The 72,089-nt window shown below is 43.7% G+C and overlaps 1 protein-coding gene across 1 annotated transcript; it reads left to right on the top strand.

Moving 5' to 3' along the window:
• Nucleotides 1–25,191: 25,191 nt before the first annotated feature.
• LOC120065652 (kinesin-like protein KIF21B) lies at nt 25,192–71,526 on the top strand. Its single transcript, XM_039016717.1, has 33 exons — nt 25,192–25,401; nt 26,051–26,233; nt 28,104–28,253; nt 29,586–29,717; nt 32,020–32,229; nt 36,877–36,992; nt 38,502–38,697; nt 39,366–39,555; nt 39,898–39,961; nt 40,175–40,408; nt 40,839–41,074; nt 41,410–41,598; nt 41,779–41,978; nt 42,234–42,341; nt 42,669–42,850; nt 45,801–45,908; nt 46,475–46,640; nt 46,821–47,024; nt 47,118–47,219; nt 47,913–48,078; nt 48,287–48,347; nt 49,365–49,419; nt 49,965–50,170; nt 50,418–50,492; nt 50,805–50,915; nt 55,519–55,557; nt 60,621–60,757; nt 60,966–61,146; nt 61,390–61,554; nt 61,784–61,901; nt 62,215–62,385; nt 63,605–63,804; nt 70,702–71,526. Exons 1-33 carry the CDS (start codon nt 25,192–25,194, stop codon nt 70,748–70,750), a joined length of 4,914 nt encoding a protein of 1,637 aa, XP_038872645.1. The 3' UTR covers nt 70,751–71,526.
• The last annotated feature ends 563 nt before the right edge of the window (nt 71,527–72,089 follow it).

Below are 72,089 nucleotides of genomic sequence, written 5' to 3'. Positions count from 1 at the left end.
AGGACAACAACCTCTCCCTCAACGTGAGCAAGAAAAGGAGCTGATTGTGGACTATGGGAAAAGGAGTGCCGAACAGGCCCCCATTCACGTCGACATGGCTGTAGTGGAGCGGGTCGAGAGTTTCAAGTTTTGGTTTCCACATCACCAACAAACTATCATGGTCCAAATAAACCATGACAGTCGACAACACCTTTTCCCACTCAGGAGACTGAAAAGATTTGGAATGGGTCCCCAGATCCTCAAAAAGTTCTACAGCTGCACCATCGAGAGCATCCTGACCGGTTGCATCACCGCCTGGTATGGCAACTGCTCAGCATCTGACCGTAAGTCTCTACAGAGGGTAGTGCGTACAGCCCAGTACCTCACTGGGGCCAAGGTTTCTGCCATCCAGAACCTATATACTAGGTGGTGTCAGAAAAAGGCCCTAAAAATTGTCAAAGACTCCAGTCACCCAACTCAGACTGTTTTCTCTGCCACCGCACGACAAGCGGTACTGGAGCGCCAAGTCAAGGGCCTAAAGGCTCCTTAACAGCTTCTACCCCCAAGCCATAAGACTGCTAAACAATTAATCAAATGGCCACTCAGACTATTCCCTCAACTAACCTGTACCCCCGCAGATTGACTCGGTACCGGTACCCCCTGTAAATAGCCTCGTTATTTTATTATTACTTTTTATTTAATTTTTTTATTCGGTTTCTTTAGTAAATATTTTCTTAACTCTTGAACTGCATTGTTGGTTAAGGGCTTGTAAGTAAGCATTTCACTGTAAGGTCTACACCTGTTGTGTTCGGCGCGCATGTGACATCACATTTGCTATGACGGACTGTGACGTTTGTGTATGTCTGTTCGGATGAGTGTGACAGTGAGTATTTTAAGCTGAGGGGCTGAATTTGGAGGTGTGTGCTGTTCGATGCAGCTTTAGGCACTGACCCGGGAGGGAGGCTACGCTAAATCTCCAGACAAGCAGATATACAGGAAGGCTAGCACTTACTCTACCCCCTGGAGAGGCAGACGGACAAGCGGAGTTCAAACTACGGAGGGTCACTGCAGGCTAGACAGCTGCACCAACACTACTGTGTGTGTGACTATCGCACAGATGGGCTTTCAGGCAGATACGTGTGATTGCGTGTGTTAGAGATGTTCTCTTGCTCAGCCAACCAGCCCTCCAGCCACGTCTGTGTGTGTGTGTGTGTGTGTGTCTATGTATGTGAGCGTTTGTGTCGGTGTGTATCTCTCTTTGTGTGTTATGGAAGCCAGTCAATGAGGGCAATGGGTAGTTTTAACGAGGCCAATCGTAGATATACAGTGCATTTGGAAACTATTCAGACCCCTTGACCTTTTCCACATTTTGTTACATTACAGCCTTATTCTAAAATTGATTAAATAGTTTCCCCCCCCCTCATCATTCTACACACAATACACCATAATGACTAAGCAAAAACAGGTTTTTAGACATTTTTGCAAATGTATTACAAATAAAAAAATGTAAATCACATTTACATAAGAATTCAGACCTTTTGCTATGAGACTCGGAATTGAGCTCAGGTGCATCCTGTTTCCATTGATCATCCTTGATGTTTCTACAACTTGGAGCCTACGTGTGGTAAATTGATTTGATTGGACATGATTTGGAAAGGCACACACCTATGTAAGGTCCCACAGTAGACCTGCAAAAACTAAGCCATGAGGTAGATGGAATTGTCCGTAGAGCTGCGAAACAAGATTGTGTCGAGGCACAGATCTGGGGAAGGGTACCAAAACATTTCTGCAGCATTGAAGGTCCCTAAGAACACAGTGGGATCCATCATTTTTAAATGGAAGAAGTTTGCAACCACCAAGACTCTTCCGAGTGCTGGCCACCCGGCCAAACTGAGCAATCGGGGGAGAAGAGACTTGATCAGGGAGGTGACCAAGAGCCCGATGGTCACTCGGACAGAGCTCCAGTTCCTCTGTGGAGATGGGAGAACCTTCCAGAAGGACAACCATCTCTGCAGCACTTGTAGTGGCCAGACAGAAGCCACTCCTCAGTAAAAGGCACATGACAGACCGCTTTAAAATTTGCCAAAAGGCACATAACGGACTCAGACCATGTCAAACAAGATTCTCTGGTTTGATGAAACCAAGATTGAACTCTTTGGCCTGAATGCCAAGCGTCACGTCTGGAGGAAACCTGGCACCATCCGTACGGTGAAGCATGGTGGTGGCATCATCATGCTGTGGGGATGTTTTTCAGCGGCAGGGACTGGGAGACTAGTCAGGATTGAGGGAAAGATGAACGGAGCAAAGTACAGATCCTTGATGAAAACCTGCTCCAGACCGGACTTGAACCTGATCGAACAGCTCTGGAGACCTGAAAATAGCTGTGCAGCAACGCTCCCCATCCAACCTGACAGAGCTTGAGAGGATCTGCAGAGAAGAATGAAAACTTCCCAAATACAGGTGTGCCAAGCTTGTAGCGTCATTCCCAAGAAGACTCGCGGCTGTAATCGTTGCCAAAGGATCTTCAACAAAGTACTGAGTAAAGGGTCTGAATACTTATGTAAATGTGATATTTAATTTGCTAAAATAAATTAAACATACATTTTGCTTTGTCATTATGGGGTATTGTGTGTAGATTGATGACAAAAACTATTTAATCAATTTTAGAACAAGGCAGTAATGTAACAAAATGTGGAAAAAGTCAAGAGGTCTGAATAGTTTCCGAATGTACTGTACATAACTGTTCACATTCACTGATCATTATAGGGCATACAGTTTATAGGGCAATGTATGATCTCTGTGTGTGTTCCATCTATCTTAGCGATATGCCGTCTGTTAAACAAACACACACACACACAACGACACATATCTCATTTAGATAGTGTAACTCTTCAATTAAATTGCAGAGTCTCAAATAGCCGCCTGTCCCTTTTTAATAGCCGGACAACGGCACATATTTCAGCAAATTAACGGCTGTTTAAAATAAACGCTGGTTATAAATGAATTGTTTACGAGGTAACCATGAATTACCATGAATTGTTTCGGGGGTTAATGTTTGATTTGTTACATTTAAATAATTCAGTAATGACTCAAATGCTTTTGCCGCGAGTAAGAAACTGCTAGCCCTTGACTGCTAACAGCTGAGAACTGCTAGCTAACTGGCAAGCACAAAAACAGTCAACAACTTCTGGAGTAAAGGCCACCCTCAGATCAAACTAACAAAAATAGCCAGTCAAAGAGGAGAGTAATTATTCTGCCAAGGAATTTTTATTTTATTTTTTATTTTAAATAGAGGCATACTTAGACAAAATGAACATGATACAGTGTGTAAATGATACCACATTTGTGCAGGAAATAAATACATGTATTAAAATGCTGGAATGAAACGATTAACTATGCAAATTATGTGTGCATTAAGGAAATAAACGCCTGTTGTGTTCAGTGATTTTAAGCAAATATAAGCCCGGGCTATTAATAATGGAAGTTTTACGGTAAGTATTCACACCCCTGAGTCAATCACATTTGGCTGCGATTTACAACTGTGAGTCTTTCTGGGTTAAGACTCTTAAGAGCTTTGCGCACCTGGATTGTAATTGCACTACACAGGGAATATGATGTCTTTTGAGACCCAGCCGTAGACTCAGACTTGGTCTTCCTGTCCGTCTGCTGTGTGGAAGGATTGCTCATTTAATGTCCCTCCCTCCACTGCTCCCCCTCCCCCACTTCCCCCTATAGGAGTAATAGACTGACGCTAGGGGGGTGGGCGGAGGAGGGTGTGTGTGTGTGTGTGTGTGTGTAAGGATTGACCCAGAATCCTGGCTGAATCTGCTGATGTGGCTTTGTGGCTCTACAGACCAGTAGATCAGAGTTGGGCTACTCCTTCCACTCCTCAGGGGCTTGTCATTCTTTCTTTCAATCCGGTGTTGAATTTATCACCTGGGAAACCAGGGCCCAAAATCAGAGTCAGTCTCACAGTAGGAGTGCTGATCTAGGATCAGGTCCCTCATCTCTATGTAATCTTAATCATGATGACAAAACAAAAAAACAATCCTAAATTAGCACTCCTACACGAGATGCTTCATGAATATGGGCCCAGGTATACCATCGAGTCATTTGACACTAATGGATCGAATCAGTGCTAGAGACTAAAGGGAGAACCAGCTGTCTAGAATAGAACCAGCAGTTCTAGAATCCATTACAATAGAACTATGGCTTGTTGCCGTCAGCTTTTGGAACCCACATAGAGCTCTCTCAATGATGTGAGTAAAATCCTCTTCCCTGGATGCTGGCATGCTACTTGGTTTAATAGGGTTAGAGTGAAGAGGGATACAGCTGTATACACAGCTTCACTGGTTTCTATATGATAGTGATGACTTGGACATCTGTCTACCTAATCAGTGCTGTTAGCAGACAGTCAAGCTGGCTAATTTACAGATCAGTGGTTTGAGCATTTACTTAGAGAGAGCCGGAAAGAGAGCTTAGAGGGGGGAAGAGAGCATAGATAATGCAAATGGGAGAGACCGAGGGAGTGAATCGATGATGTCCTCCTTTGTGATTCCGTCTCTTCTCTTTCAGTCCCGTAGAGCGAGTGAGAGCGATTATAACCAGACACACCTTTCCCTCCCATCCTGTTTTCTGTTCAGTCTATACTGTATGTGTGAACTCTCCCCAGCCCGCATTCCAACCTGCCCTGGCCCACCCATCCCTGTCTGTCTGTCACCATAGACCTGTGAGAGAGACGTCCACTTTCCCAGAGGGTTTAGCTGATTCTGAACTCTGGGATTCTCTCTAGTTTTTTGGCACGATTCTCTTTGATTTTCTTGTCTTATTGTCTGTCCTTTAGAGTGACAAACCCTCACTGCCCCATCTCATTCCGTGCCTGTGTATTCATGCATTCCTAGGGGAGGTCACATGATCTCTTCTATGTGATTCCAGTGTAGGTGGATGCAGGCTAATCACTGTGTTGTATGTAGAGTGACAGTGGCGTGCTAACGGCTAACAGGGACAGTGAGACGCATGAGCAGTGCTAATCGCTAAGATGTCGTATGACTGTGGCTGTGGTCTTTGAGAGACTAGTTAGCTAGTGGTTGTGTGAAGGGTCTAAAAATTGATCTGAAGATTATGGGGTGTCTGGAGCGTGTGTGTCAGTGTGTGTGAAGCATTCCTTGTGTCATACATGACGCGTGTAGAAAGTACGTGGCTTTCACTGCAGTCCATAGAGCCAGATAAGTTTGGTGGGTGCGTGCGTGTCAAAAGTCAAAAGTTTGGACACACCTACTCATTCCAGGGTCTTTATTTTTACAAATGTCTATATTGTAGAATAATAGTGAAGACATCAAAACTATGAAATGACACATATGGAATCATGTAGCAACCTAAAAAGTGTTAAGCAAATCAAAATATATTTTATATTTGAGATTGTTCAATGTAGCTAACCCTTTGCCTTGATGTCAGCTTTGCACACTCTTGACATTCTCTCAACCAGCTTTAAGAGGTAGTTACCTGGAATGCATTTCAATTAACAGGTGTGCCTTATTAAAAGTTGAATTGTGGAATTTCTTTCCTTCTTAATGCGTTTGGGCAATGTAGGGGTGGTATACAGAAGATAGCCCTATTTGGTAAAAGACCAAATCCATGTTATGGCAAGAACAGGGCAAAGAAGCATTACTTTAAGACATGAAGGTCAGTGAATGCGGAGAATGTGCAGTCGCAAAAACCATCAAGTGCAATGATGAAACTGGCTCTCATGAGGAGCGCCACAGGAATGGAAGACCTAGAGTTACCTCTGCTGCAGAGGTACTAAAGGACACCAATAAGAAGAGGAGACTTTCTTGTGCCAAGAAACACAAGCAATGGACATTAGACCAGTGGAAAACTGTCCTTTGGTCTGGTGAGTCCAAATTTGAGATTTTTGATTCCAGACGCTGTGTCTTTGTGAGACGCAGAGTAGGTGAACGGATGACCTCCGCAGGTGGGGTTCCCACCGTGAAGCATGGAGGAGGAGGTGTGATGGTGTGGGGGTGCTTTGCTGGTGACACTGTCTGATTTATTTAGAATTCAAGGCACACTTAACCAGCATGGCTACCACAGCATTCTGCAGAGATACGCCATCCCACCTGGTTTGCGCTTAGTGGGGCTATCATTTTGTTTTTCAATAGGACAATGACCCACAGGACAATGTGTGTGTGTACTGTATCGGTTCATAAGTCAGTCTTTGATAGATACATGGCACTGTAATCTACCAGAGTGACTGACTGGTGTGTGTGTGTGTGGTCTATCGGTTCTTGTGTGGGGTTCATAAGTCAGTGTTTTGTAGATTGCAGTGCCATGTATCTATCAGAGTGACTGGTATGTGTGTGTGTGTGTGTGAATAAACTTCCATTTAATCAAAGCCATGGGTGGAGTACAGTAGAAAAACACAGACTGTATGGCTATAAAGCAGTTCTGATATTATGGATATTGACAGAAAGTCCTAGACAACCTAACCCCTAAGAAGGGGACTCCATAGCGAAATGCTCTGATAGCAGTCCAAACCTATCCAGGCCAGCGCAGCCTTGCACAGCCACAGCCCAGTGTCATCACACTGCATATTCTCGATCTATACCAAGAATGGGCTGGGACTACTGGCCCAATAATGGCGTTGGCAGGTCTGTGGTGCAGTGGGCAGACGGGGCAGCATTGTGCCATGGTGGCAGACGAGACAGCAGGTCACCTCTCCAGGGTGCTCCCCCGTACCAGATGGTCATCCCAAATGTCCCCTCTGTGTCTTACTCTCCCCTCTTCTCTACTCCCCTCTTTAAAAAAAATGTCCCCCTTGACTTGCCTAGTTAAAGGTTAAATAAAAAATGTAATATATGAATAAACGCCCAATTGAGCCATTTGACCTCATCCTGCCCCCCCCCCAACTGTCCCATTTCCCTTGACCTACTGCCCTATTTTCTATCTATCGCATGTACCCCCGTGTTGTATCTCCCCCTGCTCCCCTACTATGCCCCTATTTCCTCACATGACTCTTGCACCTGTCCCCATGTGTACCCCTGTGTCCCCAACACATTCTGTGCCCACACCTCCTCCCCTTGTAACTTCATATTGCATCCCTGTCCCCCACATGCACCTGTCCCTCTGTGACCCTGTTACCTGCACTTGCGTCCCTCTCCACACCGACCTTCGTCACCCTTCTCCGCCTCCCAGCTGTGGTCCCTCTTACATGCTCTAATGGAACAGATAGAAACATTCTATCACTTCCACTTCTATGAATAAAGGTCCTGTCCTGTCCATGGCTAGCTGGGCTGCCAGTCTGTCTGTTGCAGTTCTAGCCGGTCTCTCTAGCCGGCCTCTCCGGAGCTATGTTGAATACAGGTAGCCAGCTTTCTCCATGGGATATACGGGGGCTCCCTATGACCGTCTGTCTCTCTCCGTCTGTCCATCTGTTTACCATAGACAGTTTGAGTGATAAGATGGATCATTTGAGGCTGAGGGTATGTCGATTAGAAGGCAGGGCGAACAAGACCTTTTCTACACTTTAGGGTAAGAGCAAAGCTTTTTGTTGTTGTTGTTGCCAAACCTGAAACCATCCTTCCTTCCTGTTCACGTGTGGTATGAATGTTACAATGACCTCTATAGTCACCCAGTCAGTGTTCTGTCCTGCTTCTATTGTGATCTATCTACTGAAGGCTTCTTCGGTTTCATCCCTTCGCACTGTTACTGATATGCCCTCAGCTCCCACCATGATAATACCCGAACCACTAACCGGGACAAGTCAACTCTCGGGCCTTTTCATCCAAACATCTGATGGAGGCTTAATGAATTCAGTTATTATTCTCCTTCTTAGAGAGAGAGGGAGAGAGAGACTTTTAAAAGGTGCATCACTACAGAGTTTCTAAGTAGACTATCAAGTACTCCTTCATATCAGGTGAAGCTAGTGTGACAAAGCAGTTTTCACAGACAGAGGATCCCATGTTCACTTTTATTATCACGTCTTCTCTTTGTGTTCTGTGATAACATGCTTTTAACACAGGCATTATTGCTGGGATATGAGGTAGCAACAGGACCTGGCCTATGTTAAGAGTTTTTAAAAAGTTCAAAGTGTTTGTTAAGTCTGTGCTTCACATATGCTTCAAGTGATTAAAGACAAAAAAGCGATTTGCGATTTGTGTTGAATTGTGTTTGGGGGAAATAAATATAGATTTAAAAAGGTAGTGGTAATATTTAATTCAGTACAGATGTTTGTAGGCGGCTTAATTTACCCCACATCCTTGTGCCAAAAGATAAGCTATGTTTTCGAAACGGTAATGTTTACACGAATTCCGATTATGTCCAGGGATACACAACATCCTGAAATAATGTAGATTACTTTGTTAGAAATACAACTATATTTCCCTTGACAGAGTGATGCTGAATGTAAAAAATGGCGTACGCCACTACTGCAGGTCTCTGTGCAGTTTGATAATAAAGTTACAATCTAAACCATTTAAAGGGCTAGTTGGGAAGTCACGATAACAACAAAACCTGTGAAAATACTTTCCTTTGGTTGGTTGTCGACTTCAAAATGTAAAAAAAACTGTTTATAACGATTGTGTAAATCACTCCGGATGAAAAAAATAGATTTTGGGTTTGTTTTGACTATATTTCATTCAAAGCTCATTGTACTGAAATGCCCGGGGAGATGAAGTGCTGGAGTGGTGTCTGTGAATGAACTCTCCATCTCACACATGCGTGCACTGACTCATGTTGTGTGTGTGTGTGTTTGCTTGGTGTGTGTTCTGTTGGTGTCAGTTCAGGCTAATCCTAATGTGATTCCATCCCAATGATGATGACTAAACTAGTAGGGCTGGGAATTGCCAGGGGGCCTCACAATACGATATTATCACGATACTTAAGTGCCGATACGATATGTACAGTTGAAGTCGGAAGTTTACGTACACCTTAGCCAAATACATTTAAATACAGCCAAATACAGTTTTTCACAATTCCTGACATTTAATCCTAGTAAAAATTCCCTGTCTTAGGTCAATTAGGATCACCACTTTATTTTAAGAATGTGAAATGTCTGAATAATAGTTGAGAGAATGATTTATTTAAGCTTTTATTTCTTTCATCACATTCCCAGTGGGTCAGAAGTTTACATACACTCAATTAGTATTTGGTAGCATTGCCTTTAAATTGTTTAACTTGGGTCAAATGTTTCGGGTAGCCTTCCACAAGCTTCCTACAATAAGTTGGGTGAATTTTGGCCCATTCCTCCTGACAGAGCTGGTGTAACTGAGTCAGGTTTGTAGGCCTCCTCGCTCGCACACACTTTTTCAGTTCTGCACACACATTTTCTAAAGGATTGCGGTCAGGGCTTTGTGATGGCCACTCCTATACCTTGACTTTGTTCACCTTAAGCCATTTTGCCACAACTTTGGAAGTATGCTTGGGGTCATTGTCCATTTGGAAGACCCATTTGCGACCAAGCTTTAACATCTTAACTGATGTCTTGAGATGTTGCTTCAATATATCCACATAATTTTGTGAGGTGCACCAGTCCCTCCTGCAGCAAAGCACCCCCACACCATGATGCTGCCACCCCCGTGCTTTACGGTTGGGATGGTGTTCTTCGGCTTACAAGCCTCCCTCTTTTCCCTCCAAACATAATGATGGTCATTGTGGCCAAACAGTTCTATTTTTGTTTCATCAGACCAGAGGACATTTCTACAAAAAGTACGATCTTTGTCCCCATGTGCAGTTGCAAACCGTAGTCTGGCTTTTTTATGGCGGTTTTGGAGCAGTGGCTTCTTCCTTGTTGAGCGGCCTTTCAAGTTATGTCGATATAGGACTCGTTTTACTGTGGCTATAGATACTTTTGTACCTGTTTCCTCCAGCATCTTCACAATGTCCTTTGCTGTTGTTCTGGGATTGATTTTCACTTTTTCGCACCAAAGTACGTTCATCTCTAGGAGACAGAACGCGTCTCCTTCCTGAGCGGTATGACGGCTGCGTGGTCCCATGGTGTTTATAACTGCGTACTATTGTTTGTACAGATGAACGTGGTACCTTCAGGCATTTGGAAATTGGTTTTGGCTGATATCTTTTGATTTTTCCATGATGTCAAGCAAAGAGGCACTGAGTTTGAAGGTAGGCCTTGAAATACATCCACATCTACACCTCCAATTGACTCAAATTATGTCAATTAGCCTATCAGAAGCTTCTAAAGCCATGACATCATTTTCTGGAATTTTCCAAGCTGTTTTAAGGCACAGTCAACTTAGTGTATGTACATTTCTGAACCACTGGAATTGTGATACAGTGAATTATAAGTGAAATAATCTGTCTGTAAACAGTTGTTGGAAAAATGACTTGTGTCATGCACAAAGTAGATGTCCTAACCGACTTGCCAAAACTATAGTTTGTTGACAAGAAATTTGTGGAGTGGTTGAAAAACCAGTTTTAATGACTCCAACCTAAGTGTCTGTAAACATCTGACTTCAACTATAAATGATATCGTGATATGTAACTGTATCCATTTTTTCCCTCTGTCACTAGTTAAGATGGAGCCAGAGTTCACTACTGGCTCAGTGAGACTGACACTTACTGTCCCAAATGGGCACCATGCCAAAACAGGATGACAGGCACCACAACTCTCCGTCTACTGAGTAGTTATTAATGAGAGAAAGATGACACTGGGGGGATATTAACTATCCTGGAACATGACTCAACTCCCTCCCTCTGTGCCTCTGCCAGCACGTGTGTGTGTGTGTGTGTGTGTGTGTGTGTGTGTGTGTGTGTGTGTGTGTGTGTGTGTGTGTGTGTGTGTGTGTGTGTGTGTGTGTGTGTGTGTGTGTGTGTGTGTGTGTGTGTGTGTGTGTGTGTGTGTGTGTGTGTGTGGTAGTGTAAAGGAGAGCTTACAGTTGCGACGTCCTCTAAGAGAGAGGCGAGAGGAGAAGAGGCAGTGTTGTCCACAGATAAAGAATACAAATTCTCTTTATCTGCATGCAAAGGAACTGCATGCCTCTCTCTCTCTTTCTCTCTCTCTCTTTCTCTCTCTCTCTCTCTCACTCACACTCACACTCACACTCACACACACACACTCACACTCACACACACACCCATACGCCTGCACACAGACAAAACATTTCATCGGTGACGTCACTCGCTCTGAGACCTTGGAAGTAGTTTCCCTTGCTCTGCAAGAGCTGCGGCTTTTGTGGAGCGATAGGTAATGATGCTTTGTGGGTGACTTGTCGACGTGTTCAGAAGGGCCCTGGTTCGAGCTCTGGTTGGGGCACGGAGAGGGATACAGACCGAGAGGATAGCTGGAGAGGATGGCAAGCGAGCAAGTAAAGGCGTCAGCATGCTTCAGTTCGGCTGGTGCCTAGACGAATTCGGCAAAACGAATGAGTATGCTGGCGTACTCCCTTAAAATACCTTCATTTTGAGATGCCTTAGCCAGTATACACTTCCTCAAAATAGTCAGAAATAATTTAAAATAACAAAAAAAATCTGTCATTAATTTTGATATTTTTGCAGAGGAGATCTTAGTCCCGCAATGTTACATCTAACTAAGATGTTTGGTGCAGTATTTCTCAATGGAAAAGTGTGCATAAAAGTCGTCTCTCGCTGAATGACAACAAAGACTTTATTGACGAATCCCTACTGTTGACCAATCACAGACGAGGGGGCGTAAAACTTCGGTTTGCCTCAAGAAAAAAATGTGTGCCCGAACAGCACAAACCTTTCCAAACTGTTTTCGGGCTGGGAAGCATGCAGACGCCTTGAGAGTGGATGAGGCTTATCTCTCTCGCTCTCCTTTCCTCCCTCTGGCTCTCCCCCTCTTTTTGTGGCCCGAGTGAAAGTTAATGTGGGCCACACCGACACCGTGCCAAGCTAGAGGTGGGGAATTGTCTGTTCATTGCCATTCACCTCTCCTCATCTCATTGAAGTAATTTCCATTGGACAAGGGTACAAAAGAAAACCGATATGTGTGTTTGTCTGTCATTGTGTGCGCAGTAAGAGAAGGGGCCATATAATATACTGAAGATACACTATGCTAGTTGGCTTACTGATTGTTCAACTGTTAACAGGTAGACAATATAAGCTAGTGCATTGGCTGGTGATAAGACACCAAGGCTGACTGCATTGTACCAGTGTACACAGACTGATATTGAGTGAAACAGATCGTCCAGTCTACTTCTGTTATCACACATACTGTAAGGGGAAATGGGCCTATTTCCTCTCCTCTTCCCTTCCACCCCTCCTCTTTTTCTCCACCCCTCTTCTGACCTACTGATCTGTTTTTACTGGCCCCGGGGGGGGGGAGAGCGAGAGTGGAGGAGGAGGAGAGACAGAGAGGGAGGGAGAGAGGGAGGGAGAGGAGGACAGGGAGTAGTGGGCAAGAGGAGGTGAAGGGAGAAAAGAGCACTGTTGTTTACCTGTCACAGTCTACGATGGACTGACTGTAAAAGAAAACAAGGACTCCTCAGGGGAAGATGGAAAGGGAGAGGACAAATAGTTTTCTATGAGGTGTTCACAGGTGAAGGGTATAGGATTAACACAGGCATGTCTTCTCTCTTCTCTCTCCTCTCTCTCTCTCTTCATTCTACTCTTTCCGCTGTTTCACAGAAGTGGGCGTATTTGAGACTTAAATCAGTATGGAAATAAGGTTTTCAATGAAGACTGATTCTAGCTTCTCTCTTTACTTATTGAGAGTGAATGAGCTTCCTTTTATGATGGCTAGGGTTAAAGTGAGCATTCTCTCACACACACACACACACACACACACACACACACACACACACACACACACACACACACACACACACACACACACACACACACACACACACACACACACACACACACACACACACACACACACACACACACGCATACACACACACACACACGCATACACACACACACACACACACGAGTTGGCCAAGTTGGCACACACTTACACACTCCTGTTGGCAAACAGACTCCCCACACACTGCTGTTGGCACAATGCTGACTTGACTACAACTCTGGGCTCGATTGAGATGGACTTGGCATCCTTGAGCTAAACGCTGAATACCGCCTTGTGATTGGCTAGCTGTCTGGGTTTGCGTGTCAGACCTGAGTTATGATAGGCTGTGCTATGGCTGGGACATTTGCATATTTGGCCAGGGCTGTCCAGTCGTAGGGCCTCACGAGTGTGTTCTGTTGCTAGGGAAACAGACCCTTCCTGACCCTTTGACTGTTGACTCTAAACAGTTTGGAGTTCTGACAACGGAAGAGAGAACCAAGGAAACCAGTGGCCCTCGTTTGACTCGCTCTCTCTCACTCTTTCTCCCCTCTTTCTTTCAGTCAGTCGTTTGTCCTCTGAAGCCTTCACTGGTTGTGTCTTGTGCACTCTGGCTTGATCCAGTGGTCGACACTGTGCCATTGTGTTAGGCTTGGTCCTGTTCCATCGTTGCCGACAGACAGTCTCTATACCAATGTAGTTAGGATTCATTGGCTGTTTTTAAAGAGGACACGCAGGACATTGCGCCCGCGCACACACACACACACACACACACACACACACACACACTCTTACGGTAAATACCCTGATTTAATAAATGTTGTTTGTGAATATAACAACAGCTTACCACGGTGTGTGTGCGTGTTAACCTTGTCCTGCCCAGTCCTGTAGAGGATGTGGTTGACCCTCCTCATGTCTCTCTGATCAGGACAACTGGAGGTGTTTATATGACCACCATTTTAACTTATCACAGATGTTACCTGCTGACATTACTACACAGTGGATCAGAAGTGCTACTGGCAGAACCTTCTATTTCTTATTCTTATCTGTATTTTTTTTAAACTGCCTTGTTGGTTAGGGGCTCGTAAGTAAGCATTTCACTGGAAGGTCTACACCTGTTGTAATAAAATGTAGATTTGATTTGAACCACAATGGCAAATGGAAGACACACATGGTTCACAGTTGCCCTCATATTGCCTTCTGCCCGGTGGAGCAGAGGAGTAACTGAGTAAATGTTCTGACACAGTTGCACTCATAGTCCTTATGCAAAGGCCCAAACTGTTTTATAGGAGTTTAGATTTAGTGTTTCCGTCTCATCTCAGCCCTAAACCCATTACTTTATGATGATTCATCTTCTCGATTGGGGGATTAGAGAGGATTCGAGGGGTTTTAGATAGCTCTGTGTGTGTGTGTGTGTGTGCATTTCGATAATTATACTGATGGAAGAATCCCCTCACAGCTAGTTTGTAATGAGTTCCTAACTCCCTCGACGACGTGTGTCTGCTGGGATTTTAGTTTAACAAATCACTGGGGTAACGAATGCAGACTGGTGGGTGTTTGGTGTAGAAGTTGCCTTTAGGCAACACCTGCCAAATCCCAACCATAATTATTAAGGGAGGGAAATCAAAACTGACCTTGGATCAGTTTCTAAGTGTGTCCTCATTCTACTGTGGTGTTGGGGAGTGCTGAGGCTCTGTGGTTGTTTAAACCTTCTTCTATATAAATCACATTTTGTCACATGCGCCAAATACAACTGGTGTTAATTTAACTTTAACGTGAAATGTTTGCTTACGAGCCCGTCCCAACAATACAGAATTTAAAAAGAAAAAATAGTAACACAAGATGAATAAAATACACAAGAATGGAGCTATATACAGGAAGTATCAGTACCAGATCAATGTGGAGCTATATACAGGGAGTATCAGTACCAGATCAATGTGGAGCTATATACAGGGAGTATCAGTACCAGATCAATGTGGAGCTATATACAGGGAGTACCAGTACCAGATCAATGTGGAGCTATATACAGGGAGTATCAGTACCAGATCAATGTGGAGCTATATACAGGGAGTACCAGTACCAGATCAATGTGGAGCTATATACAGGAAGTATCAGTACCAGATCAATTTGGAGCTATATACAGGGAGTACCAGTACCAGATCAATGTGGAGCTATATACAGGGAGTATCAGTACCAGATCAATGTGGAGCTATATACAGGGAGTACCAGTACCAGATCAATGTGGAGCTATATACAGGAAGTACCAGTACCAGATCAATGTGGAGCTATATACAGGCAGTATCAGTACCAGATCAATGTGGAGCTATATACAGGGAGTATCAGTACCAGATCAATGTGCAGGGGAATGAGGTATTTGAGGTAGATATGTACTTGAAGGCAGGGTAAAGTGACTAGGCATCAGGATAGATAAGAGTAAAATAAAGAAAGAAAAGAGTAGCAGCAGCATATTATGAGTGTGAAAGTGTGTGTGTGTGTGAGATTTGTGATTTGTTTGTATATGTGTTTGTTGTGCCGGTCTGCTTGAGTGTGTGTATATGGTTTGTATATACTAGATGTCGACCGATTATGATTTTTCAACGCCGATACCGATTTATTTTAGGACCAAAAAAGACGATACCGATTAATTGGACGATTTTTATATATATATTTGTAATAATGACAGTTACAACAATACTGAATGAACACTTATTTTAACTTAAAATAATACATAAATAAAATATATTTAGTCTCAAATAAATAATGAAACATGTTCAATTTGGTTTAAATGATGCAAAAACACAGTGTTGGAGAAGAAAGTAAAAGTGCAATATGTGCCATGTAAGAAAAAAAAGCTCACGTTTAAGTTCGTTTTAGGTTGTAGTTGTTATAGGAATTGTGACGTGTCGACTATTTCTCTCTATACCATTTGTTTTTCATATACCTTTGACTATTGGATGTTCTAATAGGCACTTTAGTAGTGCCAGCCTAATCTCATGAGTTGATGGGCTTGAAGTCGTAAACAGCGCTGTGTGTCAAGCATTGCTAAAAGCTGCTGGCAAACGTCAGACTGCTCTATCAAATATCAAATCATAGACTTAATTGTAATAAACACAGAAATACGAGCCTTTGGTCATTAATATGGTCAAATCCGGAAACTATCATTTCGAAAGCAAAATGTTCATTCAAATCAAATCAAATCAAATTGTATTTGTCACATATACACATGGTTAGCAGATGTTAATGCGAGTGTAGCAAAATGCTTGTGCTACTAGTTCCGACCATGCAGTAATATCTAACAAGTCATCTAACAATGTCATGACAACTACCTTATACACACACAAGTGTAAAGGAATGAATAAGAATATGTACATAAAGATGTATGAATGAGTGATGGCCGAACGGCATAGGCAAGATGCAGTAGATGGTGTAGAGTACCGTATATACATACGAGATGAGTAATGTAGGGTATGTAAACATTATATAAAGTGGCATTGTTTAATATGACGGTAGCGTCCCACTTGGCCAACATCCGGTGAAATTGCAGAGCGCAAATTTCAATTGACAGAAATATAAATATTTAACATTCATGAAAATACAAGTATTATACATCAAAATAAAGCTTAACTTCTTGTTAATCCAGCCGCTGTGTCAGATTTCAAAAAGGCTTTACGTCGAAAGCACACCATGCGATTATCTGAGGACAGCGCCCCGCATACAAAAACATGAAAAACATTTTTCAACCAGGCAAGTGTGACATGAAAGTCAGAAATAGCGATATAATAAATGCCTTACCTTTGAAGATCTTCTTCTGTTGGCACTCCAAAAGGTCCCAGTTACATCACAAGCTGTCCTTTTGTTCGATAAAGTTCTTCTTTATATCCATAAAAACTCAGTTTAGCTGGCGCGCTTCATTCAATAATCCACCGGTTTCCCTCCTTCAAAATGCATACAAAATTAATCCCAAAGGTTAACAATAAACTTATCCAAACAAGTCAAACAATGTTTATAATCAAACCTCAGGTACCCTAATACGTAACTAAATGATCAAATTTAAGACAGAGAAGAGTATGTTCATTACCGGAGATAAATAACAAAGAACGCGCTTTCACCCACCCACGCACATGGAAACACTACAGCCAAAATGGGAGCCACTTAGAAAAACTACAACTTCTAGCAAATCTTTCTTAAAACCAGTCTGAAACTCTTTCTAAAGACTGTTGACATCTAGTGGAAGGCCTAGGAACTGCAATCTGGGAGGACTTCGCCTCATAATAAACATGAAAGGCATTGGAAACAGTGGAAGGCTGAACACTCTTTTTTTTGGATGGTTTGTCCTCGGGAAGGTTTTGCCTGCCATATCAGTTGTGTTATACTCACAGACATCATTTTACCAGTTTTAGAAACTTTAGAGTTTTCTATCCAAATCTACCAATTATATGCATATCCTAGCTTCTGGGCCTGAGTAACAGGCAGTTTACTTTGGGCACGCTTTTCATCCGGACGTGAAAATACTGCCCCCTACCCAAGAGAGGTTAAAGTGGCTAGTGATACATTTATTACATACATTTTTCATTATTAAAGTGGCTAGAGATGAGTTAGTATGTTGGCAGCAGCCACTCAATGTTAGTGATGGCTGTTTAACAGTCTGATGGCCTTGAGATAGAAGCTGTTTTTCAGTCTCTCGGTCCCCGCTTTGATGGACCTGTACTGACCTCTCCTTCTGGATGATAGCGGGGTGAACAGACAGTGGCTCGGGTGGTTGTTGTCCTTGATGATCTTTTTGTCCTTCCTGTGACATCGGGTGTTGTAGGTGTCCTGGAGGGCAGGTAGTTTGCCCCTGGTGATGCGTTGTGCAGACCTCACTACCCTCTGGAGAGCCTTACGGTTGTTGGCGGAGCAGTTGCCAGGCGGTGATACAGCCCGACATGATGCTCTCGATTGTGCATCTGTAAAAGTTTGTGTGTTTTTGGAAACAAGCCGAATTTCTTCAGCCTCCTGAGGTTGAAGAGGCGCTGCTGCGCCTTCTTCACCACGCTGTCTGTGTGGGTGGACCATTTCAGTTTGTCCGTGATGTGTACGCCAAGGAACTTGGCACCTTCTCCAAAACTTTCCACCTTCTCCACTACTGTCCCGTCGATCTGGATAGGGGGGTGCTCCCTCTGCTGTTTCCTGAAGTCTACGACTATCTCCTTTGTTTTGTTGACATTGAGTGAGAGGTCGTTTTCCTGACACCACACAGAGCCCTCACCTCCTCCCTGTCGTTGTTGGTAATCAAGCCCACTACTGTTGTGTCGTCCGCAAACTTGATGATTGAGTTGGAGGCGTGCATGGTCAAGCAGTCATGGGTGAACAGGGAGTACAGGAGGAGGCTGAGCACGCACCCTTGTGGTGCCCCAGTGTTGAGGATCAGCGAAGTGGAGATGTTGTTTCCTACCTTCACCACCTGGGGGTGGCCCGTCATAGTCCAGGACCCAATTGCACAGGGCGGGGTCGAGACCCAGGGCCTCCAGCTTAATGATGAACTTGGAGGGTACTATGGTGTTGAATGCTGAGCTGTAGTCAATGAACAGCATTCTTACATAGGTATTCCTCTTGTCCAGATGGGATAGTGCAGTGTGATGGCGATTGCATCGTCTGTGGACCTGTTGGGGCGGTATGCAAACTGAAGTGGGTCTAGGGTGGCAGGTAAAGTGGAGGTGATATGATCCTTGACTAGTCTCTCAAAGCACTTCATGATGACAGAAGTGAGTGCTACGAGGCGATATTCATTTAGTTCAGTTATCTTTGCCCTTCTTGGGTACAGGAACAATGGTGGCCATCTTGAAGCATGTGGGGACAACAGACTGGGATCTGGGGCGATTGAATACGTCCTTAAACACACCAGCCGGTTGATCTGCGCATGCTCTGAGGACGCGGCTAGGGATGCCGTCTGGGCCAGCAGCGAGGGTTAACACATTTAAATGTCTTACTCACGTTGACCACGGAGAAGGAGAGGGGGTGCCCGCAGTTCTTGTTAGCGGGCTGCGTCGGTCGCACTGTAATATCCTCAAAGCGGGCAAAGAAGGTGTTTTGTGTGTCTGGAAGCAATACGTCGGTGATGCAGCCAGTCGAGATGCTTTCGATGGTGCAGCTGTAGAACTTTTTGAGGGCCCGTAGCGTGCTTTCTTGTATTCGTCCGTGTCCCGTTCCTAAGCGGTAGCTCTTGCCTTTAGCCCAGAGCGATGTTGCCTGTAATCCATGGTTTTTGGTTAAGATACGTTCTTATAGTCACTGTGGGGACTACATCGTCTGTGCACTTATTGATGAAGCCCGTGACTGTTGTGGTAAACTCCTCAATACTATCAGATATATATCCCGGAACACATCCCAGTCTGTGCTAGCAAAACAGTCTTGTAGCTTCGCGTCTGCTTCATCTGACCGCTTCCGTATTGAGCGCATCACTGGTACTCATCTGTTTTGAGCTTTTGTTTTGTTTTTAAACAGGAAGCAGGAGTCGTGGTCAGATTTGCAGAAGGGGGGGACGAGGGAGGACCTTGTATGTGTTTCTGTGAGTAGAATAAAAGTGGTCTAGAGTTTTAGCTCCCTTAGTGGCACAGGAGACGTGTTGGTAGATGTGAGGTAGGACGGTTTTAAGTCTCCCCGCGTTAAAGTCTCCACCCACCAGAAACACTGCCTTTGGGTGAGCGGTTTCTTGTTTGTTTATGGCCCCATACAGTTTCTTGAGTGCCAGAGAGGTGTTGGCTTGGGGCGGGATATAGACTCACTAGATGAAGAGATAGACGGATTAGTTTGTCTGTATCAGGCATCCACATCATGACTCAGATAGGATAGACAGAGATTGAATTATCTTTCTCTGCCTCCTCCCCCCCTCTCACAGTTAATCATTTTTTTTTAATCATAGGTTATTTTTAGCTGCAGAGCATCCCTTTGGGTGTGTGCTTGTTTGTCTGTGTCTGTAAAGGTGTGATGTTTGCAGTAGTAATCACTGTTATGGATCAGGCCTTTTGACTGGAGCAGCAGTGTGAGCTGATACTGTTACACGGGTCCAGCTGAGCCCTGTGTGTGTTTGTATGTGTTGTATAAGGGGTGTCCGTTTTACTAGACCCCTGAGCATTCTGTCATGGTAAGATGTGCTTGAGTGTTGATTATTTATGGGTGTGGCATTTCCTGTCCGGGGATCAGAGTTTGTGTGTGATCGTGGGTTGGTTCTTCTTCCCCCGTGGGGACATTTCCCACGTCCCCATGAAGACGAAGGCTATTTTCAGTTTAGGGGTTAGGTTTAAGGTTAGGGTTAGAATTAGGGTTAGAATTAGGGTACGGGATTAGGTTTAGGATTAGGGTTAGAATTAGGGTAAAAGGATTAGGGTTAGGATTTAGGGTTAGAATTAGGGTAAAAGGATTAGGGTTAGGATTTAGGGTTAGAATTAGGGTAAGGTTTAGGGTTTAAGGAAAATATTGATTGGAAATTAATTTTAGGTCCCCACGAGCATAGATGAACAAAACGTGTGTGTGTCTGTTCACTCAGGGTCCATTTTCATCTGATTTACTGCGGGTCAATCCTCACATGAATCCTACTCTGCATCTGTCTATAAGAGAAACAGAAAGAAGGCAGAAAAGGAGAGAGAACGAAACAACATTGCCCTAGAGCATTTTTTCCCAACCCTTGTGTTCCAGTACCCCCTACAGTACTTGTCTTTGTTGTTGCCCTGGACAAACACATTTTCCCTCATTTGAACTTATTGAGGGCTTGATGATTAGTTGACAAGTTTAATCAGGTGTGCTTGTCCAGGGCCGCAACGAAAATGTGCACAGTTTTTTTTTTGTTTAAATGTAGATTTTTGGGTGGTTACCCTTTAATTCCAGTGCGCACCTACAGTAGCAAGAGACTGTTGCTCAGTGGTATTTTCGTAGTGCACGTGTGACGGTAGAGTTTGCAAAACAAATACCCCATGGATTGATGCAAGTATGATGATATAATTATGCCAGGTAAGCATAGGCTACTTTGTTAACATTTAATTGAGAAGGTTTTTGGTATAGCCTTTCCCATCTACCAGAAGATTTTTCATTAGCGTCATCGCTAACGGCTACAGGAAGTGGTAGCTGCAAGCCAGAGGAGGCTGGTGGGAGGAGCTATAGGAGGAATGGGCACATTTAATTGGAACGGAGTCAAACGTGGTTTCCATATGCTTGATACCGTTCCATGTATTCCCTTCCAGTCATTACAATGAGCCTGTCCTCCTATAGCTCCTCCCACCAGCCGCCACTGCTGCAAGCAACGGACATGCACAGATCGGGGGAATGCGCGTTGCCTACTTCTTCTCTGGGTTTAATACACTCAAAAGGTGTATTGTCGCCACCAACTGGACGGAGGTAAAACATTTACAAAAGAAAAATACATGCCCTGCAGGGAAGGGAAAATTAACATGAATCCCCATACACTACAAAAAAATGATTAACAAACATATGTACATTCCCACTCCTTCAGTTCTTCAAACACTCAAAAACCCTGCTCAGGCTCTGGGGCCTGAAAGGGTGGGACCACAGGAGACAGTACTCCATGCAGCTCTATAGAAAGATGCAGATAATTACATCATTTATCTCCTTGGCCTTGTACTAAATATGTGAAATCTCCTTTATAGTGGTCTTTCCCACACATCCCACATCTCAGCTTCTCCCATCTGCAGACACTTATGTCCAAACTTTCTACAGCAAGAATATTGTACATGCTGGTTTGCAAACGCTCCAACAGGAGTGCAGCTGAAATATGTGTACTATCAAATCAAATTGTATTTGTCACATGCGCCGAATACAACTGGTGTAGACCTTACAGTGAAATGCTTATTTACAAGCCCTTAAACTGCATTGTCGATTCATCCTCCGTGCATCAACCACTCCTGGAATTTTCGTTAGTAGTACAGTGTTAACATCCTCCGAGACTCCAGATATAACTCCGTAGCTGAAAGCACGATGCGTAATATCCATCAACTAGATTTTTTTAAACTGCAGAAAAAACTGAAATCAAACTAGCCAATTTGTCATGATCTTCACTGATTTTACTTCACCCAAAGCTTTCTCCTTTCATTTTCCCACACCAATTTTGCGTATTTTTTTCCATTCTTCCGGACCAAAGTCCATTCATCCTTATTTCCACTTCCCGTGAGGTTCTCCATATCCACCATCTCCCGAAAGCGTCTCCCAAAATGAATTCATTAACGTGAATCAACCTCACCAGGCGCCCCTCTGGAGTGCTAAAATATGTTTCTCTCGACAACGCTGAGCAAGATTTGTGGCCAGTTGTCATGATAAAAGGGCAACCAGTGGAACACAAACAACATTGCAAATACCACCAATATTTATCTGTTTATTTATCTTCCCCCACTATTTGTACGACAACTATTTGCACAACACTTGAAATGTCAAACTTTAAAAAAAATCCTTTTTGAGTGGAATATTTACTATTAATTTCATTTTTTTTTTGTTTATGTTAAATGTGTTCCTTCTCATGTTTCCCATGCCAATAAAGCCAGAGAGAGAGAGATGCAGTCATACAGGAGAGATGGAATGGAGAGAGACAGAGATGCAGTCATACAGGAGAGATGGAATGGAGAGAGAATAGGGGAGTGTCTGTTCTGGTGACTAAACTCTCCAGCGTCTTGTCTGTCGTGTTCTCTGACCTACTGCTGCTTTGACTTTCAGAAGTTAATTAAAAAAGGTTCTAATTTATAACCAAATCCAACCCGTTGTGGTTGAGTGCTCAGTGAGCACCGCAGAATGTTCTGACTATTATCAGATGGGTGTCTCCAAGGGCAGATAAAAACAGGAGGAGAGGGACAGAGATGAAAGGAGAGAGATGGCTGGAAAAATAACGTGAGCGAGAGAGAAAGCAAGGAGAGTAGAACGAGCGACCCTCAGTGCTTTCACGTCCACAGCTGTATCGCCAACGCTCCTGGCGTTCTACTACGCTGTGACGACGTAACACATCTAAATCCTTGCAGTACTTTGTAAGTAGTCAGCGTCAAACTATACCAGATACCGTTTTAGAACGAGATACTCTAGAAAGACACAGGACGGGTTTCAATGGCAGCAGGGCCGTAAGAGCCGTGCTGTTCAGTCTCTGATTGTGCAGCTTCCCCTTTGTCTTCTCGAGAGTTCTACTAATAGGCCTGCCAATGCATGTAAATATATCGGAGGTAGTGTATTTGAACGTGACGTGTATTTTTAATGTTTGTTAATGCAACTGCAGTACCAGATAAACGTTTGGACACACCTCCTCATTCCAGGGTTTTTCTTTATTTTTTTGACTGTTTTCTACATTGTAGAATAATAGTGAAGACATCTCAGCTATGAAATAACATATATGGAATCATGTAGTAACCAAAAAAAGGGTTGAACAAATCAAAATAGATGTTATACTTGAGATTCTTCAAAGTAGCCACCCTTTGCCTTGATGACAGCTTTGCACGCTCTTCACTATTATTCTACAATGTAGAAAATAGTAAAATAGTAGTAGTAGTAGTTAGTTCGTAAAAACCTTTGATTGGTACTGTACTTAGTAATCCTCTCTCCCTAATGCAGGTCTGTAGGCCAGTCTTCTGAGCCCTCAGCCTCAACAAACTGCTGCAGTCAGCACTGGGGGAAGGTGTCTGTGTGTGTGTGTGTGTGTGTGTGGTGGGCATGGTTCTTTTTGTATTATCGTGTTTCAGATTATAGTATGGGGTGATAAGTGTGGTCTCTTTGTTTTTTGTTTGTGTTCAGGGTTAAGGTTAGAAATAGTGTTCGGAGCTAGGGTTGGGTTTTTTTAGGGTTAGAGGTTAGGTATTCGGGTTAGGGTAAGGGTATGGGCTCGTGTTAGGGTAAATAGGATTTTGAATGGGACTGAATTGTGTGTCCCCACAAGGTTAGTTGTACAAGACTGTGTGTGTGTGTGAGGGCACATGTGTGAATTGATGAGTGTGTGCAGCTGCTCATATGGAGAGAACATGGGAGAGAGACACTGGTGTGGTCTCAGTGGGGGGGGCTTATCTCTATAGGGGGGAGTTTCTGTGTGTGTGGGGGGATTACCTCCCGAGGGGGGGTTAGGAGGTTAGTGGGGGAGATACACTGCTGATTTTGCTTGGTCGTGGATTTTACCAGACTACAATGATTAGCTAATGATCTGCACTCCACATTATCGAGTTCATTTCAAGTCCCTCAACTATTTTCTTTAGGCTCATTCTCAGTAATAGCTCGTTGGAATGCTCCCAAATGTGTTTTATATAACAAAGTACCAACATCTTACCATTTCATTGACCATACCTCTTCTGTATTTGAATAATGACATTATTTGAACCCCTAGTTGACAGTGTGTCTCTCCTGTTCTCTATTGTTCAGGGATGCAAACGAGTCACCTTTTCTGCGAAATTCGCTGTTTTGAATCCAAAATATGTGACCTACGTGACTTGTGTAGATCCGATGAGACATGTTTTTTTTTGGGGGGGGGGGGGGCTTTGAATCACAAATGGCTGTAAGCGAACGAGTGATGCGGGTTTGGAGAAATACTGGATTCAATACTTTGGAGCAAACACTTAAACCGGATGCCACTATAGAGGTGAAAGGAACACCACACACTTTCCCCCTTCCTCACTGTTCAATACAGCGGGTAAAAAGGGGGTATGCCAGGTGTACTCTCTGCCTGAAAGAGATCAATTATGCTAACAAAGGTATCGTGCTCTGCTGGCACATTGTAGAACAGATGTCCCCAGGCAGAAAGTGTAACAATGTAACCATGTGCAGTGTAGCCCAAAGATATTGCTTTTGTGTTGAACTTTCCTATAACACTTGTGTGAGTGAAGGGGGATTATTACATTTGTTACTCTGAAAGTTATTTTTGCACACATGTAGCCTTGTGCACTTGATCGATGTCTACTATAGTAGCCACTATAATAGAGCAAAAATAGAATGCCTGTTTGTTTTATTCTATTTCTACTTTAACATGTTTTTCTAGTTTAAGTGCAATATTTAGTGTGTGGTCACAAGCGTTCTATTATAAAGGCTGTCATGGTTAACTGTAGTATTAGTGTATTGTTATTTCTCTCAAAACTTGAGTGTCATTTGCAGTAAAGTCGAGGCAACAAATAACATTGGATTGCTTTCTTTAAATTTTTTTTTAGCTGTGAGTTAGGTTCACATTACCCACTTTTTATTTTACACACAGAGACTGATCATGTAGATCATATTCATTGTTGTTGAATTAGTTCAAACCTGCATTTACCCCTAGCAGGGATTTTATTTTCATGTTTCAGTGCAACAAAAAAAAGTGGCATCTTGTTGGGCCCTCGGCAGTTTGAATCCCTGATTCTTATGGAACAACGTTTTCAACTTTTAACCGTAGATTGACCACGACGACCACTGTTTTAACCCCTCGTTGACCTCGTGTCTCTCTTCTCTCCTGTGTTTGAAGGATCCGTCCCCAGATGGCGAAGGAGAAGATTGAGGGCTGTCACGTGTGTACGCTGGTCACGCCCGGGGAGCCCCAGATGTTGCTGGGTAAAGACAAGGCCTTCACGTACGACTTTGTGTTCGACATCGACTCAGTCCAGCAGCAGATCTATGCTGCCTGCGTCCACAAACTCATCGAGGGCTGTTTCGACGGATACAACGCTACGGTGTTTGCCTACGGACAGGTACTACGAGAGAGAGATACACACACAGACACACACTCTCAGATGTGCATACACACAGGCCTCTTTACACTATATTACTTTGATGACACATACTAGTCCCAGGAAATATACGTTTGTAGTATAGAGACGGCTCTAGATTCAAATCTTTTTTTGAGAGATGGTACCTTAATACCTTAATTGGAGGAGGGGTGGTAGGGTTGGATGGTAATAAAGGATTTTTTTTTTTTTTTAAAGATATGTGTGTGTGTGTACGTATATTTTATATATACACTACCATTCAAAAGTTTGGGGTCACTTAGAAATGTCCTTGTTTTTGAAAGAAATGCACATTTTCTGTCATTAAAATAACATAAAATTGATCAGAAATACAGTGTAGACATTGTTAATGTTATTGTAGCTGGAAACGGCTGTTTAAAAAAAAAATTATGCAATATCTACATAGGCCCATTATCAGCAACCATCACTCCTGTGTTCCAATGGCAAAACCACGTTTATCATTTTAAAAGGCTAATTGATCATTAGAAAACTCTTCTGGAATTATGTTTGCACAGCTGAAAACTGTTGTTCTGATTAAAGAAGCAATAAAACTGACCTTAATTAGACTACGTTATAAATAATGTGTGTGTGTCTCTCTCTCTCTCTGTTTCAGACAGGCTCAGGGAAGACCCATACCATGGGGACAGGGTTTGACATGAACGTGCAGGAGAAGGACCAGGGTATCATCCCGCGGGCCATTCGTCAGCTGTTCCTGGGCATCCAGGAGAGGAAGACACAGGCCCAGCAGCAGGGCACACACCCTCCAGAGTTTAAAGTCAGTGCACAGTTCCTAGAGGTAAGGACGTACACACATACAGTAGGCAGGCACCCTCGAACACACGCAGTAGCAGCAGTAGCCCCTAGAGTGGGATATTGTATCATGCACACACAGAAACACGCACACAGACAGACAGACAGACACATGAGCGCACACACAGACACATGAGCGCACACACAGACACATGAGCGCACACACAGACACATGAGCGCACACACAGACACATGAGCGCACACACAGACACATGAGCGCACACACAGACACATGAGCGCACACACAGACACATGAGCGCTCACACAGACACATGAACGCACAGACACACACACACACACACACACAGACACGCATACAGACATATACACACACAGACATATACACACACAGACATATACACACAGACATATACACACAGACATATACACGCACACAAACAGACATACGCACACAAACAGACATACGCACACAAACAGACATACGCACACAAACAGACATACGCACACACAGACACACACGCACATGCACAGACACACGCACACACAGACACACACGCACATGCACAGACAGACAGACGTACGCACAGATAGACACACGCGCGCACACACACATAAACACACATGCAAGCACGCACACCCACACACAGACACAAAAGAAACACCCAGTTACTTGGGCCACCCATCCAGTTCAGAGGGGATGAAAAGCTCTCTAGAATAAAATATTGTCCTCCAGGGACGCATTTTATGTTGTCATTTGTCGTTCTTGCCTTTGATTGATTGAGTGTGTGCATGTTTGTGTTCATTTTGTGTGTGTGAGGTAATATGAACTTTAACCAGATGTGAAGGGGATGCAGGGATCAGCCCTGGTGAAGCTACAGGAAGTGACATTGTGATGACAGCTGAAACAGGAAACAGGATCCTGGATCTGATGTTGGTCATTAGCTGTGACGTTACCCAGAATGAGAATATGGACAGACAGACAGACATTTGGGAGACATGAGCTTATATGTGTCATTGACATCAATTGGCTGTAGCAAGAGGTGCCTGGTACACACTCGGGTGAAGTAATATTTGATATACAGTATATGTACAATACCAGTCAAAAGTTTGGACACACCGACTCATTCAAGGGTTTTTCTTTATTTTTTACATTGTAGAATCATAGTGAAGACATCGAAACTATGAAATAACACATATGGAATCATGTAGTAACCAATAAAGTGTTAAACAAATCAAAATATATTTTATACTTGATGACAGCTTTGCACACTCTTGGCATTCTCTCAACCAGCTTCATGAGATAGTCACCTGGAATGCTTTTCCAACATTCTTGAAGGAGTTCCCACATATGCTGAGCACTTGTTGGCTGCTTTTTATTCAATCTGCAGTCCAACTCATCCCAAACCATCTCAATTGGGTTGAGGTCGGGTGATTGTGGAGGCCATGTCATCTGATTTGGCACTCCATCACTCTCCTCCTTGGTCAAATAGCCCTTACACAGCCTGGATGTGTTTTGGGTCATTGTCCTGTTGAAAAACAAATGATAGTCCCACTAAGCGCAAACCAGATGGGATGACGTATCGCTGCAGAATGCTGTGGTAGCCATGCTTGTTAAGTGTGTCTGTCGTTAGTTCAGCTGTAGGCTGTTTGTCTGGTCATTGGGTTATCAGTACTGATGATAAAAAGACGTTGGTCAGGGTTAATGTGTGTGTGTGTGTGTTTCCTGTGAAGTGGGAACTTCTGAGGTGACTCTTGACCTCTCACAACCTTTAACCTTATTGCTTCCTAAAGGTCAGAGGTTATGTAGTACACCATTTGATCCTTGCCCCTTCATTGCTCACTGTCTACTGTGTGTGTGTGTGTGTGTATTTAATGTATGTGTGTGTTTATTCCAGCTGTACAATGAGGAGATCCTAGATCTGTTTGACGGAGCCAGAGACCCCGACTGTAAGAGCAGGAAGTCTAATATTAAGATCCATGAGGATGGCAGCGGCTCCATCTACACCACCGGAGTCACCTCACGACTTGTCAACTCAGAGGAAGAGGTGTGTGTGTGTGTGTGTGTGTGTGTGTGTGTGTGTGTGTACAGTGCTAACAGTGTGTGTGTGTGTGCGCTATGACTGGGCGATATGGCCAAATTCACGATATGGGCGATTCACGATATACTGTATATCTTGATTTAAAAAAATTATATTCTCAAAATAATCTTTGTTGTACAGTAAAAGGTGAAATACACTGCATTTCAAACAGTCAGCAATAACCTAATGAATTCAGTGCTTGTGAAATTATACCTAGGCTAAATATAAGCCTTCCACAACCATAAGACCCACTAATTATTTTATCAAAATTGTTTTACCTGATTTTTATTTTTTGATCTGGCTTTCAAGTCTGTCTATGAAAATGCCCTTTTTGTTACAAATTTATCCAGAAACATGCATAATGCACATTCCCTAATAATGACAAAAATCTTGTAGCAGGCATTATATAAAATGAACACAGGTCTCAAACAATCTCTCAAGCACAAGCCCACGTGCTAGTGAGTAGCCAGCTAATCTGTATATTTCAAGTTTAGCTAACTTGGATCTATTTGCTAACTTATTTCTCAGAATGAGAACGAGTTGTCAATTCCTTATATAATTGTGTTTTATGCTTATTGCACATTCATAAAACACAGACTAGACAGCTAGTATAACAGTCTTTGGCTTAAATGCTGCTAGCAGTACATAGTGCCGCGTGCAACAAAATGAGCACACATTTTCCAGAATCAATGTTCATTGATACTCCTTTTTTTTAGTAGTGTCTTCTCTGCTCACAATTTGAGGAGTTGAGACATAAAAAGGGTCTCATTAGAAAGGTTAACTTCTCTACCACAGTAAAATTATTTCTCAATGTGTTTCGGTGGTCCAGAATCGGTCATATGGACAAACTTCAAATGCAAATAGCGAGTTGAAACTGCCTGTCAGAGAGGAAAAAAGTGATCTCTCATCTTTGTTATTGCGAGTGGCGGGGGGAGCGGCTTGGTGTGTGTGGTAGGGGCTTGGTGTGTGTGTGTGTGTGTGTGTGTGTGTGTGTGTGTGTGTGTGTGTGTGTGTGTGTGTGTGTGTGTGTGTGTGTGTGTGTGTGTGTGTGTGTGTGTGTGTGTGTGTGTGTGTGTGTGTGTAAACGGGAAGGTACACAGTCACAGCAGAAGGAGCGAAGGAGATCAAGAAGATAACATGACAACAAGCGGACATAAATGCTCGTAAAAAAACGAAACATTTAATAAAAACTAGGTTTTTGCGAAACAGTCATTTGGAATATTGCGCTTAAACATACATTCAAAGTTGATGTGTTACCCAGCCCTAGTGTGTACAGTACTAACAGTTTGTGTATTACAGCTGTTACAGTGTCTGAAGCTGGGAGCGTTGTCTCGTACCACGGCCAGTACCCAGATGAACGCATCTAGTTCCAGATCTCACGCCATCTTCACCATCAACCTCTGTCAGATGAGAGTCTGTCAACAAACTGAGGTAGGGTTGGAGGGAGAGAGGAGGGAGGAGAGTTATGGATCAGAGAGGGTAGATACAGTGCTTATAGAAAATCTACACCCCCTTGAACTTTTTTTCACATTTTGTTGTGTCAGTGCCTCAGTTTCATGCATTTAAATATATATATTTTTTAACGTATCTAGACACCATATGATTTTTTTTTTTTAATTGTGAAAAAAAAATGCTATATTAACAGTGATAGCAATGCGAAATGTCATTCTGAGAAAACATCACTACCGTTACACCAAGTTGATACACGTTGATCGCCGTTTCTTCCCCATCACTGTCATCAGAAGACTCTACAATGTCTTCAATGAAAATGTTTTGACCTAAATCAGGGATTTCCTCATCGTCTGATTCATTTTTCAGAGTCCGAGAGAGCCAGCATGGCACAAACGTCCTCCAGAAAGTAGTCCATCACAACTTTTTCCCACTGAACTTTGTCGATAGCGCCTGATAAATTCAGGGCAGCAGCAACATATTTGTAGTTCCCCATGGCTAACTTTATATTTTTCGAAAAACATGCAGTAGAAAGGATTATGTACGCATAATGAGCAGCTCATTTTATAGACACAAGATGCTACACCGCAGACCAATCTGAAAATCATCTCTCGGCATGTCCAGCCCACTCATTATCTCAGCCAATCATGGCTAGCAGGTTTGGCTTAACCAACTATGCTCGTAATTTAACAACTTTATTCGTATTTACAGATGGCATAGAAGTTTGTTATTAAGGCACATGAAAGTTTACATGTTCGAGAAGGCATTTCTGCTAAAAAAGCATTTTGCTAAAAACTTTTTTTTACGTTCAAATGGCTCTCCTGTGAAGTTGTGACTTGCGACATACACCGAGTTTCCTGAAACGGGTCACATTTACCTTTTTATTCCTTAGCCACTCCACTGTAGCTTTGGCCGTGTGCATTGGGTTGTTGTCATGCTGAAAGGTGAAATTCTGTCCCAGTTTCAGCTTTCTTGCAGAGTGCAGCAGGTTTTCCTCTAGGACTTTCTGTACATTGCTCCATTCATTTCCCCTTCTATCCTGCTAATTCCCTGACGATGAGAAACATCCCCACAACATGATGCTGCCACCACCATGCTTCACAGTAGGGATGAGTGTTCTTTGGGTGATGTGTTGCGTTTGCTCCAAACGTATCGCTTTACATTCAGGCTAAACAGTTACATTTTTGTTTCGTCAGAACACTACACTTTTTGCCACATGGCTACAGAATCAAGAGTTTTTTTGCATACTTCAAATGCGATTCCAGGTGGGCTTTCTTGAGTAATGGCTTCCTTCTTGCCACGCTACCATACATGCAACATTTGTGGAGTGCTTGGGATATTGTTGTCACATGCACACTTTGACCAGTCTTAGCCTTAAAAGCCTGGAGCTCTTTGAAAGTTTCCATTGGACTCTTGGTAACCTCTCTAATCAGTCTCCTACTTGCTCCGTCATCCAGTTTGGAGGGACGGCCTCAGCTAGGCAGGGTATTGGTGGTGCCATACCCTTTCCACTTCTTAACAATTGTCTTGACTGTGCTCTAAGGGATATTCAAGGCCTTTGAAATCTTTTTATACCTATCCCCTGATCTGTGCCTTTCCAGAACTTGGTCCCGGATTTCCTTTGAAAGCTCCTTTGTGCTCAAGGTTGAGTTTTTGCTTTGCAATTCACTACCCAGCAGAGGGAAACCTACAGGAACTGCTGAATTCATCCCGAAATCATGTGAATCACTACAATTTAACACAGGTGGAGGCCAATTAACTTGGTGTGTGATTTTGAAGGTGATTGGTTACACCTGAGCTAATTTAGGATTACTATTACAAGGGAGTTGGACACTTATCCAACCAAGATATTTCTGTTTTGATTTTCTAAAGAAAACCTGGACTCGTTTTTTTCACTTGGAAGTTGTGGAGTAGGATGTGTAGATCAATGGGGGGAAAAAACTATTTTAATGAATTTTAATTCCAGGCTATAAGGCAACAAAAGGTACACATCTTTAAAGGTAGTGTAGACTTTCTATAGGCACTGTAGATGTATTTACTGAGGGAGAGACGCAAAGAGAATAAATAAAGGTAGAAGAGGGTTAAAGAGGAGTGAAGAGGAGAAAGATGAACGTATCAGACCGAGTGACAAGTCAAGTAATGACAGTAATACAAATCATTTAAAAGTTTGAATGAAGTGTTTGCTGATAATTGTTCACTGATTGTTGTCTCTCTATCCGTCTCTCTCTCTCTCCAGGAGAATGGGGAGGTGAACAGAGGTGTAAATGGAGGTGTGATTGGGGAGGTGAACGGAGGTGTACATGGAGGTGTGACTGGGGAGGTGAACGGAGAGGTGAATGGGGTTGGTGGAGATGGAGAATCTATTACCAAGCCTGAGTATGAGACTCTGATGGCCAAGTTTCACTTTGTGGACCTAGCTGGATCAGAGAGACTCAAACGCACCGGAGCAACGGGAGAACGGGCACGGGAGGGCATATCCATCAACTGTGGACTGGTGAGGAGTGTGTTTGTGTGTTTGTGTGTGTGTGTGCGCGTGCTGCCACTTCCAAGGAGCGGGACACTAACCCGTACGCTTATAAGAAATCCCACTACGCCCTCCGACAAATCATCAAACAGGCAAAGCGTCAATACAGGACTAAGATCGAATCCTACAATACCGGCTCTGACTCTCGTCGGATGTGGTAGGGCTTGCAAACTATCATGGATTACAAAGGGAAGCCCAGCCATGAGCTGCTTAGTGACTAGAGCCTACCAGACGAGCTAAATGCCTTCTATGCTCGCTTCAAGGCAAGCAAAACTGAACAATGCGTGAGAGCACCAGCTGTTCCGGACGACTGTGTGATCATGCTCTCCGTAGCTGATGTGAGTTAGACCTTTAAACAGATTAACCTTCACAAGGCTGCATGGCCTGATGGACTACCAGGACGCATACTCAGAGCATGTGCTGACCAGCTGTCAAGTGTCTTCACTGAAATTGTCAACCTATCCCTGACCCAGTCTATATTAGCTACACTTTTCAAGCAGACCACAATAGTCCCTGTGCCCAAGACTGCCAAAGTGACCTGTCTAAATGACTATCGCCCCATAGCACTCACATCTGTAGCCATGATTTAAGATGGCGCCGACAGAGATGGTCACCTTGCTTCGCGTTCTTTTATGCCACTGTAATAATGTTTATATATCTTACATTGCTCATATCACATGTATATACTATATTGAGACACAATCACAGGACACTTTAATAAACAGGCCGACTCTTTTCCAGCCGACTCTTTTTCTGTATACATCAATGATGTCACTCTTGCTGCTGGTGATTCTCTGATCCACCTCTACGCAGGCAACACCATTCTGTATACATCTGGCCCTTCTTTGGACACTGTGCTAACAAACCTCCAAACGAGCTTCAATGCCATACAACACTCCTTCCGTGGCCTCCAACTGCTTTTAAATGCTAGTGCATGCTCTTCAACGGATCGCTGCCCGCACCCGCATGCCCGACTAGCATCACTACCCTGGATGGTTCTGACCTAGAATATGTGGACAACTACAAATACCTAGGTGTCTGGTTAGACTGTAAACTCTCCTTCCAGACTCACATTAAGGATCTCCAATCCAAAGTTAAATCTAGAATCGGCTTCCTATTTCGCAACAAAGGCTCCTTCACTCATGCCGCCAACATACCCTCGTAAAACTGACTATCCTACCGATCCTTGACTTTGGCGATGTCATTTACAAAATAGCCCCCAACACTACTCAGCAAACTGGATGTAGTCTATCACAGTGCCATCCGTTTTATCACCAAAGCCCCATATACTATCCACCACTGCGACCTGTATGCTCTCGTTGGCTGGCCCTCACTACATATCCGTCGCCAAACCCACTGGCTCCAGGTCATCCTTAAGTCTTTGCTAGGTAAAGCCCCGCTTTTTAATCCAAGTAAATATTCCCTGTTTTAGGTCAGTTAGGATTACCACTTTATTTTAAGAATGTGAAATGACAGAATAACAGTAGAGTGAATTATTTCAGCTTTTATTTCTTTCATCACATTCCCAGTGGGTCAGAAGTTTACATACATTCAATTAGTATTTGGTAGCATTGCCTTTAAATTGTTTAACTTGGGTCAAACGTTTCAGGTAGCCTTCCACAAGCTTCCCACAATAAGTTAGGTGAATTTTGGCCCATTCCTACTGACCGAGCTGGTGTAACTGAGTCAGGTTTGTAGGCCTCCTTGCTCGCACACACTTTTTCAGTTCTGCCCACAAATTTTCTATAGGATTGAGGTCAGGGCTTTGTGATGGCCACTCCAATACCTTGACTTTGTTGTCCTTAAGCCATTTTGCCACAACTTTGCAAGTATGCTTGGGGTCATTGTCCATTTGGAAGACCCGTTTGCGACCAAGCTTTAACTTCCTGACTGATGTCTTGAGATGTTGCTTCAATATATCCACATAGTTTTCCTCCCTCATGATGCCATCTATTTTGTGAAGTGCACCAGTCCCTCCTGCAGCAAAGCACCCCCACAACATGATGCTGTCACCCCCGTGCTTCACGGTTGGGATGGTGTTCTTCAGCTTGCAAGCCTTCCCTTATTTTCCTCCATGGTCATTGTGGCCAAACAGTTCAATTTTCTTTTTTCATCAGCCCAGAGGACATTTCTCCAAAAAGTATGATCTTTGTCTCCATGTGCAGTTGCAAATCGTAGTCTGGCTTTTCTATGGCGGTTTTGGAGCAGTGGCTTCTTCCTTGCTGAGCGGCCTTTCAGGTTATGTCGATATAGGACTCATTTTACTGTGGATATAGATACTTTTGTACCTGTTTCCTCCAGCGTCTTCACAAGGTCCTTTGCTGTTTTTCTGGGATTGATTTGCACTTTTCGCACCAAAGTATGTTCATCTCTAGGAGACACAACACGTCTCCTTCCTGCTCGGTATGACGGCTGCGTGGTCCCATGGTGTTTATATTTGCGTATTATTGTTTGTACAGATGAACGTGGTACCTTCAGGCTTTTGGAAATTGCTCCCAAGGATGAACCAGACTTATGGAGGCCTACAATTTTCTTTCTGAGGTCTTGGCTGATTTCTTTTGATTTTCCTATGAAGTAAAGCAAAGAGGCACTGAGTTTGAAGGTAGACCTTGAAATACATCCACAGGTACACCTCCAATTGACTCAAAGGATTTCAATTAGCTTTTCAGAAGCTTCTGAAGCCATGACATCATTTTCTGGAATTTTCCAAGCTGTTTAAAGGCATAGTCAACTTAGTGTTTGTAAACTTCTGACCCATAGGAACTGTGATACAGTGAATTAATAGTGAAATAATCTGTCTGTAAACAATTGTTGGAAAATTACTTGTCATGCACAAAGTAGATGTCCTAACCGACTTGCCAAAACTATAGTTTGTTAACAAGAAATGTGTGGAGTGGTTGAAAAACTAGTTTTAATGACTCCAACCTAAGTGTATTTAAACTTCCGACTTCAACTGTATATCACGCCAGTATTAATGCTAAATTGTAATTATTTTTGCCTCTATGGCCTATTTATTGCCTACCTCCCTGCACTTCTACATTTAAACACTGTACATAAGTCTTTCTATGTTTTCTTTTGTGTTATTGACTGTACGTTTGTTTATGTGTAACTATGTGTTGTTGTTTTTGTCGCACTGCTATGCTTTATCTTGGCCAGGTCGCAGTTGTAAATGAGAACTTGTTCTCAACTGGCCTACCTGGTTAAACAAAGGTGAAATAAAATAAATGGATCACTAGTCATTTTAAACAATGCCACTTTAAATAATGCCACTTTAATAATGTTTACATATCTTACATTACTCATATCACATGTATGTACTGTAATTTATACCATCTACTGCACCTTGCCTATGCTGCTCGGCCATCGCTCATCCATGTACTTATATGTACATATTCTCATTCACCCCTTTAGATGTGTGTGTATTAGGTAGTTGTTGGGTTATTGTTAGATTACTTGTTAGATATTACTGCACTGTCGGAACTAGAAGCACAAGCCCTTCGCTACACTCACATTAACATCTGCTAACCATGTGTGTGTGACCAATAAAATGTGATTTGATTTGATGAAATGCTTAGAAAAGCTGGTCATGGCTCACATCAGCACCATCATCCCAGACACCCTGCACCCACTCCAATTCGTATACCGCCCCAACAGATCCACAGATGCCGCAATCTCTATTGTACTCCACACTGCCCTTTCTCACTCAGACAATAGGAACACCTACGTCAGAATGCTGTTCCTTGACTACAGCTCAGCATTCAACACCATAGTGCCCTCCAAGCTCATCACTAAGCTAAGGACCCTGGGACTGAACACCTTCCCCTGCAACTGGATCCTGGACTTCTTGATGGGTGGTGTAGGTAGACAGGTGTTGGTGTAGGTAGACAGCAACACATCCGACACGCTGAGCCTCAACACGGGGGCCCATGCAGGGGTGTGTGCTTAGTCCCCTCCTGTACTCCCTGTTTACCCACGACTGCGTGGCCACGCATGACTCCAACACCCATCATTAAGTTTGCCAACGACGCTACAGTGGTAGGCTTGATCACCGACGATCAAGTTTCTTGGTGTCCACATCATTAAGGATCTATCGTGGTCCAAACACACCAACACAGCTGTGAAGAGGGCATGAAAATGACTCTTCCCCCTCAGGACACTGAGAAAATTTGGCATGGGCCCTCAGATCCTCAAAACGTTCTACAGCTGCACCATTGAGAGCACCATTGTCAAAATCCTGAAGTATCTCTTTAATCCAGTAATTATTTTGAAACTATTGATCCTCTGTGCCTAAATCGTGCTCTCTGGTGTATTTTGAACATTGAGAGTGGGCTCCTGTGACTGGATATGTTTAAAAAATATATTTGTTTTGCCTCTCTGTCCCCATGTGGGCCCCTTCATTAATCTGGCCCTGAGTGTGTGTGTGTGTGTGTGTGTGTGTGTGTGTGTGTGTGTGTGTGTGTGTGTGTGTGTGTGTGTGTGTGTGTGTGTGTGTGTGTGTGTGTGTGTGTGTGTGTGTGTGTGTGTGTGTGTGTGTGTGTGTGTGTGTGATGATGTTATGTGTGTGTTTTAATTGGTGCTGAGAAACATGATAATGATGGTTATGAGTATGTGTTCTAGCTGGCTTTGGGGAATGTGATCAGTGCTCTGGGGGACCAGGCTAAGAAAGGAGGACATGTTCCCTACAGAGACTCTAAACTAACGCGCCTACTACAGGACTCATTGGGAGGAAACAGGTAACATGCATACCATCACACACACACACTCGTACAGTACCAGTCAAAAGTTTGGACATACCTACTCATTCAAGGGTTTTTCTTTATTTGATTATTTTATACATTGTAGAATAATAATGAAGACATCAAAACAATGAAATAACACATACGGAATCATGTAGTAACCAAAAAAGTGTTAAATAAATCAAAATATGTTTTCTATTTTAGATTCTTCAAAGTAGCCACCCTTGATGACAGCTTTGCACACTCTTGGCATTCTCTCAACCAGCTTCATCTGGAATGCTTTTCCAACAGTCTTGAAGGAGTTCCCACATATGCTGAGCACTTGTTGGCTGCTTTTCCTTCACTCTGCAGTCCAACTCATCCCAAACCATCTCAATTGGGTTCAGGTCAGGTGTTTGTGGAGGCAAGGTCATCTGATGCAGCACTCCATCACTCTCCTTCTTGGTCAAATAGCCCTTACACAGCCTGAAGGTGTTTTGGGTCATTGTCCTGTTTAAAAACAAATGATAGTCCCACTAAGCGCAAACCAGATGGGATGGCGTACGATTCAGAATGCTGGTTAAGTGTTCCTTGAGTTCTAAATAAATCACTGACAATGTCACCAGCGAAGCACCCCCACAACATCACACCTCCTCCTCCATGCTTCACGGGGGGAACCACACATGCGGAGATCATCCGTTCACCTACTCTGCGTCTCACAAAGGCACGGTGGTTGTAACCAAAAATCTCAAATTTGGATTCATCAGGGCAAAGGACAGATTTCCACCGGTCTAATGTCCATTGCTCGTGTTTCTGTTACTTCAACTCTGAACCATTAATGTGGGCTGCAATTTCTGAGGCTGGTAAAGAACTTATCCTCTGCAGCATAGGTAACTTTGTGTCTTCCTTTCCTGTGGCGGTCCTCATGAGAGCCACTTGATGGTGTTTGAGACTGCACTTTAAGAAACTTTCAAAGTTCTTCTGTATACCACTCCTACCTTGTCACAACACAACTGATTGGCTCAAGAAGGAAATAAATTCCACAAGTGAACTTTTAACAAGGCACACCTTTTTAATTGAAATGCATTCCAGGTGACTACCTCATGAAGCTGGTTGAGAGAATGCCAAGAGTGTGCAAAGCTGTCATCAAGGCAAAGGTTGGCTACTTTGAAGAATCTCAAATATAAAATATATTTTGATTTGTTTAACACTTTTTTGGTTACTACATGATTCCATGTGTTATTTCATAGTTTTGATGTCTTCACAAATTATTCTACAATGTAGAAAATAGTAAAAATAAAGAAAAACCCTTGAATGAGTAGGTGTGGTGTCCAAACTTTTAACTGGTACTATACATGCACACGCGCGTGCACACACACACACACACACACACACACACACACACACACACACACACACACACACACACACACACACACACACACACACACACACACACACACTTGTAGGTCTCTATAACACACTAGTAAGTCTCTATAACATGTCGTATTCCTTTCCTCTCTCCAGTCGTACGTTGATGATCGCGTGTGTGAGTCCGTCGGACCGGGACTTCATGGAGACCCTGAACACACTGAAGTATGCCAACAGAGCCAGGAACATCAAGAACAAGGTGGTGGTGAACCAAGACAAGACCAGCCAGCAGATGTCTGCCCTGAGGGCTGAGATTGCCAGGCTACAAATGGAACTTATGGAGTATAAAGCGGTGAGGAGAGATGGAGGGATAGCAGGAGGGATAGAGGTTTGGGATGGGAGGGATGGATGGGGTAAGGGGGGGTAGAGAGAATGAGGGAGGGATGGAGTCAGTGAGCGATGGATAAAGGGAGAGAAGAAGGGAAATGGATAGAGATAGGAAGGCGGAGAGGTTGGAGGATGGAGAAGTGGGAGGAGGGACCAATGGAGAGAGGAAGGGATGTAGGGACTTGGGAGAGAAAAAGGGAAGGAAGGATGGAGGGATGGAAAAAATATCCCTTCCCTCATGTTAATCAACTTTAACCTTTGGCCTAGAAGATTACAGGAAGCAAGGGATGGTTTAGAACAATAATGTGGTTAAGAGAGAGTTAATGTTGCATAACCAATGGATGACCTTGTTGAGTTATAGGAAGGATTCGATCGGAGTTGGAGAGTAATGGAGCATGTGATTGGCTGAAATAATGTTGTCTCATTTATGATTGGCTGAAATAATGTTGTCTCATTTATGATTGGCTGAGGTGTTAACCAGTATGCAAAGAAATAAAATGGAAAATGGGAATTTTTACCAACAAGTGATATAAAAATCAATATTATTTTTGTTGTTTGAATGAAATGTCATTGTTCTGTATATTCATTGGAGGATATAAAATATTCCTGTATGTGTATTGTCCCCCTCCCCAGGGTAAGCGCGTGATGGGTGAGGACGGCTCGGAGGGCTTCAGTGATCTGTTCCAGGAGAACTCGATGTTACAGAGAGAGAACGACACGCTACGCATGCGAGTCAAAGCCATGCAGGAGACCATCGACCACCTCAACACACGGGTCACCACGCTCCTCGCCAACGAGGTCAGCACGCTGCTGGCCAAGTCAGGTAAGACCGAGAGAGGCGACGCACACACTCTCCAATGGGGTTGGCTGATTGTTGAAGATAGTGGCTGTCTGAAAACATTGATAGCTATTAAATCCTTTTTCTCTCCTTCCTTGTTTCATCAATTCCTACACGTCCCTCTCGGCGCATTGGAGGAGAGGATCCAAGGTCCATCCATCCCTTAGACCTTCTCCTCCAATGAGCTTTGAGAGGGATTGAGGAGACTAGGATTTGACAGCTAAAAAGGCTTTCAGACACAGACCATATCATGTAGTTAAGAAGTGTTAATCTCTTATGTCTCGATGTGACCTCATGGTGACCTGACTCTGACCTTTTGACCTCTAGGTGAGGGCAATGAGGAGATTGGTGCTCTGATACAGAACTACATCAGAGAGATCGAGGAGCTCAGGTAAGAGTCTGTAATGAGCTTTAGACTGAGTGGGGGGAAAGCAGTTCACGGAGTTTTCGCTCACTGTGTTTTGCCGTTACTGTACTGTTCATGGAGTTTTTATTTTGTTGTTTGAGGAACTTTCAGATTATGTTCTGTATACCGTAAAAGTTAAGTTTGACTAATGACATCTGTTTGTCTTCTTGTTCTGTCTACCCCCCCCCCCCCCCCCAGATCTAAGCTCCTGGAGAGCGAGTCGATGAACGAGTGTCTTCGTCGCAGTGCAACCCGTCTCTCCTCCCGCTCCCCGTTCACCACCTCCTCCTCTCATAGCTCCACCCCAGGGCCACACCCCTTAGGCTCCTCCCCTTCCCTTTCCATGGAGGCGGAGATGACGGACGTGATTCGCCGAGCCAAGACGGACATCGAGAGGCTGAAGAAGAAGGAGAGGAGACAGAGGAGGATGAGGTGAGAGGAGAGGAAGAGGGGAGGAATGGGGCAAGGAAGGTAGTGTGGTAATGATCACACAGTGACAAGCAGCTCTCACTGCCACTGGAGGGAGGGAGGGAGGGAGGGAAGGAGAGAGGGAGGGAGAGAGAGAGATGGATGGATAGAGGGAGATCAGGAAAGGGAGAGTGAGGTGTGCTAATATCTGAGCTCTCCATGTTCACTTGGCAACAGTCCCAAAACACAATGGCTGATATTTTTTTTATTTTTTTTGGAAGAGTCCCAAATAAATTAAGGGTGTGTAATCAATATTAGTAATAGATTAATATGGTAAATAAATAACAAACTGCTTATTGGGTCACAGCTGTTATGAGCTGTGCCTTCTCTCTCTACTCTGTGTGTGTGTGTGTGTGTCCTACTCTGATGCTGGGTCAATATGTTCTACTTGCAGCCCAGAGAAAGAGAAAGAGTTGAAGAAACGAGTCAAGCTTCATTCTCATGAGAACGGACATAATGGAGAAAATGGCCAGATGGACTCGGATGACAAATACACAGAGGATGTGATGTCACCTCTGCAGGAGGAGGAGAGCGGGTGTGACGAGGAAGAGGAGGAAGAGGGGAGGGACGAAGAGGAGTTTGACAGTGATGAGAGTCTGGTGGACTCCGACTCGGACTCTGATGAGAAAGGTTAGTGGATGACAACAATGGCAGTGGCAGAAATGACTCTATTCCAATTCAACCTATTGACGTTGTGTACTGTCGCTTTGACAGGATTGATGCGCATCAGCAATATGGTGAAAGTACAATTTTGTCCTCTGTTTGGCTGTATGGTACTTTCACCATATTGCTTACCTATCCAATCCTTTCAGATCTACAAGGAGTACCTAATTAGCATTAGGGCTAGGAGTTGATTTGAAATGTTCTACTGCCTCACTCTACTGTAACATGTGTGTCTTAGAGCCACAGTGTTCATCTCTTGACCCTTGACCTCTCTTTGCTCTCTGCCCTCTAAACCCCTGCAGCTAATTTCCAGGTGGATCTGGCAGACTTGACGAGTGAGATTGAGATCAAGCAGAAGTTGATAGATGAGCTGGAGAACAGTCAGAAGAGACTGCTGCAGCTCAAACTACAGTATGAAGAGAAACTCGTCCTGCTCCAGAACAAGATCAGAGACACACAGCTTGAGAGAGACAGAGTACTGCACAACCTCTGTGAGTAGAACTATGGGTAATGTAGGCACACAGGATCCCCTCAGTGAGTGGAGCGACTCATAGATGCTGAATAGACACGCTGCTCTCGGTCTCGATTGTGCCGCTTTCAAACACACACTCTCTCTTTCATCTCCTTCTCTCTTCTATCTATCTATCTTCCTTCCCTCTCTCCTCCTCCAGTGTCGATGGAGAACTACACAGAGGAGAAGGCTAGCAAGATTAAATCAGAGTACGAGAAGAGGCTGAAGGAGATGAACAGAGACCTGCTGAAACTGCAGGCAGCACAGAAGGAACACACGAGGCTACTGAAGAACCAAGGACGCTATGAACAGGAACTGAAGAAACTACAGCAGGAGGTCAACGAGATGAAGAAAGCCAAGGTAAGGAGGAGAGGAGGAGGAGGAGGTGGAGCAGGGAAGGATGTTAGCTCTATAGGCTTTTCTATTATATGCATTTCTATTATATGCAATGTTGAGACCTTTGCCCGGCCCCTAACCAATAAGTGATACAAAGGAGTCAAAGCTAGGAAACGCTGACGTTGAAGATCCGGGTCAACATTGAGACCTTGCCCCTCAGTAACGCTCCGGCACTGATGGTACTCTCCAGCTAAGTGCAGTGTGTTCTCCGGTCCCCAGGTGGCACTGATGAAGCAGATGAAGGAGGAGCAGCTAAGGAGGAGGATGATGGAAGCCAAGAGGAACAGAGAGATCGCTCAGCTCAAGAAGGAGCAGCGACGACAGGAAGTATGTGTGTGTGTGTGTTTTTGTGATGAAAGAAAGTACCTGCTTCACATGATAACCCCCAGTAGACTGCAGTTTCTAAAGCCATCACCCTTCTGGTTAGCAGTTGATCTCCAACTTTGTTATCAACCGGCCTGGGATTTGAACCAGCAACTTTTCAGCTATTAGTCTGCTTCTCTAATCCTTAGGCTGCCCTCGGATCTACATTTTCGCGTATTGTTAGTGTATCTCTCTCTATCTGTTACCCATTTCCAGATTACTGACATTGAGAAATGTATGGTTATTAACATACAGAATCACCCATATATTGACTGACCTCTCCCCTATCAGTACCAGATTCGTTCGTTGGAGAGTCAGAAGCGTCAGCAGGAGCTGGTATTGAGGAGAAAGAGCCAGGAGGTGACAGCCTTACGACGGTTGGCTAAACCCATGTCTGGACGTATGGCTAGACGCCTACAGCCCCTTGACTCCGGAGCAGAACTGTCTGCCAGCACCACCTCCTCTGAACCAGAGTCCAACCGGTAGGTAGTGCCGCTATACAGAGGTTGTATCCCAAATGGCACCCCGTTCTCTATAGTGTTAACATACACTGTAAAAATGTCCTGTTATTTTTCAACTAACTTACTGTAAAAAAACAACAACTGTATGTTACTGTACCATATTTTACAGTCTACTGTTAGTATTTTTATGGTATACTATTTTACGGTATACTAATACTGTTACCGTAATTGATTTACAGTACCAATAATGCTACTGTAGTCATTTTACGGTAACAAATACTCTTACTGTAAAGCCTTATTTGAGTCTTTTTTTCAATTCCTCATCAATCCACAGGGATTTAACAGTAACTTTCTTAATATGTGCATGCTTATTAGTAACTTGAATAAGCAATGGTCTAAGACACTGCATCTCAGTGCAAGAGGCTTCACTGCAGTACCTGGTTCGAATCCAGGTTGCATCACATCTGGCTGTGATTGGGAGTCCCATAGGGCGGCACACAATTGGCCCAGCGTCGTCTGGGTTTGGACCGGGGTAGGCCGTCATTGTAAATAAGAATTTGTTCTTAACTGACTTGCCTAGTTAAATAAAGGTTAATTAAAATAAGATCAAATTTAAAAAAGTCATAAATGTGTCAAGTGCAGCGTCTGTTTGCTCCTCATTACACACCACGGACCAACAAATATTCTTTACATCAACAACATAGGAATCACTACAACTTATTGTATGACCTCTTATACACAATATTAGGCCCAGCCTTTGGAACTTTGGTTTTCCTACATATGGCTACAATATTGTGATCACTACATCCCATAGATCTGGATACTGCTTTCAAGCTAATTTCTGCAGTATTAGTAGAGATGTGATCAATACATGTTGATTTCATTCCTGTGCTGTTTGTAACTACCCTGGTAGGTTGACTATTAACCTGAACCAGGTTGCAGGCTCTGGTTACAGTTTGAAGCTTTTTCTTGAGTGGGCAGCTTGATGAAAGCCAGTCAATATTTAAATCACCCAGAAAATAAAGTCTCTGTTGATATCACATACATTATCAAGCATTTCACACATATTATCCAGATACTAACTGTTAACACTTGGTGGTCTATAGCAGCTTCCCACAAGAATTGGCTTTAGGTGAGGCAGATGAACCTGTAGCCATATTACTTCAACAGTATTTAACATGAGATCCCCTCTAAGCTTTACAGGAATGTGGTTCTGAATATAAACAGCAATACCTCCACCATTGGCATTTCTGTATTTTCTATAAATGTTATAACCTTGTATTGCTACCACTGTATCATCAAAGATATTATCCAAGTGAGTTTCAGAGATGGTCAGAATATGAATGTCATCTGTTACTTGCAAATTATTGATTTCATGAACCTTGTTCCTTAAGCTACATATGTTTACGTGGGATATTTTGAGCACTTTTCTTCTGGGGTGCTTCCTTGTTGTCATTTTCATTCTTTACTGGGAAGCTTAGTAGAAGTAGATATGCTCATGTTATTGTTTATGTTAGTGCAGGGTTGGCTGCAGACAGTGGACTTCCTCCTAGGGCACCCCGCCTCAGTGCTAATAGTAGAAATCTGGTTCGTAGGCACATGATTACTGTATACAATAGCTGTAGGATCAGCTGAGGCATTCAGGGCAGTTAGAGGGACATAAATTAGGTTACTTACATTGTGTCTACCAACGCCCCTGGTGTAATGTACATTTGCTGAAGCATTATCACAACTCAGTGTCACAATGGTAGAGATTAACTGAGCTGGACTTGGGTCATTGATAAGTCATTGTCTCAACGCAGCCGTATAATGGTTCAGGAACCCAAATGATTTGGGTTGTATCCCATCCTTATAAAATATGTTTTGTTTCCAAAAGGTATCGAAATTGTCAACAAAAGTTACACCCATTGAGCTGCAATAATCACGTAGCCAGTTGTGAAGAGAAAGAATCCTGCTAAAGCGTTCAATGCCACGATTCAGAGAGGGCACCGGGACAGATATGATGGGTCTTCTATTAGTGTCTAGCAGAGAGTCAATCAGCTATTTAAAATCCAGTTTCAACTGTTCAGAGTTGCCCTTCATAATGTCATTAAAACCCACATAGACTACGATAGAATCGATTTCCATGTCCTGGTGTAGTACATTCGGGAGCAGCTTAGTAATGTCATTTACTCGAGCTCCGAGATAGGACATTGTTTTTGCAGCAGGAACGGTCACATTTCTTTCCACCCATGACTGTGTTTGTTAGTGACAGAGACATGGTTGTTGGCTTCCTTCATTTTCAGTTCTGTGGCCTTCACTAAGTGAAAATGATTTATTTGTATGATGTGCCTTTCTGACTGTATATTTATAATATAAATGAAGGACTACAAACAGAGCAATGCAGATAAAATAACCAAACATGTACCAATTAACTAAGAACAAAATATGACATTTATTATAATAATTAGCAAAAAAATATATATATCTTGCTTCAGAGTATGTGCTTTGGTTTGGTTGCCCGTTTTCTTTTAGTGTTGCATTCTACTTTTTATATTCGCAAATACAGTAAGTGAACTGCTACTGTGTTTTATGTAGAATTTTTTACGGTAATGTCCAAAATACATCAACATTTTCCCGTCCATTGAATTTCTTCCCACAATATAATTTATGGTAAGCTACTGTATTCAGTTTATACAGTATGAATGAAGTCTGTTGATTATACAGTAATTTACCACGACAATTACAAGATTGTTTTTAACAGAGTAGGAAATAGGTTCCAGTGTGTTTTGTTAAACAGTTGATATAAACACTGATGTAAAAATAAAACTTTCTTCCGTTTCATAGTTTGTGTTTGTTGTTTTATATTGTGTTTCAGTTGAATTATAACTTGGTTTTATAATGTACAATTACTTGAAGAAAAGAAAGTAAAAAATATCTCTTTTTCTCTCTCTCTCTCTCTCTCTCTCTCTCTCTCTCTCAGGACCACCTCAACCAAAGTGTCTAACATAGTGAGACAGTGGAACACCAAGATGAATGGCTACCTGGGAGAGAACGAGGGGATTACCACCAACGGGACACAGGTTGTTGGGTAAGTCATGGCAGGGAGGATGTGTGCCGTAGATTGTCAGGTCAAATGCAGAGCAGGTATTGGTGTATTTGTATCTGGTGTGTGTACATGTTTTTGATGCATCGCCAGGTCAGAGAAATAATGTGTGTGTGAGAGTGTCGGTGTGAGACTTGTGAGTGTGTTTGTATGTGTTTTTTTGTGTGTGTGAGAGCCTGTAAGGTCAGATTCAGATTAGGTATGACTCTGTTGACATTTACTTAGCCAAGGCTTTCGTCAGCTTCAATAAAGTTTTATTCAATTTTACAAAGCCATTTATCGAATTATCTTCAAAATGAATTGACAGGAGTGACTTTCTTGGTCTGATAATCTCTCTCCTTCCTCCCTCTCCTTCCCTCCTACTCTCTCCTTTCTTCCCCCATCAACCTCTTTCTTCCTCGCCCCCTCTCCCCCTTCCTTCCTCCCCCTTGCTCCCCTCCTCTCTCGCCCCCTACTCCAGCAGCAGCACTAAGGATTGATACAGCTGTGATATCATTGACAGTCGATCTGTATTGTAGCGTCCTGAACTGTATCTTTCTCTCTCTGTGCAGCAGTAGGACGCGTGTCCAGCAGCGCAAGGGTGTTCTAGTGGGCAGCAGTAGTTTCTCCAAGGCGGCCCGTCAGAAGTGGCAGACTCTAGAGAGGAGGATCCTGGACATCGTCATGCAGAGGATGACCATCACCAACGTAGAGGCCGACATGGACCGACTCATCAAGGTACTGTGATGTCACTTCCTTTGCACTCTAGTGAGACTTCCTCTGAACTTTTAGTGCATTGTGATGCACTTGCAAACTCATTATTACTGACTTCGTTTACTTACTTAAAATGCATCATTCCTGTCTGTTAATGATCTGGCTAACATGTTTTTTTCCCTCTCTTCCACGTGTGTGAGACAGAAGCGAGAGGAGCTGTCTGTGCAGCAGGAGGCGCTGTTGCGTAAAAGGCAGGTGCTTATGGCCGAGGGGGAGGGGCCTGACGGGGAGGACCGCCTAGTCCAGGAAATGAACGAGGACATTGAGGTTCTGAATGCAAACATCGACTACATCAACGACAGCCTGTCAGACTGCCAGGCGACCATCGTTCAGATAGAGGAGACCAAGGTGAGAACACACGCACACACATTAGTGTAAAATGTCCTAGTTCTGGTGTGTGGAGCTCCGTGCGGCCTACTGAAGCCTGGGTGTTTCCTGCAGGATGAGCTGGACTCGGTGGACACCTCAGTGGTCATCAGCTCCTGCTCTCTGGCTGAGGCCCGACACCTCCTGGACCACTTCCTCAAGGCCTCCATTGACAAGGTAACTAACATGGGCCACGACCCAGGACCATCTGGTGGCTACAGTAGTTCATAGTTTATAGTCCAGATATACCATAACACAGACTCCAAACTAATGTCTACTGAACGTTCTCAACTTGGAAATAGTCCCTATCAGCTCCTCATCAGTTTACAATTCTTTTGGCAAATGTTGTGCAAATGGACACCCGTTTCAGGGAGGGTTGGCCAGTAGTTTATCTCTCGTGGAAAGATTCTGCGTGTAAACTGAGAGAATCAGTCGGGACCGACTGGGATGCGTAGTATAACGAGCAGCATTAGTTCCGGTGTTTGGTTTTTCCGTCACTGGTTATTTGGACAAATCACTATTTCGCAGGTGTTAGCATATTTTGATTTTGAAGGGGAGGGGACATTCTTCCAAACTTGGTAACTTGCAAAAGAGAGAGGGGTGGAGCTCCTCATTCTGGTTCCGCTCCTCGTTCTAGTATTTCCTGATTTCTTCTCTTAACATGTATGGACCCAGAACTAAAGTCTCACGTAATTGATCAGCTGCTCGATTAAGTTCTGGGTTAAACAAGGTTAGCCAGAAGTAGCTGTATAGTTGATATATAGTTGATATATGCCTCCCTCTGCTGGTCTTTCCAGGGACTGCAGGAAGCTCAGATCACTTGTAGTTATGGTGTTAGTAACTATTGTGTGTGCCTGTGTGTGTGTGTAGGGTTTACAGGTGGCTCAAAAGGAGTCTCAGATCCGTCTGTTGGAGGGCCAGCTGAGACAGACAGATATGATTGGCTCTGCCCACAACCACATCATCCTGGACGCGCTGAGAGAAAAGGCTGAGTGTATCCCCGAGCTGCAGGCACTCATCCACAACGTACAGCAGGGTGAGGACACGCACCTAGCATGCACTCACTCACTCACTCACTCACTCACTCACTCACTCACTCACTCACTCACTCACTCACTCACTCACTCACTCACTCACTCACTCACTCACTCACTCACTCACTCACTCACTCACTCCTTCACTCACTCCTTCACTCACTCACTCACTCACTCACTGTTTCTTCATGTTTCTATCTGTGTTCACAGAGAATGGTTATGTCAGCACCGACGAGGAGCCTTCAGAGTTTAGCCAGGCCTCTGACGGCAGGTAAGACTACACGATCCGCTTCTGGGGCCTCATTTATAGCCGTTGCGTAAATATAACACTAAATGTCTACGTGCGCCATTTCTAAAAAGACTGTGCACGCACAAAAATATATAGAGATTTATAAACTTGGCACACACCATACATATGCATATTTCCCGTTCTAAATCAGACCTGACGTTAGTGCGCGTGTGAACAAGCATCATAACTCCGCCTGAAAACACCCATAATTCACCTTTTATGGTGACAATAACGCCCTTATTTGCTGTACACTTTGGAAGTATTGGAATTAGGCCAAGACAGTATCTAAAGGAAATAGCAATGGTAAACTTGATCAAATGTCTTCTTTTGCAGTTACATTTGCTTCATCTGACACTTTCAAATTGTTGTAGACCTGTAAGCAGGTCTTTTGAATGCAGTAATGTTTGCATTCACTTTGGTTGAGGTGGTCCTGAGAGAGAGAGTTAAAGGGAGAGAGTCAGAGAAAGAGATTTTTTTACTTTATTATCTTCAACAAGTAAGTGTACATTATAAAACCAAGTTATAATTCAACTGAAACGCAATATAAAACAACAAACACAAACTATGAAACGGAAGAAAGTTTTTAAAAAGTAGTGTTTATATCAACTGTCAGACTTCATTCATACTGTATAAACGGAATACAGTAAATTACCGTAAATTACATTGTGGGAAGAAATTCAATGGACGGGAAAATGTTGATGTATTTTGGACATTACTGTAAAAAAAAAATGCTACGTATGCGACGCAGTCCTTCCAATGACTAGAAACCGTGTGTACGTGTGGTCTACAGTTTGTGGGAGGATAAGCACGTTCTCAAGTCAAGTTCAGCTCTTTAGAAATTGACAAATTTTGCGTGACAACTGGTGCACGCGTGTTCTGGAGCGTATTTTGTTCACTCGCAACGTTTTATAAATGAGGCCCCATAAACCCCACACCACGTACCCATCGTCACTCATTTTCCGTGTGTGTTTACATTTCTTGTCCTCTCTCTCTCTTCAGTGTGTCTCAGATGAAGTCTTCAGCTAGCCAGGATGACTTCAAGCTAAAGGTTCAGGTAGGTGAACATGTGTTTCAAGTGTAGGCTACATGGCGTCTGCCTCGTCTCCTCAGTGGTTATTTTCTGTTGTTTATTTCATACTGACTCGCATGACATGTTTGTGGATATGGTTACAGCACTGGAGTAGATTCCGTTGCCTGAACAAAGTAGAGGTTGTTGTCAGTGAAATCATACCTGTAGTTGTACTCAGCTGCCAGGAGATGGCAGCCTCTGCACATGCGTCATTATGGCTATGATAGTTGCCTTCACAGAACCCCAAGATAACTAAACTACTCTGTCCCGAGCAGTGGAGGCTGCAGAAGGGAGGATGGCTCCATAATAATGGCTGGAACGGCGCGAATGGAACGGTATCGAACATGGAAACCACGCGCTTGATGTGTTTGGATACCGTTCCACTCATTCCACTCCAGCCATTACCCACCAGCCCATCCTCCCGAATCAAGGTTCCACCAACCACTTGTGATCCCAAGGTATAGTTTGCTCTATTGAATGCGTAATTGGACATCTTTCTTCCTACTCTTTCCGCCTCTTCCCAGACTGAGCCCCGTCTGTCAGCCCAGATGAAAGCGGTATCGGCAGAGTACCTGGGTCCCGCGTTAGACCCGTCCACTAAGAACATCACCAAGTCCCTGGCCTCCCTAACAGACATCCAGGAGAACGGTGGCTCAGGTGGCCTGAGCCTCACTCTCCCCATCTTTAGAGACAGGGTGTCCAGGACCACCAGCCTGCCTGTCCGGGGACACACCTTGTGAGTCTTAGGCTATGGTGCACTGTTCCTGATGAGGAGTTCCAATATGGCAGATGGTGGCTTCAGAACAGCGCCACTGGTTAACCATCTAGGGAATCTATTTCTATGGTCGCAATACTTGCCAATGCTAGCATGCTATGGCTATACATGGCAGTGTCACATGCTAATTCTAACAATCTGCCACTGTATGCTAATGCTTATTTTCACTCTATCTCTTGCTCTCTCTCGCTCTGTGTGTGTTTATCAGTCCTCGGCAGTCTCGGGGGGGTGACACCTCCCCTCTAACAAGGAGGAAGTCTTATGACCGAGGCCAGTCTTACAGGTAGCTAACTCTCTCCCTCAACTAATCACTAACCAATACATTGTTTAGTTGAATCTCTCTCCATAAATCCCTTTACCAGTGTTCCTGCATTATTGTATTCCTTTTCAATTATGTAAAGTGTGTTGTGACCCATGTGAAATGCACATTAAATAAATCTGACTTGATCAATCAATCTGTTGAATATGAGACACAAAGTCAAAAACTGGAAAAGAAGCTGTTCTCATCATTTCCCGCATCTCTCCACCCCCCCCCCCCCCCCCCCCCCCCCCTCCCCTCTCCCCCGCACCCTTCTCACCTATCGCTCTCTCACAGAAATGCTGATGGGCAAACTCCCCCATCCTCCCCCCCTCTCAGAACCAGAAACGACCGCAATGTCTTTTCAAGGCTCACCAGCAACCAGAGCCAAGGCTCCGCACTGGACAAGTAAGTACACACACACGCACACTGTCAGTTCGAGACGCCTCAATATAGGGAATAGGGTGCCATTTGGAACTCACCCTATGTCTTTTGATTTCATAAGTCTCAGGCAGTCTCGAGTCAGCTGTGGAAGTCGACGTACATCATTGATTGTAAGGTGTTTTGTATACTGTAAGAGTGTCTGCTACATGACTAAAATATATGATGTTGAGAGTGCTGTTACGAAAATAATTCAAATATATACTCTATTTGTTCAATCTAAGTGTTAGACTTTTTCCTCCTAGAAAGAAATGAGCCTGAAGAGCAAATTCCATTTTCCTCTACACTGTAACAGAAAACTAAATTCTACTGTAATTTGGAATATTATCAACAGTAAAATACTTCAAATGTATAGGGGACAGATTGGAGTGGCAGCAAGTCTTAAATGGTTGAGCATTTCACCATGTCCATTAAGGTCTGTAGTCACTGCCAGTTTGGAAGCCTTTGTCTAGAAGTGCTAGTGATTATAAAATACAGCATATTAATGAATATTTGGTGATGTGTAAACACTTTAGCTAGCAGCCAACCTGCTTGCACCAATAAAATATTGTGAAATCCAAAAGCCCTCCCCTTTAATAAATGTCATTCATCCATTCATTTATTAATTCATTCCGATTACGGTAGCATTTGCTTTTACAGTATAATACATGAAATGTTCTGGTATTGTACACAGTACTTGCTTTGATACCGTATTTATATTATAGTACGTGTGCTGTAATATGAAATGGAGAATTTTACTTGCCACTCTTTACAGTGTAGTGTTCCTTTCTTTTCCCAATCAATTCTAATTCTAAGCCCTGGAAATGGCATCCGTTAATTCTCGGCCTCTAAATTGTTTGTGTAATTTCACATCTTTATTAATCCTGCTAGGTTGTTGCGTTTATTGATCCGGTGTAGCAAGTGGTGGGTAATAAGAGTGTATGTGTGCGTGCACATTTGTGCACGTGTGTGTACTAGGACGGTTGGTCTACGGCTGTCTGACACCTGTGGATTCTCATGATCTACACCCAGGAGTAGTTCATTGAGCACAGAGGTACTTGTTAGATTCCTCTCTGGGATGTTGTCAGCAGGCAGCCATTTTGTTCTGATTTGAGTTGAGGGTGGTGGATAGGATACAGTTATAGGCTTATAGCCGCACATTCAGGGGCATATTTCACAAATGTGTGACATTACATGGGTTATTGTTAGGTAATTGGTTTGATGGTTGCTGAGACTGGGAGGTTGATCTGATTTGGCCCGTAGTGTTTGACAGTAGAGGATGAGGTGTGGGCTGGAATGTTGGGTTTATCGTGCGTTTTAAGTGACAGGTCATTGTTTTTCATGCGTATGATGTTCATGCGTATGATGTTGAGCATGGTTTTCACATCGACATGTTTTTGGAACAGTTTTACATCCATCTGGTATGCTTTGACACGAATCAATCCATGTTATTACGTTTCTTTGCACACTGAGTGGGTTCACTTTGCTTTGGGTTTACTTATGTTTATTCATTTATCCAAGTCTTCCTCTTCAAATAAGGTTGTAGTTGGAAGTTTACATACACCTTAGCCAAATACATTTCAACTCAGTTTTCCACAATTCCTGACATTTAATTCTAGTAAAAATTCCCTGTTTTTGGTCAGTTAGGATCAGCACTTTTTTTTAAGAATGTGAAATGTCAGAATAATAGTTGAAAGAATGATTTATTTCAGCTTTTATTTATTTCATCACATTCCCAGTGGGTCAGAAGTTTACATACACTCAATTAGTATTTGGTAGCATTCCCTTTAAATTGTTTAACTTGGGTCAAACGTTTCAGGTAGCCTTCCACAAGCTTCCCACAATAAGTTAGGTGAATTTTGGCCCATTCTTCCTGATAGAGCCTGTGTAACTGAGTCAGGTTTGCAGGCCTCCTTGCTCGCACACGCTTTTTCAGTTCTGCCCACACATTTTCTATAGGATTGAGGTCAGGGCTTTGTGATGGCCACTCCAATACCTTGACTTTGTTGTCCTTAAGCCATTTTGCCACAACTTTGGAAGTATGCTTGGGGTCATTGTCCATTTGGAAGACCCATTTGCGACCAAGCTTTAACTTCCTGACTGATGTCTTGAGATGTTGCTTCAATATATCCACATAATTTTCCTCCCTCATGATGCCATCTATTTTGTGAAGTGCATCAGTCCCTCCTGCAGCAAAGCACCTCCACATCATGATGCTGCCACCCCCGTGCTTCACGGTTGGGATGGTGTTCTTCGGCTTGCAAGCCTCCCCCTTTTCCCTCCAAACAGTTCTATTTTAGTTTCATCAGACCAGAGGATATTTCTCAAAAAAGTATGATCTTTGTCCCCATGTGAAAAACCATAGTCTGGCTTTTTTTATGGCGGTTTTGGAGCAGTGGCTTCTTGCTTGCTGAGCGGCCTTTCAGGTTATGTCGGTATAGGACTCGTTTTACTGTGGATATAGATGCTTTTGTACCTGTTTCCTCCAGCATCTTCACAAGGTCCTTTGCTGTTGTTCCGGGATTGATTTTCACTTTTTCGCATAAAAGTACGTTCATCTCGAGGAGACAGAACGCGTCTCCTTCCTGAGCGGTATGACGACTGCGTGGTCCCATGGTGTTTATACTTGCATGCTATTGTTTGTACAGATGAATGTGGTACCTTCAGGCGTTTGGAAATTTCTCCCAAGGATGAACCAGACTGGTGGAGGTCTACAAATTATTTTTTTTCTGAGGTCTTGGCTGATTTCTTTAGATTTTCCCATGATGTCAAGCAAAGAGGCACTGAGTTTGAAGGTTGGCCTTGGAAAACATCCACAGGTACACCTCCAATTTACTCAAATGATGTCAGTTAGCCTATCAGAAGCTTCTAAAGCCATGACATAATTTTCTGGAATTTTCCAATCTGTTTAAAGGCACAGTCAACTTAGTGTATGTAAACGTCTGACCCACTGGAATTGTGATACAGTGAAATAATCTGTCTGTAAACAATTGTTGGAAAAATTACTTGTGTCATGCACAAAGTAGATGTCCTAACCAACTTCCCAAAACTATAGTTTGTTAACAAGAAATTTGTGGAGTGGTTGAAAAACTAGTTTTTATGACTCCAACCTAAGTGTATGTAAACTTCCGACTTCAACTGTATCTTATTGCACTACTGATATCTTCGTCATTAGGAATATTCCTAAATTTTCCTGATCTGCCCATCCTCACAAAACAATGACATCTGTATGGTCTGGTACAAAACATCCATATGGTGTAGTAGTTTCTACAAAAACAAGCAGGTCTGTGTAACAGCTGGACATAAATCTCCAGGAAAAGTGAGGTTCTGAATCTGAATAGGAGTCGTCTGATTTCAAACCCATGACACACAAACCTTCTTAAAATCCTTTCTCAGAGATGGAAGGATGCCAACGTTGCAGACAGCCTGATTTTGTTATGGAGTACAGTTGCACATTTGCACTTGAATCAATATGCTGGCCACTAATAACCATACCCCATAAACCTCTTACAGTATTACAAATCAAATACTATGGCTGAATTTATGAAGGTTTTGTTATGTTGCCTTCCAACAGCTTTGCTCCCTACAGACATTCTTAATGTCCAACTGGCATTACAAAGCCTGCTCTCTCATAGTAACAATCCTGCGAAATGAGCAATAAAATATTTATAATGTGCGTCCAAATGGCACCCTATTCCCTTTATAGTGCACTACTTTTGATTTAACCTTTATTTAACTAGGCAAGTCAGTTAAGAACAAATTCTTATTTACAATGACGTCCTACAGAAGGAATAGGGTGCCATTTGGGACAGGATAATAGTGTAAAACTGCCTTTTATTGCAGCGCTTGCAGTGTTTTCCCTAGTTTACAACTCCGGGAATAGGCGGTACGCCAGAGCAGATCTTTCCCACAGAGACAGCCAAGAGTGGTGGGTTCACCTGTGACGTCCAGTCTGAATGACAACCCTGTCCTCCAATCAACTGCCTTCTCCCTGCTGATAACGCAATCCCCTCTCTCTGGCCTGCCCCTCCCTCCTCCTTTACTTCCTGGTTATCCCAGTAACCCCTCCCTCTCTAATTGCACTTCTGTTTTATCCCTTACTGTACTGTAGGTATCCCTTCCTTCTTTAATCCAGACCCAAACTGCTAATCCCCCCTATTGTAGCAACGTTTTCATCTCCCCCACCCTAATCCTAACCCCGCCGTGGACTAGTGTGAGTGCCATGCCATCTCTACTACTTTGTCTTGTCACATTCTGAAACAGGCTGTCACTCAGGCTAGCCATAGTCTAGGTGGCAAATCGCTGTATACCCTTACCCACCCCTATCCCCAAGCCTAACCCTAACCTGCATCTTAACCTTACCTGTATAACCCTTCCTCCTCTAGCCATAGAGCTCAACTTCTATCTTCCTCTCCTCTCCTCTCCTCTCCTCTCCTCTCCTCTCCTCTCCTCTCCTCTCCTCTCCTCTCCTGCTCCTAACCTCACTCCTGTCTTCTCCTCTCCTGTCCCTGCTCCTAACTCTGTTAACGTTGCTCCTAACCTCCTTTCCTTTCCTGTCCTGCTCCTAACCGTGCTCCTGTTCTGTCTTCAGGTCGGATGACAGCGACTCCTCTCTCTCGGAGGTGCTCAGGTAGAGATATCTGTCTGTCTCTGTCATTCTGTCTCTTCTCTTGCCTGTTTGGCCAGTCACTCAGCTGGCCACTCCTCCTTTTCTGGGGTGGGCAGAGTCGATGTGGAGCATGCTTTAACCTCATTGGTCCCCCCCCCCCAACTTCCTCCAATCCCCTTCCACTTGTGTGGTGTTCTATTTCTGTGTTGCTCCTCCCCACTACTCATGGGATCTGAATGAACCTTTTTCATCTGGAGAGCTTGGGTTAAATGATAACCCTTTTGGGTGAGGGCAGTTACATTCATTCAAGCTAAGGCTACAGAGGATAATGATTCTGAGAGGATAGCATCTATAAAGCATTGACGGCACATAAATAGACCTGGTTACCATCTTAAAAAATGATGTGTTAAAAACATCCTAATTTGGGTTTTTTGGTAACCCAACGCTGGGTAAACATTGGATAGCACACATACTGGGTTATTTTGACCCAGCCCGTTGGGTTCCGTGACTAACCCAACATGTTGTGTTGTTAGGATTACCCAAACATGGGTGATTTTAACCATCAATTGGGTATTTTTTTAATCTTCCTACTGGGTTGACCTAGCAGTTGGGTCTTTTTGAAGTAGGTTAGCGTTTTTTGGGTCATTAATCTTGTTCTGGAGGCAGCTCTGCAGAGTGGTCACTAGCTGGCACAGTCACAAAGTCATGAAATCAGATTTTAAGCCTAAACCTAAACCACATTGCTAACCCTAATGCCTAAAGGCTTCCACATGCTTTGGTTAGGCTGGCGCTGGCACCTAGCCGAATTGAACAAGTGTGCTCACAAACACCCTTAAAAGACCTTTGCTTGAAAAACAAGAAAAAAGTGTAAAGAGTACTGTGTGTCAATATTGAGACGACATTGCCAGTATACACTTGCTCAAAATAGTCTGAATTTGTACGTTTTTTGACACGGAGATCATAGTTGCGCAATTTATACGTGTTTGGCGCAGTATTTCTCAAGTGAAGAATGTGCATTCAAATAAGTTGTCTATGTTTGAATGACGACAAACACTTCATTGAAGAATCTCAAACAGTCCACACAACTATCTAACCAGTGAACATCACCGACGAAGTGGCGTAGACTTCGGATTCCGAACTTCGGCTTGCCTGAAAAAAACCTTACGAAGGACAAAACGAACAAAATGCCACAAAATAATGTTAGAATATATGTACAAACTCTTTCGGATGGGAAGCATGCGGGCCTTAACCCTAATCTTAAATTATAACCAATGTTAACTTTGCAGCTGGCCAATCTAGCGGAAATCGCTCAGTTCTGCCTCCAGGGCAAGATTCATGAGAATAAAGGTTAACCTGCCTTTTGCAACGGTTATCCTTAGGTTATTTTCCGAGTCATGGCTTTTTAGGGGTGTGGCTTTCAGAGATCTTATTGTCCACCCGTGAGAGTAAATGCCATTCCTGTTCACCATGTTACATTTACATACTGTAAATAAAAATGTTCCTTTCACATTTTTTTTGTGCATTTTACACATTCTTGTAGAATATTAAGATGACTTATTACATATTATAATAAGGTGGTATCTACCCCAAAATAGCCGTTTTATGGAACTCATACTTCTGTAGGCCTGAAGCTACATAAATGTCAATGTTCAACCTAAAAATGTGATAACTGAACAACAGAACAGATAAACAGGAAGGACATTTACTCTCGTGGATGGCTAAAAACAAAGATCTGATCTGACCGCTGTGTAGAGCTACTGTTTAAACTCTCTTTCCCCAGACTGTAAAAGTGGAATTGCAATCACTGTTTTTATAACCCTTTCGGAAAGTTCAGAATGACATACGGACACTTGGAATTGCCCTAAAACAGTGGGCTGCACCAACAATGAATAATTTAACCCTTGTGGGGGTGCTCTAGTTGATATGTTCAGTGGTTATTGCAGTGCCCTTGATTTGTTATGGGACCACCCAGCTGCCCTGAGCCGCACAGCTATTTCCACCAGTAATAACCTACCTATTTCAAACCAGGATGATGTCAATTTTAGAATGACGCCGACTTTTCTATTGCCGGCAACAAAGCCTGTACTTTTAGTCATAATAGCGCTAATGTGTTTTAAAAGTCGCGCCAATCCCCTCAGTATAAAGATCGCCTTTCATTTTACCGGCTTTGGCACGCATTAAATCATAAACATTCTACACGTTACATTACACACAAGAACGACGTCAGCAGCCTGGAGTTTGACTGTAGCCAACGTTTGATTGGTCATAACAAGGTCATTATTTACAAGGAACGGCGAGCTTAAAATAGCTTACGGTTGCGAATGTGAAAAAAACAAGACAGTCCATTTTTGACGCATAAAGATCCTATTAAATTACAAGAGGGGCTGTCTCATAAACATTCAAAGTTCCAGAATGGGGTGAAAATGGCAGGCGTGTTGGTCTGCGAGAAAACCCGAACCAGTCTAATTGGAATGAAAGGCAGTAGAAGCAAAATCCTGAATTTTAATTATGAAAGAAAATAAAAGTAATGCATGTGATGTATCAGGAATTGCGTAATAGAATTATGGTCAACTTAAAATATTGTCATATTGTCAAATATATGTGAACAGAACACAACAACAGGATCAAAATTGCCGGCTGCGCACAACATGTGTATAATACCCTTTACAGACAGACTACGGTATATGCTGCCTGTAAAAATAAAAAATATGTAAAGAAGAATGTGGTAAAAATGGGACTGTTTGAATTGGGTTCTTAAACACGTTGCCCAATTTTTTTATTTTTTATTTTAAAGGCGACAATTCGTAAAGTCTGTAATACAATAATACAAGTAGACGACGGGAGAGAGAGGAAAGAAGGACAAGAGGTGTGTGGATATTTCGAGCCTGCAAACCCTCTAGGCTGTACTTAGCCGGTTGTCGCCGTCAACTCTCTCTCTCTCTCTCTCTCTCTCTGATGATCTAACGTACGTAAGAGATTGTAGAGATAAAGAAATAGACATTTATAGATCAATCTCACTTATCACAGCTCTAATCATCGTACTGACAGTCGTATTACGCCTCTCTGGTTTTCATCACATTTCTACGTAGATAAATGGCGTTATCATAGACTGATCTCCTTCCTATCTCATTATATGGGAAAGCCAGGTTTGGAATGTTCAGAACCACACAACACACAGGCAATACCATGCACTGCAATACCTTCCATTACATATTATTTCAGGAGAGCAGAAATGGGAAAACTAACGTAAGGCCCCTGTTTCGAAAGGCTTTTGATTGTCAGGTCCTCTGTTCTCTCCTTGGGATGAGAGATCAGAAAAAGACACTGATTGATTGATTGGGTAGAGAGTCCACGCAGCTATCTAACTGATGGGGATAGCGACAGAGACACTCTCTCAGAGCCTGTTGGCTAACTTGTGAAAGTTCCCCTGCTCTCCCTGGACATAAGGTTCATTCAGAAGACAGCCCACTCCCTCTTATCCATAAACCCAGTGTCCAGTTCCAAACCAACAGATTTGATTTGGAATTGGGTCGATATATTAGCCCTGTCACACCTAACCTCCATCCTACTTTACCCCCTCCCTCCTCTGTGACAAGACAAAGGCCTGGTTCCAATCAACCACTCACAGTCCATTTGGAATGGATCTAGGCCACAGACAGAGAAGGAGAGGGGGTCTGATGTGACAGTTCCCCCCCCCCCATTCTCTCACTCACTCACCTGTCCCAGAAGCCTCTGCCTTCGCCTGAACTGGGATTGGCTCAAAAGGGGCAAGGGCAAGGACCACGAGCTAGCTCACTCTTGATTGGTGGAGATGCTGCATGTACTGTAGATGCCACAAGTTGATGTTGTTGTTTTTTTGAGTTGGCTGTTGCCGGGCTGTCGTTGAGTTCTGCTTCCTCTTTGGCGCCGTGAACCGCCGCCATTCTCTATCATCATTTAAATGAACTGCACTGTGTTTCTGTAGAATTTGTATTTTTCGGGGGGTTTGTTTTGTGTTTCAATTCATTTGCGTTTGTGAGACTATAGCTGTGACATGCATGCGGCTTCTTTTTCTCGCCTCGCTGTGATTGGCCTAGGCTGGTCTAGCAGCCGTGACATGCTGTTCACCTGCTTTACCAGCACAAATCACGCCACCACTATACATAGGGAGGGGAACATATGGGACAAAGGGAAGAGGACGTGTGTGTGTGTGTGTGTGTGTGTGTGTGTGTGTGTGTGTGTGTGTGTGTGTGTGTGTGTGTGTGTGTGTGTGTGTGTGTGTGTGTGTGTGTGTGTGTGTGTGTGTGTGTGTTTGAGGGGTCCAGGGAGACAGATCTGTCCCAGTTTTGCCTTTAATCACTGGTCCCTTTATCCCCACTCACTCCTGTCGCTCTCTCTCTCTGTCTCTAGTTCCCCCTCTCTCTCTCTCTTTCCATCCATCCCTGTGTCTCACTTGGCCGGCTCCCCCCCGAGTGCTTTGGGACTCTTGTCCTGGCAGCGAGAAATTAAAGAGGGAGAGAAAGGAATAAAGGGAGAGAAGGAGAGAAAGAGGGAGATGTGGAGGGATAGAGGGGGGTGGGGGAGACAGAGGTAGAGAGCGGGATGATGAAGGAAAGAAAAAGAGGGATAGGGGTCGAGAGAGAGGGAGGGATGGCAAGAAAGAGCTAGACTAAAGAGAGAGAGGGATGGAGAGACAAAGGGAGGAAGAGGCTCGTTATTTCTGAGGGAGAGTTTTTTTTCTTCTCGCTGCCAGCCAGGAGATGGATGGTTTTAGACCAGGCTCTCTAATTGAGCTTCCACAAAAGAGAGGGATGGAGAGGAACGGGTGTGTACAGAGAGGGAGGGAGTGGTTATACCTGTTTATCTCCAGCAGGGGGCATGATAGAGCTGTGCTCCTTTAGACCTGGCTGGAGTTTCTAAGTGTGTGCGTTGCGCCTGTGTGTGTTCTGTGTGTTCCATCATGGAGGTGTGGAGCCTATCTTTTTCATATTTGATCAAGTGTGTGTTTGCGTACTTGTGTGTATGAGATGTTCTGTATCTGTGCGGGGTTAGTGGTCTGTGTGTTAGTGTGTGTGTGTGTGACGGTGTGTGTGTGTCTCCCTCAGGGGTGCGATCACTCTCACGGGGGGAGTGAAGGGGGGACGGACGGCGCCCCTCCAGTGTTCAGCCATAGCAGAGGGACACTCTAAACCTGTCCTCTGTGTGGATGCTACCGATGAACTGCTCTTCACTGGATCCAAAGGTACAACAACAATGTCCTAACTTGGACCATGGGATGCCTTTTTGTCTTTGGAAACAAACATCAATTGGTTAAAGCTATCATGTTAACCTCATGGACTATCGGTCCTTGCATCCATAGCTCCAGCCCCATCCCTTTATAGAAAACCAAGTGGTACGGCTGCCAGTTTTAGATGTTCGTGTTTTTTGACCCGTCTCTCGTTTCTCATCAGACCGGACGTGTAAGATGTGGAACCTGGTGACGGGACAGGAAATCGTCACGCTGAAAGGGCACCCCAATAACGTGGTCTCAGTCAAATACTGCTCTTCCTCCTGCCTAGTGTTCTCTGTCTCCACCTCCTACATCAAGGTCTGGGACATACGAGACTCTGCCAAGTGTGTCCGCACCCTCACGTGAGTGGCTCGCTGTGTGTCTTTCCACCAATCACAGCTCACCTTAACCAACCTCATCAGTCCAGTGCTACTCTGTAACAGTCCAGACATGTTCACGGCCAAGCTGAATGAACCAATGTTTACATGTTTACCAAAACTCAATCTCAAGATCTCTCTCTTTTTCTCTCGCTCTCTACCCCCCCACCCCCACATCTCTCTCTCTCTCTTTCTCTCTCTCTCTGTCCCCTCTCTCTCCCTATCCAGGTCTTCAGGCCAGGTGGTATCGGGGGATGCATGTGTGGGCACCACCACCCGTACCATCACGGTGGCACAGGGTGAATACCAGATCAACCAGATAGCTCTCAACCCCTCTGGCTCTGTCCTCTACGCTGCTGCTGGTAACACCGTACGCACCTGGGACCTCAACAGGTAACAGAAGGACACTGGTTTTTAGCATTGTAACCACTGCTATGCAGCAATGTATTTTTACTTTTGGCGTTGATTTAGTTTTGTATGTACGTACATTAGCTGTGCCTATAAAAGTTTTCTAGCAATAAAAAAACTCTCTCCTCTCTCTCGCTGTCTTTTTCTCTTTCTCCCTCCCCTTTCTCTCTCTCTCCCTTCTCTCCCTCTCTCCCTCTGCCCTTCCTTTCTCTAGGATGACGGCCTTAGGGAAGCTGACAGGTCACATAGGCTCAGTGATGTGTCTCACTGTAGGTCAGTCTCTACTGGGCAAAGACCAGGTCATCACTGGCTCCAAGGACCACTATGTCAAGGTACTGGACACACGGCTACACGCAGTCACGCACACACACACACGCACACACACACACACACACACACACACACACACACACACACACACACAGTGACACACACACACACACAGTGACACACACACACACACAGTGACACACACACACACACACACACACAAGCATTTCCATTGTACCCCGTTACGCAGGCTACATCCTGATTATCTACCCTTCTCCTGAGGTGTGAACTGGCATACTTCCTGTTGGGAGTGTGCAACCATGTTTGTCTGCTGTTTGGTCATGTTTTCTGTCTGCTGTCCTGTTTTTGTGTCAGGTGTTTGATGTGGCAGAGGGCATGCTGGGTAATTTAGGCCCCGCCCACAACTTTGAGCCTCCGCACTATGACGGCATTGAGTGTCTGGCCATCCAGGGAGACGTTCTGTTCAGCGCATCACGAGACAACGGCATCAAGAAGTGGGACCTGGAGAACCAAGAACTCACACAGGTACACTCTTAGGGGGGAAAAAAGGTGCCATCTAGAACCTAAAAGGGTTCTTCCGCCGTCCCCATAGGAGAACCCTTTGAATGAACCTTTTGGGTTCTAGGTAGAACCATTTTGGGTTCCATGTAGAACCCTTTCCACAGAATAGCCTTTTTTTCTATGAGTGTAGAGGGAGGGAGGGAGGGGGACTGTGCGTGTGTCACGGCACCGTGTGGCAGCGATAATTGAATGTCATTGATCGCAATACTGACGGTATTGGGAAAAGGGAACGTACTACTACAGTGCATGCGTGTTGATTAATGGGTATCTGTCTACAATGTGGTCAGCCTATAGTGGCAGGAGTGAATCCTGTGAGGTAAAAAGCTGCCTTTGGCCTTTTAAATATAGGCCATGTCTTTACCGGCTCAGCTCAAAGGGCTACAACCCAAATCGATACCCTACTAGGGCCAGGGTCCATAGTAGTGCACTATACAAGGAATATGATGCAGCCAAAGTGTTAGCTCTGAGGGACAAGTAAGTACTGTGTCATCCAATTTTTTTATTTGCCATGAGAGAGTAGTCAACATTGTAGAGCAGGGTGGACAAGTAGATAGCTACTGAGTAGGGTTAGGGAATACTTTACTTTGATCGTTTGTTTATTGAAATAACTTCGGTGTATTTCAGTATTTTCAAATAATGTTTCCCGAATCAACTACTTCTATTGGAAAAACATTATTTCAATGACCCGAACAGACTTGGGTTCAAATGCATTGGATTATTTAAATATTTGTATTGGAATATACACTTGCCTGTGTATTTGAGTATTTTTAAATACATGACAATACTTTCTGAGTGTATTTCCAAATGCATTCTCATATTCAACTACTTGTGTTAATCAAAATACTTACTTCCAACATTGTCTTTGAAAGTAATTGAAGTACCCTAAATAGTATTTAAACCCAGGTCTGGTGTGTGCCCGTGTAGGCGTGCGTGCGTTCATGTAAGTATCCGGTAATGCTTTTTAAATCCTCTTGAATGGTGGGTAATCTTAGTCAAACACCCACAGTATACCTCTGTGGAAAGGATATCTGTGCCCAGTTTAGCCGTAGAGGATCATGTACACTGATACACAGTCAACGTTGGAACTTCAAACACTACTTCTGTGACTGTGTGTCGGTGAAATTGTATATTTAAACTAAACTGAACCCCCCCCCCCCCCCCCCCCCCCCCCCCCCCACCACAGCAAATCCCCAACGCCCATAAGGACTGGGTGTGTGCGCTGGCATATGTTCCAGGGCGCCCCATGCTGCTGAGTGCCTGTCGGGGAGGCATGCTGAAGGTGTGGAACGTTGATAACCTCACCCCCATAGGAGAGGTCAAGGGTCATGAGAGCCCCATCAATGCCATCTGCACCAACTCGCGGCACATTTTCACTGCTTCCAGGTAAAACATGACTAAAACGTGATTATAACCATATTCTAACTTGTTATAACCTTTCTCCGAGATGTATTTTTCACTTCATATCCAGGTATGACGTTACGCCACTGGAAGGGTAAAGTAAATAGGGTAGTTGGGGGCTTTCGGTGGATGTAACTGCACTATCAGGGGCATATTTCACAAATGTATTTCATTACATGGGTTATTGTTAGATGACTGTTAATAGTACTTGGTGTTTGGCATCACCCTGCTAGAGAGTTTGTCACATTTAATGATATACCTTATTGCAGCAAAGCAATTAGAACAAGTTACTCTAGGACAGTACATTCTTTCTGAGAAGATGCTATGACTAACAAGAGAATGTTGTTGACTGCAACACAGAAACATTGACTGGTGCACGAGGCATTCAATTTCCTTGTCAAGGATAAATCTTTCTGATATCACTCAGCCGTACACAACTAGTCACTTGCTTGGTAGAGCTCAGCTCGATGCATGCGACCAGGCGTATCATTGGCATGTGCAGTGTGTCTTTCCTCTTCCCAGCATTGCATGGAAAACTTTAGCAGACTGATGGGACCATATGGTACGGCGGTGAAGTACACGTACTACATCACTAGGATTGTAGATCGAGAGGGGTTTGCATGGATCTGCTTCGCACGCCCAATGATCTCTGTCCTCCCTATACCTACCCCTTTTCACCAACGCCTTTCACTTTTCATGCTTAATGCCCTTCCTGATACATCTGAATACACCTTTTCTTAATTAGCACCTTATCTTCATCTTGTACTAACCCGCTTTAACCTCTCCTTTTCCCCTCTCTTCCTTCTCCTACCTCTCTCTCTCTCTCTCTCTTTCACCTTCTGTATTTTGTCTGCTTCTCCTCCCCTCTCCTCCTCATCCTGCCCTGCCACAGTGACTGCAGGGTGAAGTTATGGAGTTATGTCCCAGGTCTGACCCCCTGTCTACCTCGACGGGTTCTGGCTATCAAGGGTCGTGCCACAAGCCTCCCATGAGCCTTCACTCCGACTCACAACCCCGCTTCCGCTCTCCTCTGGTACTTTCACTCATTCGCGTTGCTTTCTCTTTCTGATTTATTTTCATCTCTCCGTCCCCTCTCTTCTTCTCTCCGTCCCCTGTCTTCATCTCTCTAGGGCCCTCTTTCTCTTGCTCTTTTTTTTTATTTTCTCCCTCTCTCTTCCTCTCCCTCTCTTCATCTCGCTAATGCCCTTTCTCCAGTGGCAGTCGGTGCCGTTTAAGATGAGGGAGGATTCAATTTTTTTTCATGAAGATCGCCTTATTTCTATTACAGCATATTGGATGACTATCATTCATATTCCATTCACCCAGTTCAATTTAACATCGAAAGGTTCAGGCTACTACATGATACTCGTATTTTCCCTGTATCCATCATGAGGTTGCTACAACCTAGCCGATGAATGAAAGTTTCCAACGTAGAGAATTTTGAGTACTCAAGGTGACAGACAGTGACACATTCAATACCGCCTTGCACACTCTTGCCTGCATCTAGCTGATCTAGGGAGTAATCATTAGTCCAACAGTTGCAAATGTGAATTTCTGTTGGACATATTTAGGTGTTTTAATCCCCGTTTCATTCCAGTTGCTTCCGTTTAAGAAACCACATGAAAACAGCGTGATCACTTTGCTTGTATATATAATTGTATATATAATACCTTCTCGCATATACAGTGGGGCAAAAAAGTATTTAGTCAGCCACCAATTGTGCAGGTTCTCCCACTTAAAAAGATGAGAGAGGCCTGTAATTTTCATCATAGGTACACTTCAACTATGACAGACAAAATGAGAAAAAAAAATCCAGAAAATCACATTGTAGGATTTTTAATGAATTTATTTGCAAATTATGGTGGAAAATAAGTATTTGGTCAATAACAAAAGTTTATCTCAATACTTTGTTATATACCCTTTGTTGGCAATGACAGAGGTCAAACATTTTCTGTAAGTCTTCACAAGGTTTTCACACACTGTTGCTGGTATTTTGGCCCATTCCTCCATGCAGATCTCCTCTAGAGCAGTGATGTTTTGGGGCTGTTGCTGGGCAACACGGACTTTCAACTCCCTCCAAAGATTTTCTATGGGGTTGAGTTCTGAGACTGGCTAGGCCACTCCAGGACCTTGAAATGCTTCTTACGAAGCCACTCCTTCGTTGCCCGGGCGGTGTGTTTGGGATCATTGTCATGCTGAAAGACCCAGCCACGTTTCATCTTCAATGCCCTTGCTGATGGTAGGCTTTGTTACTTTGGTCCCAGCTCTCTGCAGGTCATTCACTAGGTCCCCCCGTGTGGTTCTGGGATTTTTGCTCACCGTTCTTGTGATCATTTTGACCCCACGGGGTGAGATCTTGCGTGGAGCCCCAGATCGAGGGAGATTATCAGTGGTCTTGTATGTCTTCCATTTCCTAATAATTGCTCCCACTTGGTTCTTCAAACCAAGCTGCTTACCTATTGCAGATTCAGTCTTCCCAGCCTGGTGCAGGTCTACAATTTTGTTTCTGGTGTCCTTTGACAGCTCTTTGGTCTTGGCCATAGTGGAGTTTGGAGTGTGACTGTTTGAGGTTGTGGACAGGTGTCTTTTATACTGATAACAAGTTCAAACAGGTGCCATTAATACAGGTAACGAGTGGAGGACAGAGGAGCCTCTTAAAGAAGAAGTTACAGGTCTGTGAGAGCCAGAAATCTTGCTTGTTTGTAGGTGACCAAATACTTATTTTCCACCATAATTTGCAAATAAATTCATTAAAAATCCTACAAATGTGATTGTCTGGATTTTTTTCTCTCATTTTGTCTGTCATAGTTGAAGTGTACCTATGATGAAAATTACAGGCCTCTCTCATCTTTTTAAGTGGGAGAACTTGCACAATTGGTGGCTGACTAAATACTTTTTTGCCCCACTGTATATATGATATGATAACGTCCCACAGCTGACAGTGCATGTCAGAGCAAAAACCAAGCCATGAGGTAGATGGAATTGTCCGTAGAGCTGCGAAACAAGATTGTGTCGAGGCACAGATCTTTGGAAGGGTACCAAAACAATTCTGCAGCATTGAAGGTCCCCAAGAACACAGTGGCCTCCATAATTCTTAAATGGAAGAAGTTTGGAACCACCAAGACTCCCCCTAGAGCTGGCCGGCCAGCCAAACTAAGCAATTGGGGGAGAAGGGCTTTGGTCAGGGATGTGACCAAGAACCCGATGGTCACTCTGACAGAGCTCTAGAGTTCCTCTGTGGAGATGGGAGAACCTTCCAGAAGGACAACTATTTCTGCAGCACTCCACTAATCAGGCATTTATGGTAGAGTGGCCAGACGGAAGCCACTCCTCAGTAAAAGGCACATGACAGCCTGCTTGGAGTTTTCCAAAAGGCACCTAAAGACTCTCAGACTATGAGAAACAAGATTCTCTGGTCTGATGAAACCAAGATTGAACTCTTTGGCCTGAATGCCAAGTGTCACGTCTGGAGGAAACCTGGCGCCATCCCTATGGTGGAGCATGGTGGTTGCAGCATCATGCTGTGGGGATGTTTTTCAGCGGCAGGGACTGGGAGACTAGCCAGGATTGAGGGAAGTATGAACGGAGCAAAGTACAGAGAGATATTTGATGAAAACCTGCTCCAGAGCGCTCAGGACCTCATATTAGGGTGAAGGTTCTCCTTCCAACAGGACAACGACCCTGAGCACACGGGACAAGTCTCTGAATGTCCTTGAACATCTATGGAGAGACCTGAAAATAGCTGTGCAGCGACGCTCCCCATTCAACCTGACAGGATATGAGAAGTTATGCAGAGAAGAATGGGAGAAACTCCCCAAATACAGGTGTGCCAAGCTTGTAGCATCATACCCAAGAAGACTCAAGGTTGTAATCGCTGCCAAAGGTGCTTCAACAAACTTCTGCGTAAAGGGTCTGAAGACTTATGTAAATGTGATATTTCAGTTTTTATATAAAAAACAGTTTTTGCTTGGCATTATGGGGTATTGTGTGTAGATTGATGGGAAAATACAATTGTATCCATTTTAGAACAGGGCTGTAACGTAACAAAATGTGGAAAAAGTCAAGGGGTCTGAATACATTCGGAATGATTTGTATTTTTTTTAGAATATTTATGTTTGTGCATGTACATTGCTTGATTGATTAATCTCATGCTACACAAAGATAAACAACATACATTTCTAATCCAGTACTTACTTTGTTACACCCATTACTGAAATGTTTGTTCCAGTTTAAATGCCTTAGGTAGTCTCTTTACAATGTTCCTAACCCAGGCACTCATTCTGAATGCAGGTAGCAGGTTGCAGGTGAATAAATAGCCTAACTGTTGTATATCCTAACTCTGGCTGACTTCCAATAGGAATTACACATCACTTTGCAAGCCAGTATAATGTGACTTGCAGGCCTGATGTGGCCTGTAAACCAGGAGTTTCAGACCGTTGTATTGCACTTTCAGAAAAATAGGTTTTGATTTGTCCTAAAGGGGTACAAACACTTGTCACTATAATGGTACCTTGTAAGGTCATCCTTTGTACCTTTTTATTTATAAGTGCATAATTGTAGCCCAGTTCATACCTCATACCATGTCAGGCCTGCAAAATTCCGGTGACTCTACCAAAATTCACAGATTTTCCAAAAATCCTCTTTGAAAGGATTTTGGATTTCCTGGTTCCATTTCTAGGAAACTTTCAACCAGGATTTCTGGAGACCCTGGGAATTTTAGGGAAGTTACCAACATTTTGCAAGCCTACCTGCAAGTCACATTATGAGGAAACTACCTAAGGCAGGGGTCGGCAACGACATTATGTGATTGTGTCTCAATGTAATCAAGGTATGAACTTATTCTTTTTTTCAAATATCCAACAGTTGGTCCTCTGTAGCTCAGTTGGTAGAGCATGGTCCTGATAGTGGGATAGATTCTCAGGACCACCAATACGTATAATGTATGCATGCACGACTAAGTTGCTTTGGATAAAAGCGTATGCTATATGGCATATTTTAAATATAATCTCTTTTTGGGCTTAGTTGTGGTCATTTTGCAGTGTTAATAACTACTCAAATTAATTTCCGGCCCCTAGACCATCCACTCTGACAAAAATCGGCCCACGGCCCGAATCTAGTTGCTTACCCCTGACCTGCATTTAAACTGGAACAAACATTTCAGTAACAGGTGCAAAAAATCTAACCAACTGATTTGAATGAATTTAGAAAATCGTATGTTATTTATCTTTGTGTAGCATTAGAGTAATCGCTCAATGTACATGCACAAACATAGATATTGAAACAAACAATTCTAAAAATCTGCCTGCAATAGAGCATGCTGGGAAATTTGTTAATGATGGGTGTGGTTTTGGGTCAAAGTGATGTGTATGAGTTTCAGGCCCCTGTATTAGGGTAAAACTAGTCCCTCAAAATAAGGCCTTATGAACTACGTATGATATTGTGTTAAATATATATTTTTTTATGATCACGTATTCGCTTAGGATCTCACTTGTCCATAAGGCTGACAATTTATAAATGCAGCAACCATGTCTCTGTCAATAGCAAACACAGTCATGTGTGTTACTGGTAAATACTCGAAAGGTGACCTGGGAAAAATGCAAATAAGGCTTATAGCCCTACACCAGGACTTATCAATTCCTGGCCTGGAAGGACGAACCATTCTGGTTTTGGATTTTTATATGGTTCTTCAAAGAACCATCCCAATTTATGGTTCTTCATAGACCCTAAAATGGTTCCCCTATGGCATCGCTGTCAATAATCTTGTTTGGTTCCAACTTGCACCTTTATTTGTAAGAGTGCACGTAACACTAACAATAATTATTATTTTAATTGGGTCCTACCTACAGTACACACACATACAGATGCATGTGCACACACACACACAAGCAGACACAAACACACACGAGCGTGTGCATGCACACATACACACACACACACACACACACACACCCTTCCTCGCCAACATCATCCATGTCAATCATCCTATTTTTTCCCACTAATGCTACAGTAACACGGTGTCTCTGCAACACACTTCAGTGAGCCCAGCTAGCAGCCTGATGTTAGGAGGGATTGAGGAGGGAGAGGGAGTGTTATCCTGGGTATTATGACAGCGGTTAGGAGGTAGTGCTCGGCAGGTCATGAATGGAGAGGAGATTAAGAGTAAATTGTCAACTGAGCTGTGAGTTTCTTAACAGGGAAAAGAGAACAGAACAGCAGAGAAGATATGTTGATTCTCTTCTTAACTTCCTAATGCAATTATAGTATTTTACAAACTTCAATTGGAGCTCTGTTGATCAGAGAGAGGGGGGCGGGAAGAGATGAATAGGAGGGAGATGGGACGGAGAGGGAGGGGACATATGGTGTTTGAGAGAGGGGAGAGAAAAATAGAGAATTATAGAGGAAGACATAATGAGGGACAGAGACCGAGGGATGAGGGTTGTGGTGTTTGCTCTATCTTGAGGGGAGGTTGTGTGCCACAGAGGAGGACGATGTTTGATGTCTATTTTGGAGCTGATTCCTTTGTGCTCCGTAATTGGTGAAGGAGTAGGGGGTAGCATTTGTGTATGTGTGTGTGTGTGTCATCTTTCTGTGAACTGTAGGTTTTGATGTCTTGTCTCTCTGGTGCTGTGTGGGAGTCACAATGGAACTGTTTGAAGATGCTGGCAATTGAGTCCCTCTTTTCTTCTCCCTCTCTCCTCTCTCTCTGCCTCTTGCTCTTGTTCTTTTCCTCCCCCTTGTATTCCTCGGTCTCTCCCTATCTCTCTTGGTCTTCTCCTTCTGCTCTCCTTCCCTCTCAATGTTTCTCCCGCTCTCATTCTCTGTCTCTCTCGATCTCTCTACCCCGCCATCCCTCTGTCTCTCTCTCCCTCTCTCTCTTTCCAGTGATATGACGGTGAAGATCTGGTCAGCAAAGGTGGGGAAGAAGAGGTGACGTTCGGTCGGAGCGCCATTGTGACATCATTATCGGCGGCCATCTTTACCGAGGGCCTTCAACCTCTGACCCTCTCACTTCAACCCCCTCAACCAATCAGGTGTGACGCGGCAGGACGTCATGGCTACCAACCATAACCGGGACGACCAAAGTGTGGATGGCGCGTCGTCGCAAAGTTCAGTCTCCTCCGGAAAGATCCTTATGAGGAGTGTGTCTTGAACTGAAAGGCAAAACGGGAAGCTTGAGAGTTTTTACCTTTTTCTTGTTTTTACTGCCAATCCAACTGTAAGTGCAATTGAGGTGTGATGGGATTTGGACAAGATAAAAACCTTTATTGTGCCAGATGATGGCTGTGTGAGGACAGCAAGCAGAATGTCCATGGGATGTTCACAGACACAGCTACTGACTGATTCATCTACTCTCCTATTTATTACTCATTCAATGAAAACAAGGTCTCCCAGAAGTGAACTAACCCTCGGAGAACACCATTTCTGAGCCAACTAAAGACGATGTTTCTATCTTCAGGGCTGTCTGTGTTTGACTGTCTACTGGCTGAGATGAACCAATTGGAATTCATTTATAGCAAAGGGGGATGAGAGAGTGAGTTGTTCAGTATACATACAGGATGTATGTTGAAACCACTGGACAGTTTGTCGAGAGTTCATTTCAGCCCTTTGTGATTCCCTGTCTCCTCATCTCTATGGATGGGTTTTCTGTGGCCTCTACCTTGGCTGCAGGCTGCTGAGTCTGCACTGAGAGAGCCTAGCAATAATAACATCACTACTAACACCAGTCCTGGAGGAACACACACACACACACACACACACACACACACACACACACACACACACACACACACACACACACACACACACACACACACACACACACACACACACACACACACACACACACACACACACACACACACACACACACTGCTGTCTTATCAGGGTGGGAGTGCAGGAATAATAGCATTATTCACACTCACACAGACACACCAACCCCACCAGACAGCGGTAGCTCCACAGGTGCCAAAGTTCCAGATCATTATCTCTCCTGTCTTTATGCAGCCCGAGACTGGCTGCATCCCAAATGGCACCCTACTTCCTATGAAGTGCACTACTTTTGACCAGGGATTAGCGTGCCAGTTGGGACTCGGCCCCTCTCTCTCTCAGTGAGGCTCTCAACACTTCAATAAGCACCCTGAGAATCACCATCTCAACCTCTCCTCTCCTCTTACCCTGTGAGTCTGGTATGCTGTGCCAGTCCATTCTGAGCTTATTAGCTGTTGTAACTTCTGCTAAACTGGATTTGAATCACAGGAGGTCGGTGGCAC

This window comes from Salvelinus namaycush, chromosome 20 (genome assembly GCF_016432855.1).
Source record: "Salvelinus namaycush isolate Seneca chromosome 20, SaNama_1.0, whole genome shotgun sequence".
Classification (NCBI taxonomy): Eukaryota; Metazoa; Chordata; class Actinopteri; order Salmoniformes; family Salmonidae; genus Salvelinus; species Salvelinus namaycush.
The sequence above is the reverse complement of the archived record's forward strand: the minus strand, read 5'-3'. Positions and strand labels throughout refer to the sequence as shown.

Bases quoted from the DNA above. Each gene is read 5' to 3' on its own strand.
- LOC120065652 (XM_039016717.1), top strand. From the start codon at position 25,192: ATGGCGAAGGAGAAGATTGAGGGCTGTCACGTGTGTACGCTGGTCACG. The intron at 38,698-39,365 runs GTGAGGAGAGAT...CCCCCTCCCCAG, and splicing joins AACTTATGGAGTATAAAGCG to GGTAAGCGCGTGATGGGTGA. The intron at 39,556-39,897 runs GTAAGACCGAGA...TTTGACCTCTAG, and splicing joins CACGCTGCTGGCCAAGTCAG to GTGAGGGCAATGAGGAGATT.